General features: G+C 36.9%; 2 protein-coding genes across 2 annotated transcripts; one reads left to right on the top strand and one right to left on the bottom strand.

Annotated features, from left to right (window-relative positions):
- Window positions 1–21,528: 21,528 nt before the first annotated feature.
- LOC125083530 (olfactory receptor 13C8) lies at window positions 21,529–22,488 on the bottom strand. The gene has a single exon (XM_047700230.1). The coding sequence runs from the start codon at window positions 22,486–22,488 to the stop codon at window positions 21,529–21,531; it is 960 nt and encodes a 319-aa protein (XP_047556186.1).
- A 25,112-nt stretch (window positions 22,489–47,600) lies between these two features.
- On the top strand, window positions 47,601–48,635 carry LOC125083544 (olfactory receptor 13C3). The gene has a single exon (XM_047700268.1). The coding sequence runs from the start codon at window positions 47,682–47,684 to the stop codon at window positions 48,633–48,635; it is 954 nt and encodes a 317-aa protein (XP_047556224.1). The 5' UTR covers window positions 47,601–47,681.
- Window positions 48,636–69,164: the final 20,529 nt, after the last annotated feature.

Genomic DNA, 69,164 nt, shown 5'->3' with positions numbered 1-69,164 from the left:
CTGAGGAAAATGAAATTCACAGCGGTAGAATGTATATAAAAACACAGTGGGTGAGCCCCGATTCAAATATGCATTTTCTGACTTTACATCACCTGTTCTTTTTAAACAATAGGCTATTGCCCTCTTCAAATTATGTAAATTGTCTAAGGAGTGGGAATCAGACATCTTCTCCAATAATGTTCTCCAGAGGGGTGCCTGGGTGGCTCAGTTGGTTAAGTGTCTGCCTTCAGCTCAGGTCATGATCCCGGAGTCCTGGGATGGAGCACCTCTTCGGGCTCACCAGGGAGCCTGATTTTCCCTTTCTCTCTCTGTGCCACACCCCCTGCTTGTGTGCGCTTTCTCTCGCTCTCTCTCTCTCGTGCTCTCTCAAGTAAATAAATGAAATCTTAAAAAAATAATGTTCTCCAGATGATTCCAATGTGCAATGTGGAAGTAAACCACCTGTCTAGTGGAGTGCCTCTAAATTTAGTATACAGATGAATCACATGGGGAATCTTTGTAAAGGATTCTGAATCAGTGAGTCTGAAGCACACTTAAAATCTGAATTTATTAACGTGTTCCCAGATGTTGCTGCTGCTGCTGCTGACTACGGAACTCACACAAATAGCAATGTTTTTTAGAACATCTCTCTCCAATACTATTGCAGAGTGCCCCTAGTGCTTCCATTGTATATAACACCATAACTGAATAGTACAAAATGAAAAACTGAACACTTTCTGAGATTTGGAGTTGAGATATCTCTGTGTGTTTTGCAGCCAGTTGTTTTCTTTAGATTTTAGATATACAAGCAACCAGGTTGCGTACAAAAGAGGCTGCTTTTTATTTCTGTCCATGATAAAGTCATTTCTCTTCCACTTGTTGAGTTTGCAATTAAGGTCAGTATGTTCCAAAAAAGGATTTTGAGATCAGCTCAAGCATCTGAGTTGTGCATCATAGAGCATGGAGCAAATAAATGTAATTTGAAAAAAATTTAAGGAGTAGATATCACTAGATGACCTTTTTTAATAGTGAATAAATCAAAGAACATAATTTTGTAAACACCTTTTCATTCCCAAGGTATTCTACCAAACTTTAAAATATCCCTGGAGTGTGGCACCTGGGTGGCTCAGATGATTATGTGTCAGACTCTTGATTTCGGCTTGGGTCATGATCTCAGGGTTGTGGGATCGAGCCCCACATCATCCCCTCTTTGTTCTGCAGGAAATCTGCTTAAGATTATCTCCTTCTCCCTTTGTCCCTCCCCACCCATGTTCTCTCTCTTTCTCTCAAATAAATAAATCTAAAAAAGTATCCCTCAAGGGAAAGAAAAGAATTGATCCAGATGTTTCTACTTAGTGTTTCTAAATAAGGCTGGTATTTCCGGTATAGGGATTCTGGTATAGGGTTTGCCATTTTTCTCTGTGATAGTGCTTTGCCAACAGGTTTTGCTGCTTTCTATGACAACTCTAGTTTATAATGGTGAGGCATATTAATCAGCAAATACTATGTTTATATGTCTATTGACTATGGAAAGGAGTGCTCTCCTCCAGTTCAAGATGTACCATACTTTGTAGGCATACATTACAAAGAGGGTAGGAAGGGTTGAGTTGGGCAGGATATACTTATATTTGGTATTAAGATCGGAATTTGATTGACGGTAGATGTATATATTAATCTACTCTGAATGTGAAAATGAAATTCTAATAGAGGCTTTGAAGGACCTGGGGTCCGTTGTTTCAGGAAAGTTGTGAATCATGTCAAATATTCTCTTTTCTTTTCTAGGGTCAAGTTGATTCCTATTTAGAAATTACTGGCAGGGGCGCCTGGGTGGCTCAGTGGGTTAAAGCCTCTGACTTTGGCTCAGGTCATGATCCCAGAGTCTGGGGATCGAGCCCCACATGGGGCTATCTGCTCAGCAGGGAGCCTGCTTCCTCCTCTCTCTGCCTGCTTCTCTGCCTACTTGTGATCTCCATCTGTCAAATAAATAAATAAAATCTTTAAAAAAATTACTGTAAGGAAGTAATGATGGTGTGTATTTAGTATCTTGACAGTTCAAAGATAGTTGCTATTAAAAAAATTCACTTGCAAACATTTATAAGAGAAACTAGCAATCTGCTTTAAGCTTTCAAATTGGGGTGGGAGAAAGCATAATGGACAATAGAGAGGAAATTACTTTCATTACTCTTGCAATGTTAGTCTGACATTTTAGAAGCAATCAACAAACGCTCTTGTTTAATAGCATTGTGACTGAAATTTTTTCTTCATTTTAGCTTACTTCACTAAATGGGTTCCTGGGAGGGGCGCCTGGGTGGCTGAGTGGGTTAAATGGGTTACTGGGAACAAGGGAATGAAGATTTTTAAGATTACTGATAGTTTCTTTCCATGCAAAATATATATTGGATAATTCCATTTTTACTAAATCTTTGCCATTATTGGATATTATCTTTTGAAACATTTTTCATTCTTAGTTATTGCTGTGGGAATTGTTAAATAATCATAGCAGGGGCGCCTGGGTGGCTCAGTGGGTTAAGCCGTTGCCTTCGGCTCAGGTCATGATCTCGGAGTCCTGGGATCGAGCCCCGAATCGGGCTCTCTGCTCAGCAGGGAGTCTGCTTCCTCCTCTCTCTCTGCCTGCCTCTCTGCCTGCTTGTGATCTCTCTGTCAAATAAATAAATAAAATCTTAAAAAAAAATAATCATAGCATACTAATTTGATGGGCCATTATGTACTTACTGACATGACATTTGTGAGGAATTTGTATTAAAACAAAAATGATGTTTAAATTATGTTAAAATGATTAAGTGAAACAGAAACAAAACAATAGCAGTTTTTGCAAAACTGAAATCTAAACCAAGATAACCTAGACAGAATAGAAAGGCTGGAAAGAAATACCCAAAACATTAATGGTTATCTTAGGGGCCTTTTTTCTACTTTGCTGAATTATCCAAAATTCTAAAATAGAAATATATAAAGAAAAAAATTATTATTAATTTTTTAAATATTGTATTTATTTAGTTGACAGAAAGAAAGAGATCACAAGGAGGCAGAGAGGCAGGCAGAGAGAGAGGGGGGAAAGAGGCTCCCTGCCAAGCAGAGAGCCCGATTCGGGCCCTGATCCCAGAACCCCGAGATCATGACCTGAGCCAAAGGCAGAGGCTTAACCCACTGAGCCATCCAGACACCCAAGAAAAAATATTATTAAAAAAGAGAAAAACACTGAAGCGGGTTCCAGTTACGTTAGGAAAATGAACTCAGAATAAAAAAAAATTTAAAGCGGGGCGCCTGGGTGGCTCAGTGGGTTAAAGCCTCTGCCGTTGGCTCAGGTCATGATCCCAGGGTCCTGGGATCGAGCCCCACATTGGGCTCTCTGCTCCTCAGGGAGCCTGCTTCCTCCTCTCTCTAAAAAAAAAAAAAAAAAAAAAAAAAAAAAAAAAAAAAATTAAAGCAATTTAAGTAGTACACTGATTATCTTAAATGTCTAGAAACTACACTTTGAAGCTGAGCTGTAGAGGTGTGTCCTAGGCAGTTATTGGTAAGAACCTACTATTTCTGGTGGAAGAGAGCATTTATAATCCCTACTCTCAAAATCATGCAAGTAACAGCATTTTTGTTTTTAGGGGGTACACCAAATAAGGAACTTGAGTTTTTGACCTAATCATATGTTATTGAAAGAGATTGCAGACTACTTATGCCTGGAACAGAATTATTTGTAAAGGATCTGAACTGGCCTGGATCCTAGCCAACCTCTTAACCCCCTCTCCCAATCTGGTGTTTTACAAGAATTAACCACTCTGTGTTTCAATGCCCTGAGACTTCATTTTGGTACTGTTTTCGTGGTGTAAGAGACCTAAGGAAAGTTTGTACTTTTTATCCAAGCCTGAAGTCAAGCTCTCTAAATTTTTAGAAGGAAACTCTCTAACTTTATATAAATTTTTCATTTTATTTTATTAACTTAGATAATTGAAGATCTAATATTTAAAGTACTAAGATTTTTCAGTGAAAAACACGTATGTCTGCACTCTTGATTCTCAGTAGAAATAATCCTGTTATTCTCTCCAACTCTTCTAAAGATATCAGTTAAGACAACTGATACTTTATAAATAAATCAGTGGATTTGCTGACTCTCAATTTATAGATTTTATAAATTCTAATCTTCAATTAATATACCACAAGGAAAGACGTATTATTTTAGGTTGCAAAGGGAAGAGAAAATGTCATGTGAGGCCCTAGTATGAGGCACTTTATAAAATTTTTATCATTTAATCTTCAAAACAATCCAAATATTATTATAAATTTTGCCATTGAAGGAATAAGTTTGAAGTTCCAAAGCTTAAGTACACTTTTCAGTATCTTTTTATAAGTTTTTATTTAAATTCCAGTTAGTTAACATACAGTGTAATACTAGTGTCAGGTGTACAATGTAGTAGTGATTCAACATTTCCATCTAAAACCTGGTTTTCAATATCTTATAGGTGGTAAATGCCAGAACTATGGTTTAAACTCTTATCTGTATGATTCCCAGGCCTGCTTTAGCACTATACTACATTTACTTATTTATAAAATTTCTTCTTATAAAACCACAATTTAGTATTATGCACTTAACTTTCAATGATCCATATGATAAATACACACATAAAAATATATTGGAATCCTTTGAAAGCATTGAAGGCATTTGTGTGTGTATACTGTGTATAATGTCTACATCTATACTGTGTATAATGCCTTCCACTTATGAAGACATTATACACAGTAATGAATTAAAATGAAAAAAATATCCAAAAATTCCTTTCAAGTCTAGCAGGGACAGTTAAGATCTAGAGTGGTAGAATTGATTTGTTACATAAATGGGAACTCAAAAAGATTAATATTTCTTCTTTAGGCTTGGACACCTACAGTTCAAAGTAACAATTACAACTACTTCAGCCTTCTATTACATATTTTTGTTTCTCATCCCATTTTTTAAAAGATTTTATTTATTTATTTGTCAGAGAGAAAGAGAGAGAGCACAGGCAGGCAAAGTGGCAGCAGAGGCAGAGGAGGGAAGCAGGCTCCCTGCCGAGCAAGGAGCCTGATGTGGGACTCAATCCCAGGACGCTGGGATCATGACCTGAGCCAAAGGCAGCCACTTAACCAACTGAGCCACCCAGGCGTCCCTCTAATCCTGTTTTTACCATAAACATCTTCAATTACATGTTTCCTTCAATCCTTATTGAGCATAGCTTATGTGTGAATAATACATAAATTATTGTGGGCTCTTTCTCTAGATAAATTTTACTTAAGATTTTACTGAACTAGATACTTGAATACAGTAGCTATTCACCTGTTACTTATAAGGGTCTGTTGCATTGCAGGCAACTTCCTCTTCTTCACTAGTCTCTTTTTTTGTGTACTATTTTGGTATTTTTAAAGGAATTTAAATAATATTATGCTGCTGAAAATGACGCCTGGATTTTTATAATATATGCCTTCAAAATCCCACCAGCAATGATCACCTCAACAAAAAATCTTTATTATTTATTGATAGGATGTTTTCCTTTGGAAATAATTTTAATAAAACTTTTCTCTTTTATCTTACCTCCTGATTAGGTTTTAAAGTCATCCATGCCATTCCATTCTATTAAGTAATAGAAAAAAATTCCAGGAATTTGAATTTCATTTGCATTTTTCAGATGAGACCAGAAGATTTTCACTTTGAAAGACAGTTGTTCACTTCCTAAAAAAGAAGTGTGAGAAATATAGCTACAAGCAGGCAATTTGCCTGTACATGAACTTTCATAAGAGGGTATCAAGGAAATAAAATATATTAAAAATAAAGATCCATGATGCAACTCTGGTTTCTCATGACTTGTCCTAAAGTTGATGTTTACTCAAGAGATTTGGCTTCTTTTGGAAGTCAATTTAGCACTTATTTTTTACAAACTTCTTCAATCCCTAAGGTTATGAGTCAGAAACTTAGGATTCTCTAGAGATAAATTCCCTGACTTCTGCACATTCTAAAATCCCAATTACCTTTACTTAAAGAACATCTTTCCCAGTTATACATTTCTTGGGAGTATTCATTGAATATAGATGTATATGATGGCCTCTACATAATTTGGGACTGGAATCAGAATATGTCCAAAAGTTCCTAGAAAAGTTAACCTTTTCCTGAGAATTTGTTTTTCTTTTTATTTCAGAAATAATACTAGGTCAATCCTAATAGAGTCCTAAATAGTCATTCCACCTTTTTAAACTCTTTTTTTTTAAACTCTTTTTATCTTTAATAATTTTGTTAATTCTAGGCCACACATCACAAATTTTTCTTTATACTGTATAATCATAGTATACATTTTAATTAGAATTTGCCACTTTATAGCAACATGTTTTGATTTTTTTCATAGTATTTTTAATATTTCTTTTTAACATTTGAAGAATATGTCATTAAGTGGAATAACTATAATCTAGTCTACACTTTTAATACTACTGGATATTTTAATTTGTCTCAAGTTTTTTTGAGATTTTGATATAATGACTATCGATACCTATGTATCAGGTTATCTAATCTGCTTTTCCTTCTACTGAAAATTCAGAATTTAAGACAAATCTCTAGAGAGATTAAGACTATAGAATGAAAGTATGTGATTTGTTCTCCAACCACATCATTTGCTTAACTATCTGTTGGTATTTTGATAGTTTACCTCTTAATTAGTGTGAACTCTTTTTTTAAAAAATTTTTATTTATTTTTAAATTTCTTTTCAGTGTTCCAGAATTCATTGTTTATGTACCACACCCAGTGTTCCATGTGTCCTCCATAATACCCACCACCAGGCTCACCCAACCTCCCACTCCCTGCCCCTCGAAAACCCTCAGATTGTTTTTCAGAGTCTATAGTCTCTCATGGTTCATCTCCCCCTCCAATTTCCCTCAACTCCCTTCTCTTCTCCATCTCCCCATGCCCTCATGTCCTATTTCTTATGCTTCACAAATAAGTGAAACCCTATGATAATTGACTCTCTCTGCTTGACTTATTTCACTCAGCATAATTTCTTCCAGTTCCGCCCATGTTGATACAAAAGTTGGGTATTCATCCTTTCTGATGGAGGCATAATACTCCATAGTGTATATGGACCACATTTTCCTTATTCATTCATTTATTGAAGGGCATCTTGGTTCTTTCACAGTTTGGTGACTATGGCCATTGCTGCTATGAACATTGGGATACAGATGGCCTTTCTTTTCACAACATCTGTATCTTTGGGGTAAATACCCAGTAGTGCAATGGAAGGGTCATAGGGAAGCTCTATTTTTAATTTCTTAAGGAATCTCCACACTGTTTTCCAAAGTGGCTGCACCAACTTGCATTCCCACCAACAGTGTAAGAGGGTTCCCCTTTCTCCACATCCTCTCCAACACACGTTGTTTCCTGTCTTGCTAATTTTGGCCGTTCTAACTGGTGTAAGGTGGTATCTCAATGTGGTTTTGATTTGAATCTCCCTGATGGCTAGTGATGATGAGCATTTTTTCATGTGTCTGTTAGGCATCTGTACATCTTCGTTGGAGAAGTGTCTGTTCATTTTTTCTGCCCATTTTTTGTGTGTGTTGAGTTTTGTGTGTGTTGAGTTTGAGGAGTTCTTTATAGATCCTGGATATCAGCCCTTTTTCTGTATTGTCATTTGTGAATATCTTCTCTCATTCTGTGGGTTGCCTCTTTGTTTTCTTGACTGTTTCCTTTGCTGTGCAGAAGCTTTTGATCTTGATGAAGTCCCAAAAATTCATTTTCGCTTTTGTTTCCTTTGCCTTTGGAGACATATCTTGAAAGAAGTTGCTGTGGCCTATGTTGAAGAGGTTACTGCCTATGTTCTTCTCTAGGATTCTGATGGATTCCTGCCTCACGTTGAGGTGTGAACTCTTAATAGATTAACACTTCATTCTTCAAATTTTTTGTCAAATACTTTTCCAACTTGTGATTTTCCTTCTTAATTTTGACTTGTTATTTTAAATTTCATTGAGGTAAGATTTTCATATAATCCCTGAAAAAATATGAATGAAATTTTCTTTTGACTTGATTTAAAAAAAAATTATTAACATATAAAGTATTATTAGCCCCAGGGATACAGGTCTGTGAATCGTCAGGCTTACACACTTCATAGCACTCACCATAGCACATACCTTCCCCAATGTCTGTAACACAACCACCCTCTCCCTATCCCCTCCCTCCAGCAACCCTCAATTTGTTTTGTGAGATTAAGAGTCTCTTATGATTTGTCTCCCTCCTGGAAAACTATATTGTTTTATGTCTAAGGGTTGGGACAGATTGATATTTTAATAATATAAACTAATTTTTCCAAAATACTTTTTAAAAAGTGCGTCACACCTTTCCCTTTTTCATTCCCTCCCATTCATTCATTCCTCCTTATTCATTCATCAGATATTTACTGAGCAACTCTTATGGACCTGGCACTATGGCAACATTGAGATGAACTTGGACATAGCTGATAGAAAAATATAGGTTCAGAAATACAGGTTCAAATATTTTTAAAGATGAGCAGGAGAAACGTATTATAAATCACAAAATTTCTACCTTTATCTGTAATTTACATTCTCTTATGCATAACATATCGTAAGCAGTTTTTAACATATCATCAAATATGTGGGTAACATGTTTATAATGGCTACATAGTAGTCTATTATATTTATGTCTCAAGATTTATTTAATCTATTCTCAAATAATGGTCATTTGTCTTGCTTTCTTTTTTTATTATTATAAACAATGCTGTAATAATATGACTTATTCTTTAAAAGGAATGCTCTTATTTTATTTTTTAGAATAATCTCAGTAACTTTTATAGTGAATTATGACTAATGAATTATTAATGGGGAGATAGAGATAATTAAATGCATACCCTAATATAATCATTCTAAGTGAAACAGTAAAATTCATTTAGAGTTGGATCTTAGAACTGGAAATCATCTTTATATTAATTTAGTTCTAAACCTTATGAGATGACAGAAACATCTACAGTATGGTTGATGTTCCTCTAACTGTTGCCTCCAAACCCAGTGATGGTTAGAGCATCAGTGATGGTTATGAAGCCACACAGGTTATTTTTGGACAATCCTCATTATATGAAAATTCTTCATATTTAACTGTATATGTACTCTCTGTGCGCAACTCTCATCTTTCCTTGTGGAACAGCAAGAAGTATATACTCTTTTTTCATGACAGTTTTCATATTTTTTTTAGATTGCTGTTTCTGAGTCTTTTTCTCTTTATTGAAGTTAATTGATATACAACATTAGTTTCAGGTATACAACATAATGATTTTACATTTGCATACAGTGCAAAATGATCATCATAATAAGTCTTAGTTACTGTCTATCACCATACAAAGTTACAACTTTTTGTTTGTTTGTTTGTTTTACTTCTCTTGCTTTCTTCCCTTTTGGTTTGGTGATTTTCTATTGTGTGATGCTTAGAGTCCTTTCTCATTATCTTTTGTATATCTACTAGTGCTTTTTGCTTTCTGGTTACCATGTGGCTCACATATAATAGCCTATATATATAATAGTTCATTTTAAGTTGATAGCAAGTGAAGTTTGAATGCATTCTAAAGCATAACAGTTTTGTTTTCTACTTTACCCCTTTTATGTTTATGATGTCATATTTCACTCAATCTTTTTATTTTGTGTATATCTTATTACAGTTATTTTTGTTACTTTTACCTTTTAACCTTCATACACATTAAGTAATTAATCCCCTACTTTTACTATATATTTATCATTACTAGTGAGATTTTTACTTTCATATGTTTTCTTCTTACTAATTGGTGTCCTTTCTTTTTAGCTTAAAGGAATCCCTGTAACATTTCTTTTTGGCCCAGTTTTATTATTTTTTCAAGATTTTATTTACTTATTTGAGAGAGAGAGACAGAATGAGCACATGAGCAGGATGGGAGAGGGAGAAGCAGACTCCCTACTGAGCAAGGAGCCTGACACTGGGCTTGATCGAGGATCCTGGGATTATGACCTGAGCTAAAGGCAGACTCTTAACCAACAGAGCCACCCAGGTGCCCCCTGTGGGCCCAGTTTAGTAGTGATGAACTCCTTTAGCTTTTGTTTGGAAAGGTCTCTCTCTTTTCCTCAGTTTTGAATGATAACCTTGGCAGGTAGAGTATTCTTGGTTGGAAGTTTTTGTCCATTCAGCACTTTGAATATATCATACCACTTTCTTCTGGCCTACAGTTTCTGATGAGAACTATGCTGATAGTCTAATGGAGTTTCCCATATATATAACAAGTTGTTTTTCTCTTGCTGCTTTTAAGATTCTCTGTTATCTTTAAATCTTAACATTTAATTATGTGTTTTGGTGTGATCTCTTTGAGTTTATATTGTTTGGAACTTGTTTTGCTTCCTGGGTCTGGATGTCTCTTTCCTTACCTAGGAAGTTGTCAGAATTATTTCTTCAATTGAATTTTCTTCTCTCCAACCCCTTTCTCCTTCTGGTACTCTGTAATGAGAATGTTATTCTGTTTTACATTGAAGTATAGGTCCCTTAACCCATGTTCACTTCTTAAAACTCTTTTTCTTTTTGCAGCTCTGTTGAGTTCCCCTTTCTTGTCTTCCAGATCACTGATTCATTCTGCTTTATCTAGTCTGCTGTTGAATCTCTCTAGTATATTTTTCAGTTCAGTTTTTGCATTCTTTAGTTCTGTGACTTCTCTTTGGTACTTTCTCATATTTTCTGTCTCTGTTGAAGTTTTTATTATGCACATCCATTCTTCTCCTGAGTTTGTTGAGCATCTTTATGACCATTATTTTATCAAGTAGATTACTTATCTCTATTTCATTACAGTTTATTTCTGTAACTTTATCTTGCTCTTGCATTTGAAATGTATTCCTCTGCCTCCTCATTTTGCTTGACTCTCTGTTTTTGTTTTTTTTCCCCCTATGGATTAAGTGAAATAACTATCTCTCCCAGTCTTAAAGGAGTGGCCTTATATAGGAGATGTTATTGTTTAACCTTGCCCTACCTTTTGGTTGTCTCTCAAACTTTTGTGAATATCTAAGCAGCCTGATTTATTCTTGATAGATACCAGTTGTTGAGGGAGAATCAAGTCCTCTGAGTGTTCCAGAGGGAGGGATCTCTGTCAGCCCCTAGTTTCAGTCTGATTGGAATCTAGACCCTCAGGTACACATTTAAGTTATGAAAATATATATAGTCCTATGGGACAGCCATTATAAACTCTGCTGACCTTCAGAACAGGTGATCTGGAGGTGTCTCCTTGGAGATAGTTGCAAAAACAAGGGCTCCAGGCAACTGTATGAGTTCCTTTCCAGAAGGTAGTGGCAAACTGTGGCAGGGCCAAGGGAGAATGCAAAAATGTCATTCCCTGGCCTATGTTCCTTGAGAATACTTCTGTAGCCTCTAGATGTGTGGTCATCTTGAAGCCTGCCCCTTAGGCTGAAGCTCCAGGACAAGTAAATAAGCCTTTTTCACAGGAAGACTGGGAGTATGTTTTGATTTTCTGTCTCTGCAGTATTCTGGAGGTGGTAGCCTGCCAAGAACCATCTCTCCAATTGTTTCATACCCACAGGGCCCAGAAACACTATTCTCTCTGGCCACCAAGAACCAGGCACATAAAGAGTGTCCCTATGTGGGCTGTGCACACCCACTGTCTTTACTGGGACTGTGGGGTAAGCGTGGGCGTGGGATGCTTGTCACAGGGAGAGGGTCCACCACAGCTCTAGCTGATTAGTGGAAGAGTACAAAAATTGCAGTGCAAGCGCCAGTGTTTGTAGGATAGAGGGAGAATGCAAAAATGGGGTCCGCCTAAGCCTTTGTTCTTGACAGAGTCCTAACAGGCTCCTGCCCCTCTGGCAGACACTCTAAGATTAGTAAATGAATCTCCTTCACATGTAGTCTAGGTGCTTTTCAAACTGTTGCATTTGTGCTGGGTCCTACGGCAAGCAAGTCTGTGTGTAAGCCCTTTAAGAGCAGTGTTAGTTCCCTATAGCCCTTTGATTCTCCTGGATATAAGCCCTATTGGTTTTAAAGGTCAGATGTTTTGGGAACTGATTATTCTGTTGCAGGTCCCAAGAGTTAAGATGCCTGATATGGGGGCACAAACCCTTGCTCCTCAGAGAGAAACTTTACATTTGTAATATCCTTTCTGGTTGTGGGTCACAACACAGGGGTAGAGAGGTGGTGAGATTTTTGGTGAGACCACATCTCTACTTTTCCTACCTTGACATGGCCCTTTTATCTTTTGCTGCAGAGGAGCTGTTTAGCTAATTTTCAGGTCTTTTTCAGAGGAAGTTATATCATATGTAGTTATAGTTTTATAGTGTCCATGGGAGGAAGTAAATTGAGGATCTTCCTATACCACCATCTTAAGCTGCCTCCCTCTGAGTCTTTTTTGTGCAGGCTACAGTTCTTTGTTCCTTCAGCCATTCCCTCATGTGTTTGGTTAAAATAATGAAGAACATGTAGTACTGAAGAGAATATTTTAGGTTTGTGAGGATCTTTGTGATAAATAAGGACCTCTTCTATGCATTACATTCTGGTTATTGGTTTTGTCTGACCCTCCAGGAGAAAGGTATTTTCTGTTATTTAGGAGGCAGAGAGTGAGATGATTGAGACCTTTGGATTCTGGGATTAGACAGTCCAGTTTTGTGAAGCACTACCTCTCTGACCTCAGTGAGGTCACTTCATCTTTCTAACCCTAGGTTCCATGTCTATAAAATGAGGAACTTAAAATTTCCTACCTGATAGTTGTTATTCTGAAAATTAATAAGGCAGTGCATTTGAAGAACCTAATATAGATATGGATTCATACTAGGTACTTGGTAAAAGTACTTGCTATTTTAATTTTATCAATGATTTTAAATATGCATTTTGCTATTATGGAAATCATTTTGCTTTGGAGTTGAATACCTATGTGTTTAGACCTCAGTTTCCTGACTTGTAGCCTATTCACGTCGAGTAAGTTATTTGAGTTGTGAAGTGAATATTTTAACCACTTTGTTAGGCTGTTATGTGATAAAAAGTGCTTATCGTGGTTTTTGGTATTTAATAGGCACTCCATAGAAGACAGTTAACATTATTGTATTTGATTATGAGTCAGTGAATCTGAGTATAGTTTGCCTAATGTTGATGCTACAAATAATCACTCTCAGTTGGTTTTGGTAAATAGAGCAGACATATAATCATTCTGCTTCAATATGAAGCTATAAAAATCAATAGAAAGAGCATCAAAGTGAATCACTGCCACCCCAAAGAATGAAATCTATTTTTTGATGAGTTCGGGGAAATACAGATTGCTTGTGTGAGACAAAATTATATAATGTACTGAATTTGATTACACAAAACCTTGACAAGTGATTTAAAATAATTCCATCTAAATTAGAGGAGGCTTATTTTTCTTGATAAGTATATTCAAGTGAATTTAACTCACCAGGCACTTTGGAAGACCAAAAAGCCATGGGAGACACAAAGATCAGGAATGCATAACTCAGACAAGTCATGAGCTCCTGCTTAACATGGCATTTCTGTCATCACCTTTCATTCTGCCTTCCTTCAATGTGTTCTCCAGATAGCATGGTGGATCTTCTTAAAATGTGATACAGATCAAACTGCCACTGTGCTTATAGCCTAACATGCATTCCAACTGGGTTTCTGTTCTGATTTGTTGTAGCCTTTGCCTTACTTATTAAGTATTTTTTGAGTATCATCTCTTGTCAGGGCTTCGTTTAACATCCATAGTCAAACTGGGAAATGGCTACAGCTTGATATCTTGTGAGGACTACTTTCTAGACAATGAAATTTGTCTGAAAATGAGAGAATACTGCCATCTGACTGCAGGTTCTCTACTTTCACATGCAGCAGTTTTCCTATAAAAGTAAATGTAATACATTTGGAAGAAGCAGGGCTCATACTTCCAAGGGTCGGAGCTCTCATTCCCATGCTTGTATGTGAAGGTTTCAATTGCAGCCAGGTACTACCGTTTATTCCTTCTGGAGCTTTGTGTTGAGTGGGAGCGGGTGAGAGCAGGGTATGGCAAGAACACGGGAGTTGGCAGGTGACCATGGCCCAGTTCCCTTCTCACTGCAGATTCCCGCGTCCAATGCTACCAGATGCCAAAGGGACAAATACTGATAAATTTTTGTTTGTTGGGTGCTAGGTAATATTGATACATTTGTGTTATATTCAGTACAAATATTCTCTTGGTTGATGATCTTATGAATATCTCTCAATTGTACTCTAAAAAAATCTTGAACATTTTGCGTATTAAAATTTCTGTCATAGATGTTCACATATCCAGTTGCAGATGAACAAATTGTTCATGTATATCCCCCAAAAGTACCCTAGGAGAACAGGTTGCTTTTTGGGGATGGTCATGATTATTCCCCAGTGATTCTGAATTGATGTGATGAATAGTTCTATTACAAAGGTGTGCTGATTAATGTGATTTTTTTAAAAAAATTTACCATTCTTTGGTTTTTTTTTTTTGCCATTTTCATCTTACTGGTCCTGAGCTGAGCACTTAACTTGTGCCATATTTAGATGTCATTATAAGGTATGTGAATTCTGAGTTAGAAAAAAATCTTGATACTTATTGAATCCTACTCTAGGTGTTTCAGGATTCTCCATTAGGTGTCCTGCCCTATGGTTGTCCTGGATTTATGTGACTATTGGGGAAAATTACTCTTTATTTAAAAAGTTATTCTATTTTCAAAAAAAGTTCTGTTTTTCAAACAAAAAATTTAAAAATCATAACATTAGTTATATGGGCCTTCAATTAATTTCCCAGGATGAAAATGGACTGTCTGCATGACTTCATGTCTCTTGGGACTCACATACTCAAATATCTTCATTGCTATGCAGTGATTACACTTGAGTAAAGCAAACTGGGTCTAAAGCAATATGGTCAAGTGAGGACTGTGGCACATCTCTTTAATTCTATGTAACTAAACAAAATACATATGCCATAATATCATATTACCATTAGAAATTGGGGGAAATTGGAAGGGGAGGTGAACCATGAGAGACTATGGACTCTGAAAAACAATCTGAGGGGTTTGAAGGGGCGGGGGTTGGGAGGTTGGGAGAACCAGGTGGTGGGTATTAGAGAGGGCACGGATTGCATGGAGCACTGGGTGTGGTGCAAAAACAATGAATACTGTTATGCTGAAAAAAAATAAAAAAATTAAAAAAAAAAAAAAAGAAAGCACAATGAAAACACACAATCAGTCAAATAAAAGCTGTGAGTGGTCATGCATTACAAAAAAAAAAAAAAAAAAAAAAAAAAAAAAACACAGAAAAATGAGAAAAAAAAGAAGTTGATTACTTCTGACCCTAACTCAATGTTTTTATGAGAATATGTATTCTTCACCTGTATAATTATATTTTATTAATGACTTGGTGATGGCAAGGCATAGAGGAGTGCTTTTTCTTCACAGAATAAAATATTCCACTTTTAGAATTTTCCACATGATGAACTCATATACTCTACTCTTTAGTTGTAACTAAGGAGGAGAAATGAATCTCCTAGGAACAGTCCCAGATTCCCTCCAGAAAACTTGTGGAGGGAAGAGTGTTGTTAAAAAAGTTACAAGCTTACTTTAACAAGCTTGACTTTAGACTGTTGCAACCATGTGGATCCCATCCCCATGTAACCTAATTGTACCTTGCTATCAGACAGAAGTAGGTCAGTCAACTTTTAATGATGTCCTCTGAGATGTAGTTTCCTGCTCAGGTGTAAATATCAGACTGTGTTTTATATTCCTATGGGAAGAGATTACCAGGCTGTAAGATAACAAGTAAAAAAGAATCAATATCTTCCTAGACCGATTGGCCTCTTTGGAATCCCCATGTTTAAATAATTAGAGGTCGTGTTGTGCTGGAAATTGTTCTTTGTATATTTGCTAAAGAGATGGATAGATAGGAAGAGATAGTTAAGATGTTTCAAAAACATTGAAATACATGATGGGGTGATGAGAAATATATGAAATTTGCAGTTTGTTTACTTGTGCTCCTGTCCCCACTGTGCTAATTCCTCGCTGTAGGACCTGGGGCAATTTGTATAATTTTTTTTTTTGGACTACACATTCCTTATTGTATAAGATCATGTATATATTCAGGGTTTTATGAAGTTTAAGTACATATACAACATCAGTGGCATTTAATGTATTCTTGTCCCTGAGCTACAGAAAACATTAGTCACTGAAGTGGTTGCTTCATTTTTAAATAATCTACAACAGGAAAGAGGGCTCTTTCTTCCTTTTCCCAGTTTTCTAGAAACCTCATGGAAGTTGTCCAGGGATAGTTATAAGAATTTCCTATCTTGGCTTAGTAAATGTGTTACACTTTTGTCTTTGTTTAGGATCCTACTGATCCTCTCACAAGTTTGGACGTACCACAGGTGGCTATCCAGTCTGCCCTATGGAAACCATTCCTGAACCAAGTGGGTTATAGTCCCTCTTCTGTGCATTAGTATCTCTAATATTGCCAGTGTCTACATTTCCATTTTCTTTTCTTAGAGTTGCAGCATTACCTTTTAGACTTCTTGAGACTCTCCCTTTTGTGATCTGTGACACCACATAGCCATGCCTCTCTTTCTACCTCTTGGGCAGCCTATTTGCCCTCCTTTCAGCAGTTTTACTTTGTTTCTTCCCTAAAATTTGGGATATAGTTAGTAATGGCTGTCCTGCTTTTTCTCATACTGTGAAGACATTACCTGTAATATTTGTGTCAAGAGTCACCTCATCTATATCATCAGACTGAATGCCCATTGTTTGTGTTTAAATTTGCTTCGTATACGGGCTAGATGCCATCAGTCTGTGATCCATAATCACCACATGCAAAACCTGGTTATAGTCAGACTCTCCCTATTCCTCTGGCTCCTTGGTTTTTCAAACTGAGACCCTTTTTCTAGACTGAGATAAGTGCTGCAAAATGTGGGTGAATAAGCTGATATGTTTAATCTTTACAAAAAGTGAGAAAACTGAGGTTCAGAGAAGTTAAACTACATGCATAGCTAATAGATTAATAAGGTAGATGTGGAGGTGAGATTCAAAGCTAAATAGTTTACATATTCAGCATTTTGTCCATTAATGTCTTCTGCCTCCTTTGATAAACTAAAAATTCTTGTGTCCTAAAAATTCATCTTCTCTAAAGTGCATTACACTGAAAACTCATGACCCTAGGTTTATTTAGCAGTTTTCTGGTTGGTTGAAACCCTTGGTTCCTGGTGATATCATCTATAACATGTAAGTATAGGAATCAATGAGTTTCTAAGGAGGTTGCAATACCGGGCTCAAGACAAAGTCTTATTCATGGCCTTTCCCATAATCATGGAAGAGTTGATCATCATAGCCCCCTGAATTCACCTATATATACAATTAACAGCTTTAGAGAAATTCCAAGGATAAATCCAATTAAGATATGTTAACTTTTTTGCCCCTGGTGTCTTTGGATTAATTTTCCTGATTCAGATGCAACTGGGTTTCAAGATATTTCCCTTCTGACCAGTAGGCAGTAAAGGAAATTTATGTTTTTATAGTCAAGACTGTGGTTTGAAAACTAGCTTTCCCACTTAGAATCTGTATGATCTTAACTACTATGTGCCTTAGTCTATTCATCTTTAAATTGAAAGTAAGAATATATATTATTGTGAAGATTTAGTAATAAATAATAACATGTGAATATATAGCACAATGGCTTGCACATTGACTTTGCATTCAAATTGCTTAGATAATTCCATATCCTTACCTTCTTTTTATTTTTGCTTCCTTCTTTCTCTAGCCAGGTTTCCTATCGGAATTTAAGTATAAGCATTTCCCTCAAAAAACTGTTTATTCTATATTTGATAAATTTTATTTTATTATTATTTTTTAGCATTTCTGTCAATTTATTTCTTTTTTAAAATTTTAATCCCAATATAGTTAACATACAATGTTATTTTAGATTCAGGTGTACAATATAGTGATTCAGCACACCAATGCATCACCCAATGCTCATCACAAGTGAATTCCTTAATTCCAATCACCTATTTAACCCATCTCCCCACCTAACTTGCCTCTGGTAACCATCAGTTTGTTCTCTGTCTTTAAGAGTCTGTTTCCTGGTTTGCCTCTCTCTCTTCCCCCCTCCCTTGCTCATTTGTTTTGTTTCTTAAATTCCAAATATGAGGGAAATCATATGGTATTTGTCTTTATCTAACTTATTTCACTTAGCATTATACTCTCTAGCTCTATCCATGTCATTGTATATGGCAAGATTTCATTGGTGAGAAAAAAGAAAAGAGTTATATTTATGTTTCTTTTTCTCTCTAAGTTTATCCTTTCTCACAAGTATCTTAGAATCAGTGAACCACTCAATGTTCTCCTTTCATAGAGTATATGACTATTGCTATGTTATTTTGGAATATACTACAGAAACTTTCATAATCTACATTTTAGAAATAAGAAACCAACTGCAGAAACACAAATGTCTTGCCCAGTACCTTCTGTTATTTATTTGTGTATGGAAATCACAGTCTAACCAAATACATTGTTTATGCTCTGTCTGCTTCACTACAGTTCTCAGGCAGAGAACTGACTATTTACTGCTTTTAAAGATACCTCAAGACAGACTTAAGCATTTGATATGAAAATTCATTTTCCAGAAGTAAAAGCTGAGTGACAGATTGAAACCTCTGAGGAGGTGGCACTGGTAGGCTCCTGATTCTGGGTTATAGAGAAAAAAAGAAAACTGAAAGTAATATTGGAAGCAGCTAAAGGACTGCCATTGTCATGGTGAAGACCCATACCTGGAGTGATGCCGACAGGAATAAGCAACGGACAGGGAAGCTCAGAGCCCCTGTCATCAGCCAGCCTTCTATTCTCCAGTAATTCTTTGGGAAGAATTTAACGGAAGCTAGCTAGCAAAGGAGAAATTGGTTTTCAGTGACCCAGTCCTAACACAAAATGGAGCATAGAAAAATGGATTTGAAGTTGAGAGACAGTAGTTTAATAGCATTAAAATTTACTCCAAATAAATAAGAATGAAAATCTTATGCCTGCATTAAAATTTACTCCAAATAAATAAGAGTGAAAATCTTATGCCTGCTCAAAGCTTTCTGATCTATTTAAATTCACTCAACACTAGTTCTAATAAAAACAACTGATGTTTATTGGATGTTTAAAATGTTCAAGGCACTATTTAGTACTGCACATGAATTAATTTTATGAAGTAACCTTAATTACCCATTCACAAGAAAGGAAGATATTATGGGCTTACTCTTAGAATTTAGTAGTTATAGTCTTACTTTAGACTTGTGTGTTATATTTCAAATCCCATAGGCTTTTCAAAGAGCTTAGATAAAAGGAATGCTTCCTTCTTTTCATATCAGTGACATAGCTGCTTCATGGAAGTGGGGCTTCTGTCCTCACATTGGCACTGCTTGTCCTCTTTAGTCATTAGAGATCATCTGAGTTTTGGCCCATTTTTGTCTTATTGCCAACACCAAACCCTGTAGCTCTTTAGTTTATTGAGCAACTTGACTCTTTTTCTTTTGTTACTTCTTATCCTTTTATTGCAATTATCAGTTCTGTCTAGTTCTCTTACTGCTTAGAAACTATGTGATCCAATGCAGAGTAGGAAAGTAGTTCTCATTACAACCTGCTCTCCTGTCAAAGTCGAAGAGAAACTGTGCTATCATGTCACCTCCATTCTACTATGTTATGTTAGGGTACGGAGTTGACCACCCCTCAATTAGACAGAGAACACTCTCGATAATGCAAGTCACACAGCGAGGTTTATTTCCAGCTCGCTGGGGTCCAAGTATCCACCCGGTGCAGTGGGTTTCAACAAGGACCCCGAGCACTCAAAGCCAAGGGTTTATATAGCATTTTCAAGGCACTTTCCCATAGCTACATACATCTCTTGCACCCCACTTTGACAGTTTGACTTTGTTTAACCTTTTGCCACCCCGGCATTACCCTGGCACCATCCTGGCGGTTAAGTGAGATTTAGGTTTAGAAGAAATTTAACTTTATTTACATTTCCTTCTGCCTCAGCCTCCCTCAGTTTTATGGTGGGGAGGGCGACCTTAGGCCTTGAGGAACTGAGCCACTTGTCTCTGGAAATTGGGCCATAGAAGAGATAGCCCTTTTTGTTGTAAATCACCAGGACGTTTGTAAACCAAGGGAGACTCCCGTCTTGCAGGATTGTGATCTCTGCAAGTTAACTCTTTGTTTTCTTTAACATCTGGTCCCTGTGGTGCCATCGCCTAACCGCCCTGGTGGTATATGATTAAGTTGTTTGATACGTTTTAGCTACTTTCTCTTATCTCAAGTTACGTGCGCCCTGTGGGCTGTTTAGGGACGCTCAGTAGAATGGCTTCCCGGCCTTCAGGATGGCCATTCTTATGCTAACCCACTCTTACAGTGCAAGGTGCCGGCTTTTGCTTTGCCAAGATGGCTGTACTTATCTCAGGGCTAGACTCGAGGTGGGTACAGCCTTGTTTTTCTTGGCCTCCACACCTGGAGCTGGTTTCCAGGACTTGTTTTTTTAAGTTCCCTGGGGGAAGGGGAGCAGGGACAGTAAAATAGGTCCTTACAGTTAAAACTTAGGCTGCATGACCAGGGAACTCTTTTAGTTACCCTAGTCTCATTATATACCAAATCCAGATAAGTTATGAGAGCTATTTAACAAAAACCTCTTCCTCTGTATTGTGATAGTCATCACATAGAAAATAAAAGGCAACATTTTAACTCTTAGGGGAGTTCATATTTCAAAGCCAATACAGTTTATTTTGAAAATAAAACAATGAATCAGCTTTCTTTTTGAATAAGCCTTGTTACCTCATATGCCACAGACATACATTCCTACTCTTATACAAGATACAATTCATTTATTTATTAAAATAAATACTTATATTTATCAAGCATCTGTTATGTGCCAGTATCTATTCTGGGTCTGTGGGTTGCTGTAGGGTAATAAACAGACAAGTTCTTATTTTCAGAAAGCTTATAGGGTGGACACAAACAGTAAGTAATGAATAAGTTAAAAATGAATATAGAATATACCATTTTCCAATCAGTATTCTTTTTGCATAATTAATTAAAATGTGCTTATTTTAGGTTACAGAGTATTTTAGTACACCTTTTTTTAAACTTAGCATTTACTTCTTTATTGTATATTTCCATTTCAGTACTATTATATTCTTTTTAAAGTTTTTATTTTAATTCCAGTTAGTTAACGTACAGTATTATATTAGTTTCAGGTGTTTTTAGTACACCTTTTTCCTGTATTACTTTCTGAAGGTTTCAGAGTGACTATATTTTGCCTGGGCTTCTAAAGAGATTTTTTTTTTTTTGCATTTCCATATGAGTATTTTAAAACCAGAAACATGTTTTGTTTCTATAGTTAAAACAAAAAGCTAACAGTAACAACAGCCACCAAAATTTTTCTGTCAGATGATTTTGAATGCCATGTGGTAAATTCATTTTCACGTGGTAATTTTCTCTTTTCAAATTTTGTGTCTGCAGCAGCTCTGGATACTCAGTCACATAGTGTAAATCAGTCATCATATTCCATCAGAGTTTCTTCTACTCAGCATGTTCCTCATAGCAGCCTTTACATCCTTATTCCTCAGACTATAGATGAGAGGATTGAGCATGGGAGTCATTACTCCATAGAAGAGAGAGATGAGGGCCTTAATGATGTCTTGATTATCAGCACCAACAGAGCTTTTAGATTTGGGCTTTGCATACATGAAGAAGATGGTTCCATAGAATATAATCACTACCGTTAGGTGGGCTGAGCAAGTGGAGAAGGCCTTATGTTTTCCTTCCGTGGAAGGGATCCTCAGAATAGTGGTGACAATAAAAATGTAAGAGATAGAAATAACTAGCAGTGGAATAACCAGAACAACCAGATTTGACCCTGCCATGCTGATCACATTGATTGAAATATCAGCACAGGCCAGTTTTAGGATAGCCAGAATTTCACAGACAAAATGTTTAATGACATTATTAGCACAGAATGGTAACTGCATTGCGAGAGATGTCTGCAACACTGAGTCAACAAGCCCAGTGGCCCAGGACCCAGCTGCCATGGGCACGTAGGTGTTTTTCCTCATGATGACAGGGTATCTCAGTGGGTAGCAGATGGCTACATAGCGGTCAAGTGCCATTATACCTAGAAGCACACACTCTGTGGCCCCCATGGCAAAGGAGAGAAACATTTGCACCATGCACCCAGAAAAGGAGACCCTCTTCCTTACTGTCAGAAAGTTGTCAAGAATTAGTGGGACAGAGGAGCTGGTGTAACAAATGTCCAGGAAGGAAAGATTACAGAGGAAGAAATACATGGGGGTGTGCAAGTGAGAATCATAGATGATTACTGAGATAAGGACTCCATTTCCCAGAAGGATCATCAGGTACATCCACAAAACTAGCACAAAGAAAACTGTCTGGAGCTTTGGGTGGGCAGAAAGCCCAACAAGGACAAATTCTGTCTTCATGGAATCATTGGTCCTTTCCATTTTACATATACTCTTTCTCCAACAGCACTCTAGATGGTAGAATAGGAATTTGTCAATGCAGTATCTCCAAGAGCTACATCTTTTAAGAATCATATTCTGTGTTACTGCTGTTCTGTATTTGGATGTAACAAGTATAAGTCTATGGCAGATTTCTCACTGAAAACCCAGGCCACCAGAGCAGGAATCTTAACCTGGTTTTCTCAGAGTTAAGAGAGAGTACATTTGATTATAGGACATTTGGATCCCAAACCAGTTTATTTCTATTCCTACTAATTCTTCCTCTTAATATATTGACTGCAAGTCAGTGGTCTATAGCCTGGATGCAGCAGAGAGATGTGTTTTGTTCGACAGTCTTTTCAGCACTGTGTTTTAAATTTGAACCAGAGATGAACATTTTACAAGCAGGAGATATGGTTTAAAAGTCTATATTTTCAGCTTGTCTTCAAATAAATTATAATATTTTAAATCATTATACCAATTTCCATCTTGGAGCTCAGTTACAAATTACCCATTGGATTTGAAGCATGTTCTCCATTCTACCAGATTGCCCTCCTTTCTCTCTTATCTGCTTGTCACTGAAGGTGAACATTAGTTGCCAATTAAATGTTATTCTCAGTTGATTTCATTCATTAATAATACCTGATGGGATTGTATATGTATTTGAATTTTCAACCCATAGCTGCAGGGCGACCTTATCCACTAGGCACTGTAGGCCTACCATACTGTTAGAAACCTATACAAACGTTTTTATTTCTTTTAAAATCTGAATAACACGACAAACTTTTGACCTTTAGTATATTAGTATATTTATCTTTATATCAAAATAGTTGAAAATATAACTTTTCATATTATTTCATGCGGGAAAGGGCCCATGTTGGCAAAAGTGTGCAGGGACCATCAAAGTTATAATGCAGTCCTGTATAATCAAATCACTTTTCAGAGCTTATTTAGGTCTGCTGTTGACATATCTGCACAAAGCCTCATTGAGGACAGTGGCTTCATTGAAGAGAGGGACATATCTTTAAATTACTACAGTAACTACCTCAATACAGTGCTGAAATATGTGTCCAAATAACTTTTTTTACATTTTTTTAGTTTAATTTCTTTTCAGTGTAACAGAATTCATTGTTTATGCACCACACCCAGTGCTCCATGCAATACGTGCCCTCCATAATACCCACCACCAGGCTCCCCCACTCTTCCACCCCTGCCCCTTCAAAATCCTCAGATTGTTTTTCAGAGTCCATAGTCTCTCATGGTTCATCTTCCCCTCCAATTTCCCTCAACTCCCTTCTCCTCTCCATCTCCCCATGTCCTCCATGTGCAAATAACTGTTATTTTAATGTGCTCAAATAAATGTTTTTAACAGAAATAAATTGAAAATACTTACAAAGTATATATAGAGAGACATAAAGTTATATATTGTAGGCCCCACTTAATTTGTTTTTTTTCACCTCATACAAGGACTATCACCGAGAGATCCACTGTAATAATAGTGCTTTCATTCAAAGTGTACACATGTAACTAAATCAGTGATATGTAGCCATTATGTTTTAGCAAACCAAACTTATACAGAAGCATAGCATATAAAGGAAAGAAGGAATTTTCTCTGATTGGAGTTACACTGATTTGCTAAGGAAGACAAAGTACTATTCCTTTCATACCCTATTTACTTTTTCTCCGAACTCAGTTTGGCTTAAGAGGATTCTAAGGGGCATAGTTTGAAAACCACCAATATAGTGAGTTAGAAGTAATATTAATAATCTGCATTTTAATAGTTTTATTAGAAACAACAATACTAAAATAGTAGTTTATGTATTGATTACTCAATGCCAGATATATATATCTAAATTCTTTTATTCATAACAATCCAAAGAAGCAGGGATTATTATTCCTTAAACATTTAGTAAACATTTGGTGTCACCTGGGTGGCTCAGTGGGTTAAAAGCCTCTGCCTTTGGCTCGGGTCATGATCTCAGGGCCCTGGGATTGAGCCCTGCATCAGGCTCTCTGCTAAGCAGGGAGGCTGCTTCCCCCCCTCTCTCTGTCTGCCTCTCTGCCTACTTGTAATCCCTGTCTGTCAAGTAAATAACTAAAATATTTTAAAAATTTTGGTAAATATTTGGTAAACATCATAAATAAATCATGATATAAATGGACTAGAGACAATTAAAAGTAACTATTTCAAGAGGTGCAGGAAATAAATTTGGTGCAGGTCAATTCATAATTTTCATATCAACTATTTGAAATTTCACCAACATGAGATAACTTCTTAATCTTGAGAGAAAACTATGTACCAAAAACCTATATAAATTATTATTGACTAATAATTGAAAGTTTATACATTCTCATGATCTGTGATGAGATACAGATGCCCACTCTTACAGAGACTTGGTAGTTCTGATCAAAATCATATATAATATATGGGATAAAAATATAAGACTGCAAAAAAAATAAGACTGCCATTTTCTCCCAAATTAGTCTATACATTTAATTAAATGTATTCAAAAGTTTAGTTAAAATTTTTTGAGGAATGTGAGTATTCATCCTAAAATTTATGTGGAAGAATAAAAGTATACAACTTAGTTAATTTTATAAAGGAAAAATAAAGGAAGCATCCATATTTGAAAGACACTGCAAAGCTACAGTGATAAAAATATTATGATAATGGCTCAAGGACATTTAAATAGTCCATTGGAAAAGAGATCTCAGATATAGACACGTGTATACTGGAATTTGATAAATCATAATATTGTCACCCCAAAGCAATGAGGAAGTGACAGCTTAGTAAGTCATGTTAGGAAAATGTCTTTATGTATGGAAAAAAGGTAAAATTAGATCCTTGGATTACCATACATAAAAGTGGAAACCAGGTGAACTAAAAATTTAAAGGTGAAAAAAAGAAATTACAAAACTAATAAAGACAATATAGGAAATCCTTGTGAACTTATAATGGTGGAAAAAAACAAATGGCATAAACTATGAAGCAAAACTTGGTGGACTTAATTCATTAAAGGGCATCAGAGATAAAGTTAGCAAACTATAGAAGGGAGTTGCAATATCTAAAACTGACAAGTAACCCTCTTGATAGAATATACAAATGAAACAAAGAAAAACCACAAAAACCAAAAGTTCTTTTGCTAATGCAAAAGGTAAAGCTTTAACCAACAGATAACTGGTCAAATGATATGAATTAGTGATTCATGGGAGGTATTTCCTAAGCGGCTAATGAATATATGGAGGGATTCTCACACTTTGAAAATCAGAAAAATGCTCATTAACACAGCCATAACATATCATTCATGTTCACTAGAAAAGTAGATAATAGTTAAAGTTGGCAAGGATATGGGGAATTAGATTCTGTTGGGAGTGTACACTAGTATACCAGAAAACTCTCTGGTTGTATTGGACCCAATGATTCTAGTCTTGGAAATATGTTCCAGATAAGTTCTTGCTCAGGATTATAAGGAGATAAGCATGAGGATGCTCGTCATTGGATTGTGACAAAAGGAGGTCGGAGAAGCCTGGATACCCATCATCAGAGTAATGGTTCTATCGCATGTAAGAATGCATTATGGAACACTCTGCAGAAATGACAGCAAATGAACTAGGCTCCACAGAGCAATATAAATAGATCTCTGAAAAAGTGTTTAAAAAGTAAGCAGTAGGGGTGCCTGGGTGGCACAGTCTGTTTGACTCTTGGTTTTGGCTCAGGTTATGATCTCAGGGTCTTGAGATTGAGCCTGGAGTTGGGCTCTGCACTCAGCACAGAGTCTGCTTAGGTTTCTCTCTCCCTCCCACGCCCCTCCCAATAAATAAATAAATCTTTAAGAAAAGTAAGCAGTATTGTGATATATGGCACAATAAAATTTACATATAAATTTAAGATACGTATTTTACAAGGTACCTGCATTTTAGGGACAAATCAAACAAATTTTTGTGGAATCAGTGATTATGGGAGAATATAGGAAGCTTTGTAAAGGCTGAGGAAAATAATGTATAGAGGGAAATAATGTAAAATACAGAGGAGTATGGTTAACTAAAGCCTAAGTTTAAAGGGAACAAGTACAAACACATAAAAATCATAGAGAACAATATAGGGCATAGACAATGAAGGAGCTCTTATTTAAAAAAAAGTATAGGGACGCCTGGGTGGCTCAGTGGGTTAAAGTCTCTGCCTTCGGCTCAGGTCATGATCCCAGGGTCCTGGGATCGAGCCCCACATTGGGCTCTCTGCTCAGTGGAGAGCCTGCTTCCTCCTCTCTCTCTCTCTCTGCCTGCCTGTCTGCCTACTTGTGATCTCTGTCAAATAAATAAATAAAATCTTTAAAAAGGATAAAAAAATTTAAAAAGTATAGTTTTAATAGAGGGAACTATCATAAATGAAAAAATAAAGGAAAATTGACTTCTGACTTCATAAAAACTATTGGAGGGATATTTTTTTTTCCCCTCCTACCAATCCTACTATGGATTGGAGGGAAAAAATTAAGGCACTTAAAAGGAAAGAAAAATGGACTAAAGTTTAGTTAGATCAGACATTTTACACAATAAAGTTTTAATTCTAGCTAAGGAAAAGTCAAGCATAAAATGGTTGGTCAGTAATGGGGAATGAAATGAAGTCCCAGGGTCCGTGAGAGGCAGTACTCATCCAAGAGATTCCAAGTCTTGCGGTCCCATTGGTAAGTGTCCTTAATGTAGAGACAGATGAATCTGGAATTCCAATTAGCCTGATTCCACTAAGTATACTATTCACATAAATGACTCCCTTGATCGGGTTCAGTGTTTGCCTTCTGATGAGAATGAGAAGCTGGCCCTCCAGGTCACTTGTGTAGAAAGAAAGAATGGACTGAGCAGAGGAGTTGAGTGGTTTGCGCTCTTTCAGCCATTCTGTTTCTCATTGTGATGCATAGTACTCTGCTTCACAGTAGGATCTGTGAGTGAGTGTAGTCAACCCCTGTGAGTGAGATCCAGCCTCTTCTTGTTTTAACCAATCAATTTTGAGTCTATGGGGCAAAAGAATAGAATGTGGACCTTGATAAAACCACAACATACCACACCACACCACACCACACCACAGTAGTGAGTTCTGTTGGTAGGAAACCAGGCTTCCCTGGGGGGAGTCTCAGTCATTATACACATTTTATTCAAACTACAAAAGAAAGTACAAACAGACTTCAAAGAAGAGATCATCTGAGAAAGAGCCAGGATAAGATATTGTATCTTGTCAATTGAACTTGGCCTTGATGAGCTGGCAGGAAAAAGTCTTAGGTAATAGCATGAGGCAAAATGTGTTAGTTGGATTTCTAGGCAAGAAAACAGTGTATAAGGGTATAGTATTCAGAAAAAGACGGGAAAAAAGAAGGAAGATTTTCCATTTTTGATACATATTAAATGTAGCATTAAGGAATTAAAATTTATTCTTCAGGCACTTGAGAACCTTTGGGATTTTTTTTCCAGGGGATATTAAGGATGAAAACACAGAAAAAAAAATTTTACATAGAGGCATTCTTCGAGATCATGTACTTTTCTCACTACTATGGTACTGTGACCTGTGTGCTTGGGAGGTCTGTAATCATTGTTTTTCAGGGCAATCATTGATTGGCTCCTCCTCCCGCTTGTAGTGACCTTGACTCAAGATTAGTCTTTTGGAATTAGAAACGTAATAGTTCATTTTAGGTCAAATTGGTATCATAAAGTTTTATTTCCCTTGGCAAAGGCACAATCCTCCCATTTCCTCTGGGTTCTTGGCTTGGTCCTGTAATAGTCTGTGAAAATTAAAGTGCATCTAGCTTCCCTTTGAGGTGAGACGAATACTCTGTTGGGTCTTTCACAGCTAGGTCTTAACTGATTGCTTTAGTTATTAAACTAACCAAAGTAATAACAACTGGCTCATTCTGCCTGGGTTTTTCCATTTTCTTTTTCATTTCTGAGTATGAAGGGCACTTCAGCAGATACCCAGAGGAAAAGTAAAACATCCCAGTTAATAAATTAAAAGATTGATTCCCTGGGGGGGTCATAGGAACCCAACCCTTCTGCTATTCACGCTTTTTTTTTTTTTTTAAGAGCTTATCCTCCCCTAGAAAATTTTCCATCCCTAGAAAATTTCTCTTCCAGAAGAAGTGTTTATTAAGGTATTACTCACTAGGTGAAAAAGACACATCCATTTTGTTTTCACTTTACCCTTAGTTGTCCCAGGATATGCTGGGCATTGTAAGCAATGGTAGTTAAATGTACATGAGCTGAAAGAAATCTTGGCTGCATCTCTTATGAGCTCTTCAACATTATGCTAATTTTCTAGCTTCCCTCAGTAACTGTGTGCTCACATATATTAGGGAGCATGTTCTGAGTTTAACTGTGATCACATATGTTAAGTTTATAGTATAGAGTAGGAACTTAAAACACATTTGATTCTTCCTTGGATCACAATTAGTAGCAACTAAAAGACAGTGAGACTCAAAATTGCATTCTGAGGGCACCTGATTCGCATGCTAGGTAGGTGAGGGCTACACTACTTTTCAGATTATAGGTTTCTTTGTCTGTAAAGTTACCAATAGTTTCATCATACATTTAATGAAAGAATCCAATGATATGATACAGTGAAAGCACTTTGCAAGCTGAATGTAATATCCAAATGCTCAATCACTAATTCATTCAACACACTTAGCAGTAGCCTTGTGTGTGGTAGGCAGTATAACCAGAGTTGGTGGTGAGCAAATGAAGTCAGTATAATATCTATTTTTCTCAAGACCAAAGGATAGTTCTTTATAAAAATATTTCAGTATTTCTTAAACAACTTAATTTTTTCCTTTATGATTTTATAATTGTGAAGCTTCAAAGGAATTGTCCTATGCTACTGCCTTTTCATTTTAGAAACAAAGAAAAGCAATGCTGAGAGAAGGTACATGACTTAATTAGTGTCCTATACTTAATTAACAGTGGTAGGAAGCAAGCATTGTCTGGCTATAAAGCTCACATTCTGAAACACTGTATTATCTTAGAGAAATGTGTTCTATGTTAATCTTATTGGTTTTAGTGATAATTGGAGAGAGGCTCCAAGTAAACTTGGAATCTAAGGAGTATGACTGACACATTGAGAATCTGACAACTGCAGGTTTGACCCACAAGCTGAATTTCTGCTACAAATTAAAGCATTTAGCACAATGTAGGAACAGAGGGAGGAGATGCTCAGATTTTTTTTTTCTGGGATATTACTGTTAGACAAGATTAATCGAAGTCAGTAGTTATCAAAACAAGACAGTTTTAAGGGACCTGTGGTGGAGTTTTGCTCACACACAATCTATTTTCAAGTCAAAACTCACTCTGGAACTCAGTGACATTAGGATAAAAGAGATACTGATTACAATGATCCTGATCCAAGGAGCTTTCAGAAAGGGTTCATGCAAATTTATTTGTATTTATAGAGTTAGATATAGGAATCATATTTTTGTCTCAATTGCTTTGAATTCAACAATTATTTTCAAATACAGGTGATATGATATCTCAACTATTTTAAAAAAATTTTAAAATGTGGTCATAGTAACTGTGGAAGTTGGTCAATAATTACATTGCAATTCTACACGTTTGGGACAGAGAATTTTTTTTTCAGCATATTATAGGTCCAACAATGTTCAGATTGCATGGCTGCAATGCACCTGTTCTGCAATGCTGTCTTTAAGAATTAAAGAACACCAAATGGAGGCATCTGTTGTTCTCATACTATCTGATGAGGAGTGAAGGGAAGGCAGAATAAATGTCTTTGAAGAGGCAGGTGTGGCAAAAGAACACTGAATTTTATTTTAAAGTGCTTAGATTTGAAACCCAAAGATTTGGAACCTCTTTTTTTCCTTCTTTAAATAAAGCCAGTTCCTATCTAAGAGCTTTGTTGTGAAAATTACTCAGCAATTGTCTAAAATTTAATGTAAAGCCTTATGACACTAAATGAAAGCTTGGCAGATGGAAAAATTAGATATATCCAGTTAAAGCATATAAAATTGATATCTTACCCATAATTTGCAAAAAATTTTACAAGAAAAGAAGATGAAATATAATGTCATTTATGTACCTTTGAGCTTGAGGAATGGTATCCTTTCCTTGATTTGAGTTCAGTCTTCTTAACAGTTGCTTTGCTTCATAGCCTCAAGTAGTGCTCTCTACTTTTTCTGTTTTTGTAATAATTTTCAGGATCAAGTGAGGGAATAGTAGTGAGATTTAGGTAGCAAGAGGGATGCTTATAATTATTTTCTTCAAATTTCAATTTACTAGTAGTTTATTCCTTTGAAAAAGCTGGTAGAGGAGTCTATTTAAAATATTCTCACTCGCAGGCCCAGTTTCTAGTTCAATATCAGAAAAAAATATGTAAGATGATCTGTAGATTCTGAAGGCCTTTGGGGTTATCTAAGTGTGTGTCTACATTTTGAGCCCTGGAAACATCCTCCAAAAGACCAGCCATTAACCCAGTAAGGCAATTTAAATTCTTTTTGGGACAAGCCACAGAAGGATCCAATATTTGCAAAAACGTAATGTTAAGAATGTAAACATGGAGGATTAAAAACTTTTCAAAACTCCAGGGAAAGTGTAGTTGGATCCAATTATAACGTATAATTGGTATATATATATATTTTAAGATTTTATTTACTTATCAGAGAGAGAGAGGGCGAGAGAGCGAGCACAGGCAGACAGAATGGCAGGCCGAGGCAGAGGGAGAAGCAGGCTCCCTGCCGAGCAAGGAGCCCAATGTGGGACTCGATCCCAGGAGGCTGGGATCATGACCTGAGCCGAAGGCAGCTGCTTAACCAACTGAGCCACCCAGGCGTCCCAATATAATTGGTATATTTTTGTTGTCATGCAACTCAAATAAGAAATGTATATCACCATCTACATTATCACAGTATTTGATAATTTTAAGACTCAAACAGAGGGCACCTGGGTGGCTCAGTCCTTAAGCGTTTTCCTTTGGCCTAGGTGAGGATCCCGGGGTCCTGGGATCAAGCCCCACATCGGGCCACCTGCTTGGTGGGGAGCCTGCTTCTCTCTCTCCTGCTGCCCCTCTCCCTGCTTGTGTTCCATCTCTTGCTTGTCTATCTCTGTCAAATAAATAAATAAATAAAATCTTTTAAAAAAGACTCAAAGAGAAAAACAGTACTTATATATTATCTGAACACTTCCCATGATTAATATTATAAAGTGCCTTCATTTGTATAGTATTTTCAAATACCTACTGTGCTCCCCAGCATACTGCCATGAATTATAATGTTGCATCCTCACTCAGCAATGAGTGCAGGAAATTTAGATTAGAAGAATGTAAACAATTTAAACTGATAGCTAAATGTCAATAAAATATTAAAAATGAACTTTATTTCCTCTCTAGTTTCAAGTTGAGCTTGAAACATATGTAGCAGAATGTAACCTTTTATTAAAAACAATTCCTCTTTGACTTTAATAACTAAAGTTTGCATTTTAACTCAACTTTTGTCCCAGAAATGAATCTTCCTTTCTCAATATTCTTCTGTGAAAGCTTTTTTAGACAAGCCTGTTTTGTCAAGTTGGTAATTTCTCCATAGCCTTCTACGTATTTCTTCTTTGGGTCACTCTAAATGCAAATTATGCTCTTCAGGCATCTAATATTTACTGCCAGATAACGATACAAACAACTGAATGGGAGAGAGGCATTTCCCCTGCACTTAACGTGTATTTAATTTAACTAATCCTTATTATAATCATATGAGATACATTCTATTATTTTCATTCTAAAGATTGAGTGAGGAACAAGAAGATGTTATTTATTGCCCATGATACGTGTATGGGACTGAAAATTACTTAATGGCAGAAGACTTTATTTTTTAAAGAATTTATTTATTTATTTATTTATTTATTTTCTTCTATTTTTTTAAAAATTTTATTTTTTATAAACATACAATATATTTTTATCCCCAGGGGTACAGGTCTGTGAATCGCCAGGTTTACACACTTCACAGCACTCAACATAGCACATACCCTCCCCAATGTCCATAATCCCACCCCCCCTCTCCCAACCCCCCTCCCCCCATCAACCCTCAGTTTGTTTTGTGAGATTAAGAGTCACTTATGGTTTGTCTCCCTCCCAATCCCATCTTGTTTCATTTACTCTTCTCCTACCCCCTTAACCCCCATGTTGCATCTCCTCTCCCTCATATCAGGGAGATCATATGATAGTTGTCTTTCTCCGATTGACTTACTTCGCTAAGCATGATACCCTCTAGTTCCATCCACATCGTCGCAAATGGTAAGATTTCATTTCTTTTGATGGCTGCATAGTATTCCATTGTGTATATATACCACTTCTTCTTTATCCATTCATCTGTTGATGGACATCTAGGTTCTTTCCATAGTTTGGCTATTGTAGACATTGCTGCTATAAACATTCGGGTGCACGTGCCCCTTCGGATCACTACGTTTGTATCTTTAGGGTAAATACCCAGCAGTGCAATTGCTGGGTCATAGGGTAGTTCTATTTTCAACATTTTGAGGAACCTCCATGCTGTTTTCCAGAGTGGTTGCACCAGCTTGCATTCCCACCAACAGTGTAGGAGGGTTCTCCTTTCTCCGCATCCTCGCCAGCATCTGTCATTTCCTGACTTGTTCATTTTAGCCATTCTGACTGGTGTGAGGTGATATCTCATTGTGGTTTTGATTTGTATTTCCCTGATGCCGAGTGATGTGGAGCACTTTTTCATGTGTCTGTTGGCCATCTGGATGTCTTCTTTGCAGAAATGTCTGTTCATGTCCTCGGCCCATTTCTTGATTGGATTCTTTGTTCTTTGGGTGTTGAGTTTGCTAAGTTCTTTATAGATTTTGGACACTAGCCCTTTATCTGATATGTCATTTGCAAATATCTTCTCCCATTCTGTCAGTTGTCTTTTGGTTTTGTTAACTGTTTCCTTTGCTGTGCAAAAGCTTTTGATCTTGATAAAATCCCAATAGTTAATTTTTGCCCTTGCTTCCCTTGCCTTTGGCGATGTTCCTAGGAAGATGTTGCTGTGGCTGAGGTTGAAGAGGTTGCTGCCTCTGTTCTCCTCAAGGATTTTGATGGATTCCTTTTTCACATTGAGGTCCTTCATCCATTTTGAGTCTATTTTCGTGTGTGGTGTAAAGAAATGATTCAATTTCATTTTTCTGCATGTGGCTGTACAATTTTCCCAACACCATTTATTGAAGAGGCTGTCTTTTTTCCATTGGAGATTCTTTCCTGCTTTGTCGAAGATGAGTTGACCATAGAGTTGAGGGTCTATTTCTGGGCTCTCTATTCTGTTCTATTTTTTTTTTCTATTCTGTTCTATTGATCTATGTGTCTGTTTTAGTGCCAGTACCATGCGGTCTTGATGATGACAGCTTTGTAATAGAGCTTGAAGTCCGGAATTGTGATGCCACCAACTTTGGCTTTCTTTTTCAATATTCCTTTGGCTATTCGAGGTCTTTTCTGGTTCCATATATTTTTTAGGATTATTTGTTCCATTTCTTTGAAAAAAAAATGGATGGTACTTTGATAGGAATTGCATTAAATGTGTAGATTGCTTTAGGTAGCATAGACATTTTCACAATATTTGTTCTTCCAATCCATGAGCATGGAACATTTTTCCATTTCTTTGTGTCTTCCTCAATTTCTTTCATGAGTACTTTATAGTTTTCTGTGTATAGATTCTTAGTCTCTTTGGTTAGGTTTATTCCTAGGTATCTTATAGTTTTGGGTGCAATTGTAAATGGGATGGACTCCTTAATTTCTCTTTCTTCTGTCTTGTTGTTGGTGTAGAGAAACACAACTGATTTCTGTGCATTGATTTTATATCCTGACACTTCACTGAATTCCCGTACAAGTTCTAGCAGTTTTGGAGTGGAGTCTTTTGGGTTTTCCACATATAGTATCATATCATCTGCAAAGAGTGATAGTTTGACTTCTTCTTTGCTGATATGGATGCCTTTAATTTCCTTTTGTTGTCTGATTGCTGAGGCTAGGACTTCTAGTACTATGTTGAATAGCAGTGGTGATAACGGACATCCCTGCCGTGTTCCTGACCTTAGTGGAAAAGCTTTCAGTTTTTCTCCATTGAGAATGATATTCTCAGTGTGTTTTTCACAGATGGCTTTGATAATATTGAGGTATGTGCCATCTATCCCTACACTTTGAAGAGTTTTGATCAGGAAGGGATGCTGTACTTTGTCCAATGCTTTTTCAGCATGTATGGAGAGTATCATATGGTTCTTGTTCTTTCTTTTATTAATGTGTTGTATCACATTGATTGATTTGAGGATGTTGAACCAACCTTGCAGCCCTGGAATAAATCCCACTTGGTCGTGGTGAATAATCCTTTTAATGTACTGTTGAATCCTATTGGCTAGTATTTTGGTGAGAATTTTTGCATCTATGTTCATCAAGGATATTGGTCTGTAGTTCCCTTTTTTGATGGGATCCTTGTCTGGTTTTGGGATCAAGGTGATGCTGGCCTCATAAAATGAGTTTGGAAGTTTTCCTTCCATTTCTATTTTTTGGAACAGTTTCAGGAGAATAGGAATTAGTTCTTCTTTAAATGTTTGGTAGAATTCCCCCGGGAAGCCATCTGGCCCTGGGCTTTTGTTTCTTTGGAGATTTTTGATGACTGTTTCAATCTCCTTACTGGTTATGGGTCTGTTCAGGCTTTCTATTTCTTCCTGGTTCAGTTGTGGTAGTTTATATGTCTCTAGGAATGCATCCATTTCTTCCAGATTGTCAAATTTGTTGGCGTAGAGTTGCTCATAGTATGTTCTTATAATTGTCTGTATTTCTTTGGTATTAGTTGTGATCTCTCCTCTTTCATTCATGATTTTATTTATTTGGGTCCTTTCTCTTTTCTTTTTGATAAGTCTGGCCAGGGGTTTACCGATCTTATTAATTCTTTCAAAGAACCAGCTCCTAGTTTCGTTGATTTGTTCTATTGTTTTTTTGGTTTCTATTTCATTGATTTCTGCTCTGCTCTTTAGGATTTCTCTTCTCCTGCTGGGTTTAGGGTTTCTTTCTTGTTCTTTCTCCAGCTCCTTTAGGTGTAGGGTTAGGTTGTGTACCTGAGACCTTTCTTATTTCTTGAGAAAGGCTTGTACCGCTATATATTTTCCTCTCAGGACTGCCTTTGTTGTGTCCCACAGATTTTGAACCGTTGTGTTTTCATTATCATTTGTTTCCATGAATTTTTTCAATTCTTCTTTAATTTCCTGGTTGACCCATTCATTCTTTAGAAGGATGCTGTTTAGTCTCCATGTATTTGGGTTCTTTCCAAATTTCCTCTTGTGATTGAGTTCTAGCTTCAGGGCATTGTGGTCTGAAAATATGCAGGGAATGATTCCAATCTTTTGATAATGGTTGAGACCTGATTTAGGACCAAGAATGTGATCTATTCTGGAGAATGTTCCATGTGCACTAGAGAAGAATGTGTATTCTGTTGCTTTGGGATGAAATGTTCTAAATATATCTGTGATGTCCATGTGGTCCAGTGTGTCATTTAAGGCCTTTATTTCCTTGTTGATCTTTTGCTTGGATGATCTGTCCATTTCAGTGAGGGGAGTGTTAAAGTTCCCTACTATTATTATTATTTCTTTGATTTTGTTATTAATTGGTTTATATAGTTGGCTGCTCCCACGTTAGGGGCATAGATATTTAAAATTGTTAGATCTTCTTGTTGGACAGTTCCTTTGAGTGTGATATAGTGTCCTTCCTCATCTCTTATTATAGTCTTTGGCTTAAAATCTAATTGATCTGATATAAGGATTGCCACCCCTGCTTTCTTCTGATGTCCATTAGCATGGTAAATTCTTTTCCACCCCCTCATTTTAAATCTGGAGGTGTCTTTGGGTTTAAGATGAGTTTCTTGTAGGCAACATATAGATGGGTTTTGTTTTTTTATCCATTCGGATATTTGTGTCTTTTGATTGGTGCATTTAGCCCATTAACATTCAGGGTAAGTATTGAGAGATATGAATTTAGTGCCATTGTATTGCCTGTAAGGTGACTGTTATTGTATATTGTCTCTGTTTCTTTCTGATCTACTACTTTTAGGTGTCTCTTTGCTTAGAGGACCCCTTTCAATATTTCCTGTAGAGCTGGTTTGGTATTTGCAAATTCTTTCAGTTTTTTTTTTTGTCCTGGACGCTTTTAATCTCTCCTTCTATTTTCAATGATAGCCTAGCTGGATATAGTTTCTTGGCTGCATATTTTTCTCATTTAGTACTCTGAATATATCATGGCAGCTCTTTCTGGCCTGCCAGGTCTCTGTGGATAAGTCTGCTGCCAATCTAATATTTTTACCATTGTACGTTACAGACTTCTTTTCCCGGGCTGCTTTCAGGATCTTCTCTTTGTCACTAAGACTTGTCAATTTTACTATTAGGTGACGGGGTGTGGACCTATTCTTATTGATTTTGTGGGGGGTTCTCTGAACCTCCTGGATTTTGATGCTTGTTCCCTTTGCCACATTGGGGAAATTCTCTCCAATAATTCTTTCCAGTATACCTTCTGCTCCCCTCTCTGTTTCCTCTTCTTCTGGAATCCCAATTATTCTAATTTTGTTTCCTCTTATGGTGTCACTTATCTCTCGAATTCTCCCCTCGTGGTCCAGTAGCTGTTTGTCCCTCTTTTGCTCAGCTTCTTTATTCTCTGTCATTTGGTCTTCTATATCGCTAATTCTTTCTTCTGCCTCATTTATCCTAGTAGTGAGAACCTCCATTTTTGCTTGCACCTCATTAATAGCTTTTTTGATTTCCACTTGGTTAGATTTTAGTTCTTTTATTTCTCCAGAAAGGGCTTTTTATCTCCTGATTGGGTTTCTCTAATATCTTCCATGCCTTTTTCTAGCCCAGCTAGAACCTTGAGAATCGTCATTCTAAACTCTAGATCTGACATATTACCAATGTCTGTATTGATTAGGTCCCTAGCGTTTGGTACTGCCTCTTGTTCTTTTTTTTGTGGTGAATTTTTCCGCCTTGTGATTTTATCCAGATAAGGGTATATGATGGAGCAAGTAAAATACTAAAAGGGTGGCAACAACCCCAGGAAAATATGCTTTAGCTAAATCAGAAGAGATCCCAAATCGTGAGGGGGGAGAAAGGGGATAAAAAGAGGTTCAGAAAGAAAAAAAAATTAAAAAAAGACAACCAATAAAGAAAAAATATAAAAAGGAAAAAGAAATATATATATATATTAGATAAACTAGTTTTAAAATGTTAAAAAAGAAAAGGGTAAAAGTTAAAAAAATTTAGCAGAAGAAGAGAAAAAAATTGAAAAAGAAAAAAAAATTAAATTAACTGCAAGGCTAAAGAATCATGGGGAGAAAGCCATGAGTTCCGTGCTTTGCTCACTCCTCCTCTGGAATTCTGCTGCTCACCTTGGTATTGAAACTGCACTCCTTGGTAGGTGAATTTGGTCCTGGCTGGGTTTCTTGTTGCTCTTCTGGGGGAGGGGCCTGTTGTAGTGATTCTCAAGCGTCTTTGCCCCAGGCGGAGTTGCACCGCCCTTACCCGGGCTGGTCTGAGTAATCTGATCGGGTTTGCTTTTGGGAGCTTTTGTTCCCTGATCGCTTTCCGTAGATTTCCGAAGGACAGGAGTGAAGATGGTGGCCTCCTGGTCTCTGGCCCGGAGGAGACGAGAGCCCGGGGCCTCACTCCTCAGTGCGCCCTCAGAGAACAGTGCCCAATTACTCCCGTCACCCTGGCCTCTGACCGCGCTCCGAGCTGACCGAGCCTGCGACCATTTCAAGGTAACCGCGAGTTTAGAGCCTACCCCTCGGCTCTGTCTCTGTAGCCGGCTTCCCTGTTCTAATACCTGCCAGCTCTGCAACACTCAGACACCCCCGATCCTTCTGTGACCCTGTGGGACCTGAGGCCACGCTGACCCCGTGTGGGCTTCACCCCGGTTAAGCCTCTGGAGCGATGTCCCTCAGCGGAACAGACTTTTAAAACTCCTAATTTTGTGCTCCGTTGCTCCGCTGCTTGCCGGGAGCTGGCCCCTCCCCCCGTGGTCTATCTTCCCGTTGCTTTGGATTCACTTCTCCGCCAGTCCTACCTTTCAGAAAGTGGTTGATTTTCTGTTTCTAGAATTGCTGTTCTTCTTCTCTTTGATCTCCCGTTGGATTTGTAGGTGTTTGCAATCTTTAGATAAGCTATTTAGCTGATCTCCCGCTACCTGAAGTAGTCTCCGCCTGCTACTTCTCCGCCATCTTGACTCCTCTCCAGCAGAAGACTTTTTATTTTTCTGTATCACAGCACCATCTCAAGATGTACCTTCAGCATGGTGGATGTTCAGAATATATATTTGTAGATAGATAGGCAATTTTGCTGTATACATTTAGTTCCACAAATGCCACTCTATATTTCATATACTAGGAAATTATTTCACTTTAATGTTGGAATAGTACTTTTCATTGAAGAACCACTGAAGAAGAAAGGATCCTGAAAGAACACAAAACTTGAGTCCTCTTTCCCTAATCTCTTTCTCTGTCCCTTCAGCCTTAAAAACTTGAAATATGTATGTTTTATGTGCTCTCTACATTTCTAACTGACATATAATGTTCTATGTAAACTAAAGATGTACACTGAGTTAACTTGATACACTTTTATGCTATACTATGAAAACTACTATAGTGTTAGCTAACCCCTCCATCACAGCATATGACTGTCTTTTTGTGTGTGGTGAGAACATTTAAAATTTAGTCTCTTAGGGCATGCAGGTAGCTCACTTGGCTAAGCATCCGACTCCTGGTTTCAGCTCAGGTCATGATCTTGTGGTTGAGGAATCAAGCCCCATTTCAGGCTCTGCATTCAGTGTGGGGTCTGCTTCAGGTTCTCTCCCTCTCTCCCCCATCCCTCTGTCAAATAAATAAATAAAATCTTTTTTAAAAAAAAGACCAAGTCTCTTGGCAACTTTTAAATATGTAATACAGTATTGTTAACTATAATCACATGCTGTGCATTAGATGCCCATAACTTACTCATCTTCTAACTGCAAGTGTGTACCCCCTGATCAACATTTCACCAATTTCCCTACCCTATAGCTGCTGGTTACCATCATTCCATTTCTGTTTCTAGGAGTTTGGCCTAAGTGATTTCATACAGTATTTGTCTTTCTATATCTGACATATCTCACTTACCATAATGCCCCTATGGTCTATCCATGTTGCCCCAAATGGCAGGATTTCCTACTTTTTTGTGGTTGAGTAATATTCCATTCTATATTTCTACCTTGTCTTCCTTATCCATGTATTGGTTTGATAGACAGTAAATGTTGTTTCCATATCTTGGCTGCTGTGAATAATGCTATAATGAGCATTGGAGTACAGATATCTTTTTGAAACCTTGTTTTTATTTCCTTTGGGTATATATCCAGAAGTGGAATAGCTTGGTTATATGGTACTTGTATATTTGAGGAATCTCCATATTGTTTTCCTTGTGGCTTAGGGAATTTACTGTCCTGCCAATGGTACACAAAGTTGCTTTTTGTTCCACATCCTCATCAATACTTGTTATCCCATCTTTTTGAAGTTATCCATTCTAATAGGTATGAGGTGGTGTTTTACTGTGATTTTGATGTGCATTTCCTTGATGATTAGTGCTGTTGAGCATCTTTTCACATTCTTATGGGCCACCTCTATGTTTTCTTTGGAAAAATGTCTATTTAATATGCTATTGTGAGTGCTGTGAATTGTGTAAGACTGACGATTCACAGACCGGTACCCCTGAAACAAATAATACATTATATGTTAATTTTAAAAAAGAATTATGTTCAATCATCTCTAATAAATGTTATACCCCCCCACAAGTCTATTCAGTTCTGCTGCCCATTTAAAACCAGATTTTTTTTAGTTGTTGAGTTGTATGACTTCTTTATATATTTTGGACATTAACTTCTTATCTGATATATAGCTCAAATAATTTTCTCACATTCCATAAGTTACCTTTTCATTTTGTTGATTATTTCTTTTGTTGTGCAGAAGCTTTTTAGTTTGATGTAGTCCCACTTGTGATTTTTACTTTTGTTGCTTGTGCTTTTAGTGTCAATAGACTAATGTCAAGGAACTTTTCCCCTGTGTTTTCTTCTAGGAGTTTTATGATTTCATTGGTCTTTTTATTGTTTTTTTTTTTTTTTTTCTGGTCTCTAATTTATTTCTTCTTTGATCTTTGTTATTTTCTTCCTATGTCTAACTCTGGGATTAGTTTGTTCTTCTTTTTCTAGTTTCTTGAGATGTAAAGTTAGGTTATTTGAAATCTTTCTGTTTTCTTTTTTAAAATTTTAATGTATGTAGTATATATATATGTATTTGAGAGCACACACAAGTTGGGGGAGGAGGGACAGAGGAAGGGGAGAGAGAGAATCTTAAGCAAACTCCTTTTCTCGGCATGGAGCCTGAAATGGGGCTTGATCTCATGACCCTGAGATCATGATCTGAGCCAAAATTAAGAGTTGAACACTTAACCAACTGAGCCACTGAGGCAGTCCTTTCTTTTTTCTTAATATATACATTTATCACTGTAACCTTCCTCCTAATAACTGTTTTTTGTTTTTTTTAGCATAGATTTTAGCATGTTTTTTTAAGCATAGATTTTGGCATGTGGTATTTTCCATTTTCATTTGCCTGAAGATATATTTTTTAAAAGCTTTTTTCTTGACCCCTTTATTGCTCATGAGTGTGCTGTTCAGTTTCCAGGTGTGTAAATTAGCTAGCTTTCCTGTTGTTGATTTCTAGTTTCATACCATTGTGCTCAGAAAAGATACTTGGTATGACTTCAATCCTCTTAAATATTCTAAAACTTGTTTTGTGGCCTCTCATATGATCTATCCTGGAGATTATTCTGTGTGCATTTGAGAAGAATGCTCTTAGATGGAATGTTCTATATATGTTTGTTAGGTCCATTTGGTTGAAACTATGGCTCAATAAAATGTATTGATTTCCTATCTGGATAATCTCTCCATTGCTGAAAGTGGGGTATTGAAATCTCTTATTATTGTGTTATTGTTTATTTCTCCCTATAAATTTGTCTGTATTTAAATAATATAATTTGGTGCTGTGATGTTGAGTGCATGTATATTTACAATTGTTAGATTTTCTTGATGAGTTGACCTTTTATTTTATTTAAATTCAGTTAATTAACATATAGTGTATTATGACATTCAGCGTTAGAGTTACAGTGATTCATCAGTTGTATAGAATACCCAGGGCTCATTACATCATGTGCCCTCCTTAATGCCCATCACCTAGTTACCCCACCTCCTCCCTCTCCAGCAACCCTCAGTTTGTTTCTTATAGTTAAGGGCTCTTATGGTTTGTCTTGCTCTCTGATTTTGTCTTATTTTATTTTGCCCTCCCTTCCCCTATGATCCTCTGTTTTGTTTCTTAAATTCCACATATGAGCAAAATTGTATGATAATTGTCTTTCTGATTGACTTATTTTACTTAGCATAATACCCTCTAGTTCTCCCATGTCATTGCAAATGGTAAGATTTCATCTTTTTGATAGCTGAGTACTATTCCATCACACACACACACACACACACACACACACACACACACACCCCACATCTTCTTTATCCATTCATCTATCAATGGACATCTGGGCTCTTTCCATACTTTGGCTATTGTGGACATTGCTGCTATAAACATTGGGGTCCAAATGCCCCTTTGGATCACTACAATTGTATCTTCGGGGTAAATACCTACTAGTGCAATTGCTGGATCATAGGGTAGCTCTATTCTGAACTTTTTGAGGAAAATTCATACTGTTTTCCTGAGTGGCTGTACCAGCTGTATTCTCACCACCAGTGTAAGAGGTTTCCCCTTTCTCTGCATCCTCACCAACATCTGTTCTTTCCTGACCTGTTAATTCAGCCATTCTGACTGGTGTGACTATGTATTTATCTTTACTAGCGTATTGTATATTTTTATATGTTTTCACATTACTAATTAGTGTTCTTTCATTTTGGCTTGAAGAACTTTCAATATTTCTTGTAAGGTGGGTCTAGTGGTAATGCACTGTTTCCTCAGCTTTTGTTTTTCTAGGAAAGTCTTTATTTCTTCTACATTTCTGAAGGATAACTTTACCTAAACTCAATGTTAATATATACAGTATATGTCAATAGATGTTCTTAAAACATTTTACTTCATTAATATGTTATCTACCTATCAGAATTCATGCCCTAAACTATCTTTTCTAGACTTTTTTTTTTTTTTACTTTTCTGGCCTTAAATATGAATTAACTTTTGGCCTATGGATTTATTTATTTGTATTTTTATCTGTTCTTCTTTTAAGATTTATTTATTTATTTATTCGACAGAGAGAGTGAGCAGAGGCAGATAGAGTGGCAGGCAGAGGCAGAGGGAGAAGCAGGCTCTCTGCCGAGCAAGGAGCTCGATGCGGGACTCGATCCCAGGAGGCCGGGATCACGACCCGAGCTGAAGGCAGCTGCTTAACCAACTGAGCCACCCAGGCGTCCCGATCTGTACTTCTTTTAATTCCAAAAAAGTTTGGCAATGGCATCCTGCATGAAATTAACTAGTCCAAAAGAATGTATATAAAGTAAGCAAACAAATTAAATGACAATATTTTTAATTGACAGAAAATATCTGTTTTATTTCATTTATAATATCTAGGTGGCTTTTCAACTTCAGTATTTCATTTTGGTAGTTATCATTTGAATAACTAATTTCTTACATTGAATTAACTCTCCTCTGGTGAGCATATTTTGAACTAAAAAACTCACATTTCATAAGGTTAGTTTTATGAATATTTGCCCCCTGTTTCCAAAAGTTACATGAGTAGGAGAATGTCATTTCATTTTTGAGCTGTGGTTCAATCAGTTTATTCCCAGCACCACTCTTAATTGGGTCTTTGGGACACTGTCCCTAACACTCCAAGAATTTTCTCCATTCCACAGATCTCTCATTCCAACTTTAAATTGCTCTGGGAATTGGGGAACAATTACAACAACTGTTGCATAATAAATATTTACTCTTCCATATCTGCGGAATCAGGCATTGTTTGTTGAATCATAATGCTGACATGAATACTAAGAAGAAAGTAACTGGGTCTTCTAGGATGTAGAAATAATTTATCAGTATATAGGTGAGTCTTTAATTCCAAGACACTGTACCCTTTCAATCTATATTTAAAGCTATTATTAACATGAATTTGTAATGTTAATAATCTGGTACAATACAGATACCAATTTATTGTCAATAAAATACAGCTGTAAATCATTATTTTTGATAGTATTTCACTATTATTTGTATAATGTCTATTAATCCTTAAAGCAATTTCCTAATGCTATCTCTTTTCCTGATAATATCCTAGCAAGAAAAGTAGAGCAGGTATTTTTATCACTATTTTACAAATGAGAAAACTGAGGCTATAAATTAGGAGCAGAGAACCTCAAGTCAAAGACTTTTATTTTAGTTTGAGGCACTTTTCCCCCCATGCTAAAACCATGTCATATATATATTTCAAAGAATATTGGGTGATCCTCTATACTTATAGTGCATGAACTGTTAATTATCTGTGTAAAATGGTAGCTTGCTGGTACTGCTTGAAAGGTACTTTTAAAAAATTAAGACCTGCTGCAAATTAAATATGACATATTGAAGTTTTCCTGATCCTTAAGCCACAAATACTACATAGGGTAATTTTTTAAGAGTTTAGGAAATCAGCCTTTATGTATTAAGTCAATCCCCCCATCTATTATGTGCAGCCACTGTGTTAGGTTTAGGTGTTAGAGGGATGATCTAGACAGACAAGGTCCTTCTCCTGTGTCTCTTCTTATCTCACAATATAACAAGATAACCAGTTTAGAGAGAGCTGGGAGCAAATGTAGCAAGACAAGCTACTTGAGCTTGTCTTGAGCAAGACAAGCCTGGCTCAAGAAGGGTTTGAATTAGTGAGGGGTTTCCTGCCCAGGAGGGAAAGGCTGGGAGAGGCATTTAGGTGGCCTCAGATGCGTTGTCTGGAAGTTGTCTGGAACAGGAAGCCAACAGGTTTTCCAGGCCTGGACCTTTGGGTCCTACCTGGAACATCTCCATGTAGCCTAGTAATGCAGTGTCTTGCTGTTTTCTTCTTTTTTTGCGTTAGTGACTAGGTTGATTAGAGTGCTCATGTCCCTTATCCAGTGCATCCTCTGACCAATTTCTGATCTTGGGAGAATTTTGATTTATTATAAGAAGTAGTGTAGAATAATTGACCCTTCTCTCTGGGCACTGTTGAATGAATATAGTCAATTTGTTTTTGTGACCCCAATATTTCTAGTTTTTGCTAAGCATTCCCTTCTGTTGATAATTTCTATGCAATTTTAATGATACTGGTTAGTCATATTACTAATGTAAAGATAATGGGCTTTGGATCATTCCTCTGCTCATTATTCCAACTGAGCCAATTTCAAGGCACATAGGATCCTGAAATAAGAGTTGGCTACATAAATGAAATAAAGATCTTTCTTCCTCTCCCATTCCTCCTTCTTTCCCCCTTTATGTTCTGGACTGAAGCTGAAAAAAAAGAAAATTAACAATCTCTTTATGGCTATTTTTTCAACTCTAAAATTGAGATTTTATTATTTTTTATTTTTTAAAGATTTATTTATTTGTCTGACAGAGAGAGAGCATGCATCCAAGCAGGGGAGTGGTGGGCAGAGGGAGAGGGATTGTGGGGCTCCATCCCAGGACCCAGAGATTGTGACCTGAGCTGAAGGCAGACACAACCAACTGAGCCATGCAGGCACCCTAAAATTGAGATTTTTATATTCCCTTGTCTTTCTCTTCAGAGTTGAAATATTTCTATTGTGTATTCTTAACTAAAATTTTTATGTACTGAGAATTTGTTTGAGTTGGACTTTTGTGAGTTGGACTGCTGGCTCTAAGTAATACCTGTTCTACAGTAATTTTCCCAACTACTGTCCCATGACAAATGAAGTGGTAGAGTGGGGAAAGAGTGGCTCTGCTGAAATTCTCAACACTCTTAGCCCATGGGAAGCATGGGAAGCCTAAATTTGTGATTTTGCCCCATGTCAAATCTGGTGGTGATTCTGGAAAGATCAGTTTTCACATCAAGTTGGTAATTAGTGACAATCCCATTAATCTACATACCTTAATTCTGTGTTACATTTCTGATAAAAACTCTCATAAAATCATAGTATGATAGCAATTTTTGGAGAGTACTAATACCAGAGGATCTAAGCCCTCAACCCATGCTCTGTGCTTTGTAATGATGGACCCTTTCCTTACCAAAAGAAATGGCAAGTTCTCTGCCCAACTTTAGAGACTCTCTGTGTATCTGCTATGCTTTTCTTTTCAGATGTGCTTGCCACCACCCCTCCACAGAAACTTCCTTGTCCAAAAATGTTGTGCTCTATTTACTCCTAACTTTGACTCAACTTCTCACTTTTGGGGTACCCCACTTACCCTCTTTTCTTCCAAACCTTTCTAATTCCCATGCTACCAGATCTGGCCCAAGTCTGAAACACTTCCCAACTTCTCCCTTGCATGATTTATTTCTCGTAAACTTCTTCCTTATGGGAAAATTGGTAATTTTCACTCAAACTCCATAATGTAATTATATTTATGATATGTTTTCATGTGTGCTTTTCCTATATCCCTAACTGAATTTTGAGCTTTATAATGGCAGACACTTTACATTATTCTTTAGTTTATCCTTACTGTGCTTGAATAGTAGGTTGACTATCCAACCTACTAGGTTTAAGGTAGGCTGTCAGTAATATTCTAAATATTCTAAAGCTATTATAGTGGTCTGGGACAAGTTTAAACTGCTTTTTTTCAAAATATGTCTTTTAATAATTTTTTCTTAAAAGACTATAACAACATGATACGAATTTGAAGCTTTCTGTAAAACACAAAAGGATTGGCATTCCAATCCATAATAAGGCAAAAGAAAATCAGTTTAGATCAGAAAAATCTGGATATTCTGTCAATTCAGTGTAGATTAAACCCTTGCTACTCAAGGGCTTTTAAGACCTTTGCATAAGTATCACCTGTCGACTTAGGAGAAATGGAGAATCTCAGGAATTGCCCTGAACTCTAAAACAGAATCTAAAATTTTTCAGGATACCTGGATGACTCGTATGTATATGAAAACCAGTAAAGCTATGAATTAGACTTTTTTTTTTTAAAGAATCTCTATGTCCATCGTGGGGCTTGAACTCATGACCCTGAGATCAAAAGTCACATGCTCTATCTACTGAATTAGCCAGGCACCCCTGTGAACAGACTTGATCTGAGCCTTGAGCTTCATTTTATTATTTGCTATCTGGTTAACTCTGGAAAAGCTCCATCTTTTATATTTGGAAAAAATGGGGCTAATGTAAAGAATGATTATATTTTGTAAAGCATACAGTGATGCATATACACACATATATGATTACATAGTAAATATTTAAACCTTATTACTATTTTCTTAGGTTGACTTAAACAAGTCAAGATACACTGTGAAGTTACAGAATAAAATAAGTTAGAGACTATGTAATGTCCTCCAAAGATTGTGACATTCATGCAGAGTTGATCTCTGCAGTTGTCTTGTCCTAGGAACAGTCACATAAAATACTAAGAGGGGGCTGGAATATGAGATCAACAACTAACTATATTTAAATAGACATTAAATTTTATTTTATGCTATTCAATATTCAATATTATTATTAAATGTCTATAAAATGCACAATTAACTGGCTAACATAAGGTATATAATGTCAGACATAGAAAGAGATATATAGAGAGTTGCTGTGAACTGGTGACCATGATGTCATTGCTAAACCCCATTTCTGGTCCTTATTGAGTAGACTTTGCCATCTCCACTGCTTGCTTTCTGGGGCAGAGGAAGTTAGGCTCATAGTTGGTAATTAGTCAGGAGTTTTGGAAACCTTGACACACAGCAACATGTCAACAGCAGGAAAGGTTTCTTCTGTATGTTTGTCTGGTCATAGGTAGAGCTTTGCATATTATCAGTGGGCATCAGCACTCCTGTCATTCCCGATTTCACTGATTCCTAGTCACACACATTGTTGAAGCTGACTGGATGTCAGAGCTTCAAGCAAACACTCCTTATAACACCATATTAAAAAATGGATTGTTCAGGTAATTTGTAACATTTGTTTCTTGGCAGTGAATATATTTTGTTTTTGATCTTCGCTTGACATCCTGAAAGCAGATGACATGGATAAAATTAATCAGACATTTACATCAGAATTTCTTCTTCTGGGACTCTCTGGTTACCCAAAACTTGAGATCATTTACTTTGTTCTAATTTTAGTAATGTATCTAGTGATTCTGATTGGCAACGGTGTTCTGATCATAGCAAGCATCTTTGATTCCCGTCTTCACACCCCCATGTACTTCTTCCTGGGCAACCTTTCTTTCCTGGACATCTGCTATACATCTTCCTCTGTTCCCTCAACTTTGGTGAGCTTAATTTCAAAGAAAAGGAACATATCCTTCTCCGGATGCACAGTACAGATGTTCATTGGGTTTGTAATGGGATCCACAGAGTGTTTGCTCCTTGGCATGATGGCTTTTGATCGCTATGTAGCCATCTGTAACCCTCTGAGATACCCTCTCATCATGAGCAAGGTGGTATATATACTAATGGCTTCTGTGTCATGGCTCTCTGGTGGTATCAACTCAATTGTACAAACATCTCTTGCCATGCGATTGCCTTTCTGTGGGAATAATATTGTCAATCATTTCACATGTGAAATATTAGCTATCCTTAAGCTAGCTTGTGCTGACATATCCCTCAATATTATCACCATGGTGATATCGAATATGGCATTCCTGGTTCTTCCGTTGCTGGTCATTTTTTTCTCCTATATGCTCATCCTTTATACCATCTTGAGAATGAACTCAGCCACAGGGAGACGCAAAGCCTTTTCCACCTGCTCAGCACATCTGACTGTAGTGATCATATTTTATGGTACCATCTTCTTCATGTACGCCAAGCCCAAGTCTCAAGAATTGCCTGGAGAAGACAAGTTTCAAACTTCAGACAAGCTCATTTCCCTGTTTTATGGGGTAGTGACCCCCATGCTAAATCCTATAATCTATAGCTTGAGGAACAAGGATGTAAAAGCTGCCGTAAAATATCTTCTGAACCGAAAACCTATTAAGTAAGTATTTCCTATACAGAAAGTGTAATAGGCATGAAGATGTACTCATAGGTCAATGAGTAAAAACTTTTGCAGAAACTTTAGTTAAGGAGAGCTATTTTTATTCTTCCCCTTCCGTAGTCCTACTCAACTAGAATTACTGAGAACTGTAATTCACTTTCAACTCACTTTCCAAAATGTGCTGATCTAGAGCTCACAAGCATGGTGAATTCTATTAGGATCTCATCCTTGATGATATCTGAGATGAGTGTTTCTGGTGATTTATGTGGACACGTAATAGAAAATAATCACACATAGGTTTGGAAGTAGGCAAGGGTACAAAATCTGCCATTTGACACCACGTCAATGACATTGGATAGACTATTCTTTGTAAGCCATAGTTACCTTACTTGTAATAAGGAAAAAAATATCAGTGTCATTTTAGGTTGCAATAAATTGGAGAAAGTGTCATTTAAGGTTTCAGTGTCATTTAAGGTTGCAATAAATTGGAGAAAGCATCTAACATAGTGCTACTTCACAGTGTCCTAGAATTTCAGAATTGAAGCTAAGACTCCAGATTGAGGACTAAAAGTTACTACTGAGCATCTCTTTTACCATAAGCTAGTAATTTTGAGAGCTAAAGCCTCCTCCTGAAAGTCAATCTGTTAATATAAATCATACTGTGTTTGCCTTTCCCCCATACCTATATAAAGAGAAGCTCAGGCCCAGGGAAGAAATAATTAAGGAAGTTGTCTACCTTAAGGAGAGTGCACAATGGGTTGCAGGAGGCATTTCTCTATAGTCCCTGAGAAAGAATGGAAAATTGTTTTTTTCCAAGTCAAATTAAGTGAGGGCATTGCAAAAGAGCCCTTTAAGGTTTTGGATTCCTACAAAGAGAGCCTGGCTGCTGGCTTGATTGAGTGGAGGCCTGCAGGGTTCTCGAGGCTGCCAGCTGGCAGAGGAGCTAGTCTAGAAGTGGGAGGAAGGTGAGTATTCTCTGCCAGATAAAACAAAAATGTTTCAAACCTGCCTGAGGTGTTCTTACAAGCTCAGAAGGAGTGGTAAAAACAATGACTGGGAAAATAAAATCAGTTCTTACATTTTCCAATGAATTGAATCTCTTCAGTAAGTCTTTATGTTTCTTTTTCTTTTTCTATTGATTCCTTGTCTAGAAGGCCATTGCTGAGAGAAGGGTTATCTTTGGGCCACACCATCTATCTTTTCTGTCATCTCTTAGCCCACTGTGATAGCTGGACTTTGACTTTATTTCCTACTTAATATTCCTCTTTCTTATTTTGTTTTGGAGCCACAGTGTAACTCCCTATCTCCTACTCAGAGGCTTCATTCTTTGCCAGTCCACTGCCTTGGGTGACTTAAGTTTCTACCTAAATGATCTGGTCACTGAATTCTGCTGTTCTTGCCACTATCCCACCAGGAATGAAGCGTTGTCACAGCAGAAAACTTCCAGCTGCTGCTCTCTCTTCTGGGTTGAATTACATCAGTGTTGCTTTTGGTTCTTTTCAGAAAGCCATGCCCTAGACCCTGTGGGTAATGGCTTTTGAATTTCTGGCACTTCTCCTCTTCTCACTCCCCACTAGAAGCCCTGCATTTGTATCTGACCCTTGTTTAAGTCTCTTTAATTTTAGATACGTGACAACAGGTTTTAGGAATGTAAAAATGTTATCTATATTGTTTAAACCAACTCCTTAGCACTTTAATTTTTAATTGTTTCCCACATAACATCAAGAATATTAGCATTTTATATTCAGGCTTATATCAAGTTGAACCTGTCACCTAATAAAATGTTCCATAGGTATATAAAAGTGATTTGAAAAGGGCTTTGATATAAACAAGAATGATCATGTCTATCCATGTTTGGAAAGGTAATAGATTCGATGATAAAGTTGTCCTCCCTGGAAAATCAGAAAATTTCCAAGAGATTGTTAGGTGTGTGGTTTCCCGATTAATAAATATTTTTTAAATAAAAAATTATTTTAAAATGTTTAAAGGGGTGCCTGGGTGGCTCTGTTGGTTAAGTATCAGACTCTTGATTTCAGCTCAGGTCATGACCTCAGGGTTGTGAGATTGAGCCCGAGGTCAAGCTCTGTACTCAGCAGGGAGTCTGCTTCTCACCCTCTTCCTTTCCCTCCCACTCCATCCCCTCCCGGTGCTTGATTGTGCATGGACACACATGCACACACGAGCTTTCTCTCTCTCTAAAATAAATAAAATAAATTTAAAAATATGTAAAAAAAGATGTTGTCTATTTACTATCTCCCAAAAATATCACTTTCAATATTTCTCTTACTCATTAGGAGTTATAAATTTATCATGTTTTTACTTTGATTTATCACTTTAATGTACTATGAACCATTAAGGTTAAAGTTTGTGTTTTTTTATGTAAATACCTATTGTTTCAAAGAATATATTTTAACAGTTGAAGTTCAAAGGGCAGATGATATGAACTTATTCTAATTTCTAGCTAAATTACTCTCAGAAATATATTACCCATCCCATTAGAAAAGTTTCCCCCATATGTTTACAGCTCTGTTTATATATATACTTACACATACATATTTGTATCTTTATTTATCTATTTATAACCATATTTATATTTACTTTTTCTTTAAAACATACTTCTGAAAATTTCAATTTCAAATATTTAACAAAAGAGTGAGAGTAATTTCATAAAATCCCAGGTACCAATCATACAACTTAAATTATTACCAACATGTGGTCAGTCTTCTCTCATTATCGATCTTCTTCCTCCAGATTATTTTGAAGCAAATCCTGGACATAGTTACATAATTTGTCTATGTATATATTTATAAATATAGAGACTTTATAAATATAGAGAATGCACCTTTTGGAAGACATAAACTATGAGCAATGCCTTCTCCAGTTAAACAATAGAACAGTGCTGATGAGGACCATGAGCCATGAAAAGGGCACATGTGCCATGTAAAAGACATTATTTCTCAGGCCAGTGGGTTATTGCTGTGAGATAATGCAGGCTGTGTATTAAATGATTTTCTAAATTTCAAGAGAGGGCAGATTTTAAAATTAAATTTTGGAGCACTTACCCAACGTTGGATATTTTGAAGAATATATGAGGCTTCACAGTGTATATTCAAGTATGGCTAATGCCTTCCCACAAAGGTGTAGGATATGGTCTTGCAGGAGAAAGGAATTTCAGACCAAAAAAGAGAGTTCTGAAACTTCAGTTGAATCTCCCAGGCCAGTACTGCATTACTGTCTTTTAGAACACTTCAGTTAGTGTTGGTTTAGATACACAGCATGTTGCCATTAACTGCTTACTGAGTTTGAGTATGTATTTTGTACTCCAAAGGTTGATTTCCCCTTGATACTATAATACTAACCACCAAATATACTTTAGAGTATGCCAAACAGCTTCCCATGGGCTCCCTTTATATCAACCATTATGTTCCCTTCTTTCCGCTTTTTGTTTATTTTTACCCAGGTTATCCTCCTTGGGGTAGGACTGTTAGATTCATCTAGAGGGTGAACCTATGATGCTAGCAGCAATTAAACATGGCCAATGATTCCCCTTTTCTAGTCTGTTAGTACGGTGGATAAGTATAAGCATATAGGTTTATCCCACTAACCAGGTAAGAGAGAGACAAAAACCATTAATGAAGAGTATCCAAAGGGGAAAAAAGACAGTCTCTTCAACAAATGGTGTTGGGAAAACTGGACAGCAACATGGAAACAATGAAACTGAGCCACTTTCTTGCACCATACACAAAAATAAATTCAAAATGGGTGAAAGAGCTAAATGTGAGACCTGAAACCATAAAAATCCTAAAGGACAATGCAGTAACCTCTTTGACATCAGCCATAGCAACTTCTTTGTGGATATCTCTTGGGGCATGGGAAACAAAAGCATAAATAATCTATTGAGACTACATCAAAATAAAAAGCTCCTGCACATGAAAGAAACAGTCAACAAAACTAGATGGCCACCTATGGAATGGGAGAAGATATTTGTAAATAATGTGTAAATGACAAATATTTGTAAATGACCAAGCCCTGGTAAAGGGTCAGTATCCAAAATATAAAGAGAACTTATAAAACTCAAATCCCCCAAAACAAAGAATGGCAGACGACATGAATAGACACTTTTCCAAGGAAGATGTACAGGTGACCAATAGACACATAAAAGGATGCTCAACATCACTGCTCACCAGGAAAACGCAAATCAAAACTACAATGAGTTATCATCTCACATCTGTCAAAATGGCTAAAATCACAACATCGGAAACAACAGGTTTTGCAGAGGATGTGGAGAAAGGAGAACTTTCTTGCCCTGTTGGTGGGAATGCAAACTGGTGCAGCCACTGTGGAAAACAGTATGGAGGTTCCTCATAAAAATAGAACTATCCTACAATCCAGCTACTGCACTACTAGTTATTTACCCATTAATCCCATTTAAAAAAAAAGATAAAAGAAGGAATCATCTATATTATCTTTCTTTTAGGAAGTATTAGATGTACTATCCTGTGTCATGTTCAACAATTGACCATTTCTCCAGAACTCACAAATACAATTCATGTCACAGGAATATAGAGTCAACCAAAGAAAAAGAAAATTTTTTAGAGATATAGAAGAAGTTTTTATGAGTGCCTATATCATTCCCACCATTTTCTCCATATCTCCCTCCCCAGATATCTCAAAATATAGTCAGTGGTAATCTTCTTTTAATGCCACATATATTAAGCGTTAGCCCACATTCATTCAGTCCTGAAAACCATCCTTTTAGTCTCTTATCATTTTCCAATATTGTAAGCAGGGATTTCAATTGTCTATTACAATTTTCTTTGGTCCACATTTTATGGATAAGAATGTATATGATGTTTAATGCTTTGTAACTCATTGAATTTCACTTTAGATAACCAACATTCAAATTAAAGTAATAATCTTGCTCTAGACCTTAAATAGTGGCAGGAGTTTTTGCTTCATTTGCCAGGTTATGCAAATCAAATAAATGAGCGTCTCTCTCTGTCAAGACTTGTTATCTACCCAGAAACAAGAGTAATGGGCCAATGTAATCCACTTGCCAGATATGCCTCTTCCTGGATCCTTTTGTAGGTAGCCTGTAATGACTTTTAGTTCCAGATTTTTCTGCTTACAAGCATAACAATTGTTAGGTACATTTCCAGATCCTTAGGGAGATAGTAGGATGCATATTTTTTGCACACATTGTTGTATTGCTTGAATGCCTTTATGTACTCTCATTTCACATCCTGAAGGGGCCACTTCCAAAAAGAGAAAAAAGACTCATTTGTTGTATCTAGTTCTTTTATGAATTCATGTGGAAAATGTTATGGTAGACATAGGTTTTCCCCACTTTGAAAATCCTTCTTAAATCCATAAAGTGTCCTGTAACATACCACCCTATATAGGAGTCCTTTATCATCCAGCCATATAAGGCCTATATTTTCAGACCATATTGCTAGTCCATTAGCTACTCTCTGAGAATCAGTAAAAATTCATACCATATCATTATTGTTATTGTCTGATTCCTCTAATGAATGAGGAAGACTATTTTTATTTCTTCCTAATTATATAGTAATAGTGACTATGTGACATTGGAATATTACTTCATCACTTTTACTCTAGTTTCCTTGTTTATAGAAGGGGACATCTTACTAAATGATTTTTACAGAGCTTTCCAGCTCTTAACTTCTATGGTCTGATAATATAAAAGCAACCTAGATGTGTTTCCATTTAAGCTTCAATGTACACATGCTATGGTTTTTGGTGTGGGTGAGTGCATGTGCATGTTTGTGTCTATGTGCATGCATAAATACCAATCTTAAGTAAATCTTTACTTCTCAGAATGCAAATATTTTATTTAAAACATTATATTTAGGTTCTACAATGTAGTTTTTATAATACATAACATGATGACTTAATATATGTTATAAGTTGTGAAATGATTACCATAGTCAAGTTAATTTACATATTCATCACGTCACAATGTTACCTTTCAGTGTGTGTGGTGAAAACACTTAAGATCTACTCTCTTAGAAAATTTCAAGTATACAGTAGAGTGTTATAACTATAATTGCCATCTTGTACATTAGATCTCCAGAACTTACTCATCTTATAACTGAAAGTTTGTACCTTTTGACCAGTGTATTTCCATTTTTCCCACTACCCTAAACCCTGGCAACAACCATTTTACTTCCTGGTCCTATCAGTTTTTTATTGTTATTTTTTTAAATATTTTTTTAAAGATTTTATTAATTATTTGACAGACAGAGATCATAAGTAGGCAGAGAGGCTGGCAGAGAGAGAGGGGGAAGCAGGCTCTCCACTGAGCAGAGAGCCCAATGCAGGGCTCATTCCCAGGACCCTGGGATCATGACCTGAGCCGAAGGCAGAGGCTTTAACCCGCTGAGCCACCCAGGTGCCCCTATTGTTATTTTTTTAAAGATTTCACATGTTAAGTGAGATCATGCAGTATTTGACTTTCTGTGTCTGACTTATTTTACTTAGCATAATATCTGACAGTTTTGCCCATATTGTCACAAAAGGCAAGATTTCCTTCTCTTTTATGGCTATATAATATTCCATTGTGTGTCCATTGGTACATCAACAGACACTTAGATTATTTCCATATCTTTCCCATTGTAAATAATGCTGCAGTGAATATGGGAGTGCAGATATCTCTTTGAGATACTGATTTCATTTCTTTTGGATGTATATCCAGAAGTGAGGTTGATGAATCATAAGGTATTTTTAATTTTCTGAGGAGCATGCATACTGTTTACCATAAATGCTGTGCTGATTTACATTCCTACCAACAGTAGCTTTTCCCTTAAGTTTTAGGAGTTTTATAGTTTCAGATATTACATATAGGCCTTTAATCCATTTCAAATTAATATTTATGTATGGTTATTTGAGTCTACTTCATTTTTTGCATATAGTTATCCAATTTCCCCAACACCATTTATTAAAGAGACTATCCTTTTCTCATTGAGTATTCTTGTTACTCTTGTCAAAATTTAGTTTACTGCACATACCTGGGTTTATTTATGAGCTACTTATTCTGTTACGTTATCTATGCTTCTGTTTTTATGCTACTACAATACTGTTTTGATTACTAAAACTTTATAGTAGCATTTGAAATCAGAGTACCTCTAACTTTATTTTTCTTTCTAAGGATTGCTCTGGCTATTTGGAGTCCTTTGGGGTTCCTATAAATTTTGAATTGTTTTTCCTATTGCTATGAAAAAAATTGGAATTTTTATAGACATTGCATGGAATCTATAGATTGCTTTGTGTAGTATGGATATTTTAACCCATGAACACAGGATATTTTTTCATTTATTTGTGTCTTTTTGAAATTTTTTATGATTTTTTTAATTTCTTTTTAAAAATTTTCACCAATGTCTTATTATTTCCAGTGTACAGACCTTTCATTTTGTTAAATGGTATCCTGGAACTTTCCTGAATTAGTTGATTAGTTCTAAAAGTTTTTTGTTTGTTTGTTTGTTTTGGTGATGTTTTTAGGATTTTTTAAAAAGATTTTATTTATTTATTTGACAGAGAGAGATCACAAGTAGGCAGAGAGGCAGGCAGAGAGAGAGAGAGGAGGAAGCAGGCTCACTGCCGAGCAGAGTCCTATGCGGGACTCAATCCCAGCACCCTGAGATCACGACCTGAGCCGAAGGCAGAGGCTTAACCCACTGAGCCACCCAGGCACTCTGTTTTCAGGATTTTCAGATATAAGATCATATCATCTGCAAAGGGGGGTAATTTTTTTTATTAATAATTTTTAATTTTTTTAAATAAACATATAATATATTATTAGCTCGAGGGGTACAGGTCTGTGAATCACCAGGTTTACACACTTTACAGCACTCACCATAGTACATACCCTCCCCAATGTCCATAGCTTCAGCAACCTCTCCCTACCTCCCACCCCTCAACAACCCTCAGTTTGTTTTGTGAGATTAAGAATCTCTTATGGTTTGTCTCCCTCCCAATCATATCTTGTTTCATTTATTCTTTTCCTACCCACCAAACCCCCCATGTTGCATCTCTGCTTCTTCATATCAGGGACATTGTATGATACTTGTCTTTCTCCAATTGACTTATTTCGCTAAGCATGATACCCTCTAGTTACATCCACGTCATTGCAAATGACAAGATTACATTTTTTGATGGCTACATAGTATTCCATTGTATATATATATATACCACACCTTCTTTATCCATTCATCTGTTGATGGACATCTAGGTTCTTTCCATAGTTTGGCTCTTGGGGACATTGCTGCTATAAACATTTGGGTGCATGTGCCCCTTCGAATCACTACATTTGTATCTTTAGGGTAAATACCCAGTAGTGTGATTGCTGGGTCATAAGGTAGCTCTACTTTCAACTTTTTGAGGAACCTCCATGCTGTTCTCTAGAGTGGTTGCACCAGCTTGCATTCCCACCAACAGTGTAGGAGGATTCCCCTTTCTCCGCATCCTCGCCAGCATCTGTCATTTCCTGACTTGGTAATTTTAGCCATTCTGACTGGTGTGAGGGGGTATCTCATTGTGGTTTTGATTTGTATTTCCTTGATGCCGAGTGATGTGGAGCATTTTATCATGTGTCTGTTGGCCATTTGGATGTCTTCTTTGCAGAAGTGTCTGTTCATGTCCTCTGCCCATTTCTTGATTGGATTCTTTGTTCTTTGGGTGTTGAGTTTGCTAAGTTCTTTATAGATTTTGGATACCAGCCCTGTATCTGATATGTCATTTGTGAATATCTTCTCCCATTCTGTCAGTTGTCTTTTGGTTTTGTTCACTGTTTCCTTTGCTGTGCAAAAGCTTTTGATCTTGATGAAATCCCAATAGTTCATTTTTGTCCTTGCTTCCCTTGCCTTTGGCGATGTTCCTAGGAAGAAGTTGCTGCAGCTGAGGTCTAAGAGGGTGCTGCCTGTGTTTTCCTCAAGGATTTTGATGGATTCCTTTCTCACATTGAAGTCCTTCATCCATTTTGAGTCTATTTTCATGTGTGGTATAAGGAAATGGTCCAGTTTCATTTTTCTGCATGTGGCTGTACAATTTTCCCTACACCATTTGTTGAAGAGGCTCTCTTTTTCCCATTGGACATTCGTTCCTGCTTTGTCGAAGGTTAGTTGACTATAGAGTTGAGGTTCTATTTCTGGGCTCTCTATTCTGTTCCATTGATCTATGTGTCTGTTTTTGTGCCAGTACCATGCTGTCTTGATGATGACAGCTTTGTAATAGAGCTTGAAGTCAGGAATTGTGATGCCACCAACTTTGGCTTTCTTTTTCAATATTCCTCTGGCTATTCAAGGTCTTTTCTGGTTCCATATAAATTTTAGGATTATTTGTTCCATTTCCTTGAAAAAAATGGATGGGATTTTAATAGGGATGGCATTAAATGTGTAGATTGCTTTAGGTAGCATAGACATTTTCACAATATTTATTCTTCCAATCCATGAGCATGGAACATTTTTCCATTTCTTTGTGTCTTCCTCAATTTCTTTCATGAGTACTTTATAGTTTTCTGAGTATAGATTCTTTGCCTCTTTGGTTAGGTTTATTCCTAGGTATCTTATAGTTTTGGGTGCAATTGTAAATGGGATTGACTCCTTAATTTCTCTTTCTTCTGTTTTGTTTTTGGTGTAAAGAAATGCAACTGATTTCTGTGCATTGATTTTATATCCTGACACTTCACTGAATTCCTGTACAAGTTCTAGCAGTTTTAGAGTGGAGTCTTTTGGTTTTTCCACAAAAAGTATCATATCATGTGCAAAGAGTGAGAGTTTGACTTCTTCTTTGCCTATTTGGATGCTTTTAATTACTTTTTGTTGTCTGATTGCTGAGGCTATGACTTCTAGTACTATGTTGAATAGGAGTGGTGATAATGGACATCCCTGCCGTGTTCCTGACCTTAGTGGAAAAGCTCTCAGTTTTTCTCCTTTGAGAATGATATTCTCAGTGGGTTTTTCATAGATGGCTTTGATGATATTGAGGTATGTGCCCTCTATCCCTACACTTTGAAGAGTTTTGATCAGGAAGGGATGCTGTACTTTGTCAAATGCTTTTTCAGCATCTATGGAGAGTATCATATGGTTCTTGTTCTTTCTTTTATTAATGTATTGTATCACATTGATTGATTTGAGGATGTTGAACCAACCTTGCAGCCCTGGAATAAATCCAAGTTGGTCGTGGTGAATAATCCTTTTAATGTACTGTTGGATCCTATTGGCTAGTATTTTCGTGAGAATTTTTGCATCTGTGTTCATCAAGGATATTGGTCTGTAGTTCTCTTTTTTGATGGGATCCTTGTCTGGTTTTGGGATCAAGGTGATGCTGGCCTCATAAAATGAGTTTGGAAGTTTTCCTTCCGTTTCTATTTTTTGGAACAGTTTCAGGAGAATAGGAATTAGTTCTTCTTTAAATGTTTGGTAGAATTCCCCTGGGAATTCTGGCCCTAGGCTCTTGTTTGCTTGGAGATTTTTGATGACTGTTTCAATCTCCTTACTGGTTATGGGTCTGTTCAGGTTTTCTATTTCTTCCTGGTTCAGTTGTGGTATTTTATATGTCTCTAGGAATGCATCCATTTCTTCCAGATTGTCAAATTTGTTGGCATAGAGTTGCTAATAATGTGTTCTTATAATTGTTTGTATTTCTTTTGTGTTGGTTGTGATCTCTCCTCTTTCATTCATGATTTTATTTATTTGGGTCCTTTCTCTTTTCTTTTTGATAAGTCTGGCCTGGGGTTTATCAATCTTATTAATTCTTTCAAAGAACCAGCTCCTAGTTTTGTTGATTTGTTCTATTGTTTTTTTGGTTTCTATTTCGTTGATTTCTGCTCTGATCTTTATTATTTCTCTTCTCCTGCTGGGTTTAGGCTTTCTTTTCTGTTTTTTTCTCCAGCTTTTTTAGGTGTAGGTTTAGGTTGTGTATTTGAGACCTTTCTTGTTTCTGGAGAAAGGCTTCTATCACTATCTATTTTCCTCTCAGGACTGCCTTTGCTGTATTCCACAGATTTTGAACCATTGTATTTTCATTATCATTTGTTTCCATGAATTTTTTCAATTCTTCTTTAATTTCCTGGTTGATTCATTCATTCTTTAGAAGGATGCTGTTTAGTCTCCATGTATTTGGGTTCTTTCCAAATTTCTTCTTGTGGTTGAGTTCTAGTTTCAAAGCATTGTGGTCTGAAAATATGCAGGGAATGATCCCAATCTTTTGATACCAGTTGAGACCTGATTTATGACCCAGGATGTGATTCTGGAGAATATTCCATGTACACTAGAGAAGGATATGTATTCTGTTGCTTTGGGATGGAATGTTCTGAATATATCTGTGATGTCCATCTGGTCCAGTGTGTCATTTAAGGCCTTTATGTCCTTGTTGATCTTTTGCTTGGATGATCTCTCCACTTTCAGTGAGGGGAGTGGTAACGTCCCCTACTATTATTATATTATTGTTGATGTGTTTCTTTGATTTAATTATTAATTGGTTTATATAGTTGGCTGCTCCCATGTTAGGGGCATAGATATTTAAAATTGTTAGGTCTTCTTGGACAGACCCTTTGATTATGATATAGTGTCCTTCCTCATCTCTTATTATAGTCTTTGGCTTAAAATCTAATTTATCTGATATAAGGATTGCCACCCCAGCTTTCTTTTGATGTCCATTAGCATGGTAAATTGTTTTCCACCCCCTCACATTAAATCTGGAGGTGTCTTTGGGTCTAAAATGATTTTCTTGTAGGCAGCATATTGATGGATTTTGTTTGTTTTTTTTTAATCCATTCTGATACCCTGTGTCTTTTGATTGGGGCATTTAGCCCATATACATTCAGGGTAACTATTGAGAGATATGAATTTAGTGCCATTGTATTGCTTTAAGGCACTGTTACTGTATATTGTCTCTGTTCCTTTCTGATCTACTACTTTTAGGGTCTCTCTTTGCTTAGAGGACCCCTTTCAATATTTCCTGTAGAGCTGGTTTGGTGTTTGCAAATTCTTTTAGTTGTTTGTCCTGGAAGCTTTTTATCTCTCCTATTTTCAATGACAGACTAGCTGGATATAGTATTCTTGGCGGCATGTTTTTCTCATTTATGCTCTGAATATATCATGCCAGTTCTTTCTGGCCTGCCAGGTCTCTGTGGATAAGTCTGCTGCCAATCTAATATTTTTACCATTGTGTGTTACAGACTTCTTTTCCTGGGCTGCTTTCAGGATTTTCTCTTTGTTGCTAAGACTTGTAAATTTGACTATTAGATGACAGGTTGTGGACCTATTCTCACTGGTTTTGAGGGGAGTTCTCTGCACCTCCTGGATTTTGATGCTTGTTCCCTTTGCCATATTAGGAAAATTTTGTACAATAATTCTCTCCAATATACCTTCTGCTCCCCTCTCTCTTTCTTCTTCTTCTGGAATTCCAATTATTCTAATGTTGTTTCGTCTTATGGTATCACTTGTCTCTCGAATTCTCCCCTTGGCGTCCAGTAGTTGTTTGTCTCTCTTTTGCTCAACTTCTTTATTCTCTGTCACTAATTCCCTCTTCTACCTCATTTATCCTAGCAGTAAGAGCCTCCGTTTTTTATTGCACCTCGTTAATACCTTTTTTGATTTCAACTTGGTTAAATTTTAGTTCTTTTATTTTTCCAGAAAGGGCTTTTATTTCTCCAGACAGCGTTTCTCTAATATCTTCAATGCCTTTTTTGAGACTGGCTAGCACCTTGAGAATCGTCATTCTTTACTCTAGATCTGACATATTACCAATGTCCGTATTGATTAGGTCCCTAGCTTTCAGTACTGCTTCTTGTTCTTTTTTTTGTGGTGAGTTTTTCTGCCTTGTCATTTTATTCAGATAAGAATATATGAATGAGTGAATAAAATGCTAAAAGGGTGGCAAAGACCCCAGGAAAATGTGCTTTAACCAAATCAGAAGAGACCCCAAATCATTGGGGAGAGAAAGGTGGTAAAAAGAAGTTCAGGAAAAACATTTTAAAAAGAAAACAAATAAAGAAAAAATAGAAAAAAGAAAAAATATATATATTAGACTGGTGACTAGAACAGGGTCACCCACTTAATTTTGGGAGTATTTTGGTCTCTTAGAAGAAACTACCTCCCAAAATTTTAAAGAATGAAAAACATATATAAGGGTAAACACAATGAAGGGATGGAATATGACTATAAAGATGAAAAAAAAATTTTTTAATTTCTTAGAAAAGGAGTAGACAAGATAAGTTGGTTGGGAGAATAAAGCAAAAGAAAGTGGAGAGAATTTGCTCAGGCTAGAGACTAGAACAAGCCCGGTGCTGGATTTAGGGTATATTTTGTTCTATTAGAAGAAGTTGTATCCCAAATTTTTTTAGAAGAAAAAATCCTATGTGTATACAAAAAAAAAAGTTAGATACAATGAAGGCTAAAACATGACTATAATAATGAAGGTTCAAAAAATATTATTATTATCTTTTTTTATGAAAGTTATTGTTAAGATAAACTAGTTAAAAAACATTAAAAGAGGAAAGGGTAAAAGTTAAAAAAAATTTAGCAGAAGAAAAAAAAAAATAAAAATAATTAATTAACTTTGCAAGACTAAGGAATCATGGGGAGAAAGCCATGAATTCCATGCTTTGCTTTCTCCTTCTCTGGGATTCTGCTGTTCTCCTTGGTAAGTGAACTTGGTCTTGGCTGGATTTCTTATTGATCTTCTGGGGTGGGGGCTGTTGTAGTGATTCTCAAGTGTCTTTGCCCGAGGTGGAATTGCACTGCCTTTTCCAGGGGCCAGGCTAAGTAATCTGCTCAGGTTCACTTTCGGGAGCTTTTGTTCCCTGAACGCTTTCTGTAGAGTTCCGGAGGATGGGAATGAAAATGGCAGCCTCCCAGGGCGCCTGGGTGGCTCAGTGGGTTAAAGCCTCTGCCTTCGGCTCAGGTCAGGGTCCCAGGGTGCTGGGATCGAGCCCCGCATCGGGCTCTCTGCTCAGCAGGGAGCCTGCTTCCCTTCCTCTCTCTCTGCCTGCCTCTCTGCCTAATTGTGATCTCTGTCTGTCAAATAAATAAAATCTTTAAAAAAAAAGAAAAAGAAGAGAAAAGAAAATGGCAGCCTCCCAATCTCTGGCCTGGAGGTGCTGAGAGCTCGGGGCCCCACTCCTCAGTGTGCCCCCGGAGAAAAGTGCTCAATCACTCCTGGCTCCCTGGCCTCCAGCTGCACCCCGAACTCACCCAGCCTGTGACCAAGCATCTCTGTCTCTGGCACACAGCCTCACCTGGAGTCTCCAAACCCCGCAGATCCCTGAGCTCTTCCAGGGAGGTCTCCCCTAATCTTGTGGGGTCCCCTCTCACAGATCAGTGGCCTGTGCCATGGATCGTGGTTCAAGGTAATCCCGGGTTGAGAGCTCACTCCTCAGCTCCGTCTCTGTAGCTGGCTTCCCCACTCTAATACCTGTGAGCTCTGCGACACTCAGACACCCCCGATCCTTCTTTGACCCCGCGGGACCTGAGGCCACGCTGTCCCCTCGTGGGCTTCACCCCAGTTTAGCCTCTGGAGTGATGTCCCTCAGTGGAGCAGACTTTTAAAAGTTCTGATTTTGTGTTCCATTGCTCCGCTGCTTGCCAGGAGCCGGCACCTCCCCCCCCCCCACACACTCTCTTCCCATTGCTTTGAATTCACTTTGCTGGTCCTACCTTTCAGAAAGTGGTGGATTTTCTGTTTCTAGAATTGTTGCTCTTCTTCTTTTTGATCTCCTGTTGGATTTGTAGGTGTTCAGAATGGTTTGATAAGCTATCTAGCGGATCTCCTGCTACTTCTCGCCATCTTGACTCCTCCCCAAACAGGGATCATTTAACTTCTTTCTTTCCAATGTGTGCCTTTTATTTCTTTTTCTTGTCTATTTCCTGTGGATAGGACTTCCGGTACTAGGTTGAATACAGGAGGCAAGAGAGGGCACTCTTGTTTTGTTCCTGATCTTAGAGGAAAATCTTTTCACTTTCTACTGTTAAGTATAATGTTAACTGTGGGTGTGTCATATATTGCCTTTATAATGTTGAGATACATTCTTTTTATACCTAATTTGTTGAGGGTTTTTATCACGAAAGGGTATTGAATTTTGTCAAATGCTTTTTCTGCATCTATTGAGTTAATCATATAGTTTTAAATCTTCATTCTGTTAAAGTGGCATTTCACATTTAATAATTTGCATATATTGACACATCTTCATATCATATGGATAAATCCTACTTGATCATTGTGTATGATCCTTTTAATGTGCTTTTGAATTTGGTTTGGTGGCAGGATTAAGGCCAAATAGGGCTGTAGCCAAGTTTACAAGGTGATAGGCTATTTCAGAGTCAGTTGCTGCTGGGACCACAGTCCATGGTCTTTCAGTTCCCTACTTGGGCATGGGTCTGGCTTCTCAAAATGGCCCTCTAGATTCTACAGTGAAATGTAACATCTGTTGGAAAATTAGTTGGAACCTAAGTGTTAACATCTATAATATAGCTCAAAAGACTTTCTGAAACACTTTGAATCAGTAATGTGCTATCTGCTTATCTGAGTTCATGCTCTAAACTATCTGTTCTGGACTTTTCAAAACTTTTTTTGGTCTTAAACATATGAATTCACTTTTGTCCTATTAGTTTATTAATTTTATTGCTTGTCTGTGTTTTTCATTCCCCCCAAAATAATGACAATACATTTAATTCACAACAAATATCTGGTTTAGGTCATTCATTATATCTAAATCATTTTTCAATTCTAGCTTTCCATTTTGGTAATTATCACTTGAATTAAGATCTTACTTTGAGTTGACTTTGCTATTTTATTTTATTTTTTGACTTTGCTATTTTAAACTATAAAGGGCTCATATTTCATAAAGTTAATTTTTGTGAATATTTGCCCGTTTCCAAGAGTTACATGAGTAGGAGAATGTCATTTCATTTTTGAACTGTGGTTCAATCACAGTTTATTCCCTGCACCATTCTTAATTGGGTCTATGGGACACTGTCCCTAATGTACCAGAAGTTTCTCCATTCCACAGATCTTTCATTCAACTTTAAATTGTTTTGGGAATTGGGAAACAATTACAACAAATGTTGCATAACAAATATTTACTCTTCCATATCTGTGGAATCTGACATTGCTTGTTGAACCTGACCTTAATTCAGAATGCTGACATAAATACTAAGAAGAAAGTAACTGGATCTTCTAGGGGGTAGAAATAATTTATCAGTATACAGGTGAGTCTTAAATACTATGACACTGTATCTTTTCAATTTTTGGTTAAAGCTATTATTTTAAAAAATATTTTATTTATTTATTTATTTGAGAGAAAGAGAAAGAGCATGAACTGGGGGAGAGGCAGATGGAGAGGGAGAGGCAGACTCCCTGCTGAGCAGAGAGACCAATGCAGGGCTCAATCCCAGGACCCCAGGATAATGACCTAAGACAAAGGCAGACACTTAACCGATTGAGCCACCCAGGCAACCCATAAGTTAAAGCTGTTATTAAATGTAGATTTAAAAGGTGAACAGCATGAGGCCATACAGCTACTAATTTATTATAACTGAATAGCTATGATTTAATATTATTTCTATACTACCTGTTAATCCATAAAGCAGTTTCCATATGCCACCTAAGTTTTTCTGAAAACAGACCTGTGAAACAAAAGCAAAGCAGTTATCACTATTTCACAAATGAGAAAACTGAGACTATGTATTAGAAGAACCTCAAACCTAGAGCTTTTGCGTCTAAGTTCCAAGCATTTTGTAACTGGAATAATCTCATGCTATATCTGTTCAAGTGAATATTAGGCAGTCCTGCTGCACTTTCACTACATAAATTGGTAAATTTCTATGTAAGATGGCATCTTAGTGGTGACTTAAAGATAATATTTTTTTGAAACTTAGAGCCTGCTGCAAATGAACCATTTGGACATGTTGAAATGCTCTTGAATATGAATCCACAAACACTTTACAGAGAAATTTCTTAAGAGTGTAGAAAGTAAGCTTTTATCTATTTAATCTAAACCCATTCATAATGTGCAGCCCCTTTGTTAGGCCATCTGTGAGTTGTGATGAGCAAGACACACAAGTTTCTTCCTTATGTCTTTTTTATTATTATTATTTTTTAAAGATGGAGCAATTGTTTTTATTTTAGTATTAAAAATATTTGGAAAATAGAGAAAGCAAACCACAATCTTATCATTTTAACAAAATAGATAGTAGTTTTTTCTTTCTGCATATATTTTATATAATTATGTTCAAAATAACAAAAATATACATTTTTATGTATTGACTTCTAAATATTATATCTAGGCATTTCTTTGTATTGTTTTTCTTTAGAATGTCTTTCCAAATATGCTATAATTTTATTACAGATCCTCTTCTTTTGGAATTTTTTGTTGATCCCAATTTTACACTGTTTGAAATAACCTGGCAATGGCTATCTTGAGGGATATAGCTGTTTCTACTTTTTTTTTCTTTTTGTGTAAATTCCAGTGTCTCTTGTTATCTTACAATATACAAAATAAATGATTTAGATTTCTGGGAGAAGAGTAAAGGCAGAAAAACAGGTCTAGCTCAAGGTGGATTTGAATTGGTGAGGGAATTTATGTCTAGGAGGGGAAGACTTAAAGCATGTACCAGAAGTGGTTTAAGATATATTTTCACTACTTTTTTTTTTGGAAAGAGAAGCCAATAGGCTCTCAGAGGCCTAGACCTCAAATGAGCTGGATCTGGAACATCACCACGTTTCCTGGTAAATCAGTCTATTAATATCTTCTTCCTTTTGTGTTCATGCCTGGGCCAAAGAGATGGCTCATGTCACTTGTCTAAGGTACTCCTTGACTAGTTTCTGAGCCCATTTTGGGAGAACTTTGATTTTCCTAAGAAGTAGTGTACAGTGAGTATAGAATCATTTCAGAGAAATAGAGTATTCCAGGCATTGATTCAATTCCATAGTTGTGAATCTTCCTCCATGATAAGAAGAACTAAGTCCTTGGGGCGCCTGGGTGGCTCAGTGGGTTAGGCCTCTGCCTTTTTCTCAGGTCATGATCCCAGGATCCTGGGATCGAGCCCCGCGTTGGGCTCTCTGCTCAGGAGGTGGTCTGCTTCCCCCTCTCTTTCTGCCTGCCTCTCGGCCTACTTGTGATCTCTCTCTCTCTCTCTGTCAAATAAATAAATAAAATATTAAAAAAAAAGGAGTACTAAGTCCTCAAAAGTGAGCCATTTTCCTTGTATATTGTTAACTGCATACAGTCAAATTTCGCTTCTGTGACTTCAATATATCCACAGATACTGGCCATTTTCTTACTGGCCATCTTCTGTTGTTGACACATGTTTTCTATACAGATTCTTTTTAAAGAGTTACTGATTGATTGATTGATTTTTTTTTTTTTACTAGTAAGGACATTTAATCTGTTGTTTTTCTTTTTTTGCTATATTTTTTTAAGTTTAATTTTATTTTTTCAGTGTTCCAAGATTCATTGTTTATGCACCACACCTAGTACTCCATGCAATACATTCCCTCCTTAATACCCACCACCAGGCTCACCTACCTCCCCACCCCCATCCCCTCCAAAACCCTCAGTTTGTTTCTCAGAGTCCATAGTCTCTCATGGTTCATCTAGCCTTCTGATTTCCTGAACTCACTTTTCCTTTCCTTTTCCTAATGTCCTCCATGTTATTCCTTATGCTCCACAAGTAAGTGAAACCATATGATAATTGACTCTCTCTGCTTGAATTACTTCGCTCAGCATAATCTCCTCCAGTCCCATCCATGTTGATATAAAAGTTGGGTTTTCATCCTTTCTGATGGAGGCATAATATTCCATTGTATATATGGACCATATGTTCTTTGTCCATTCATCTTTTGAAGGGCATCTTGGCTCTTTCCACAGTTTGGTGATTGTAGCCATTGGTGCTATGAACACTGGGTTACATATGGCCCTTCTTTTCACTACATCTGTATCTTTGGGGTAAATACCAGTAGTGTAATTGCAGGGTTATCGGGTAGCTCTATTTTTAATTTCTTAAGGAATCTTCGCACTGTTTTCCAAAGTAGCTGCACCAACTTGCATTCCCACCAACAGTGTAAGAGGGTTCCCCTTTCTCCACATTCTCTCCAACACTTGTTGCTTACTGTTTTGTTAATTTTGGCCATTCTAACTGGTGTAAGGTGGTATCTCAAGTAGTTTTGATTTGAATCTCCCTGATGGCTAATGATGATGAACATTTTTGCATGTGTCTGTTGGCCATTTGTGTGTCTTCTTTGGAGAAGTGTCTGCTCATGTCTTCTGCCCATTTTTTGATGTGATTATCTGTGTTTTGAGTGTTGAGTTTGAGGAATTTTTTATAGGTCTTGGATATCAGCCCTTTGTCTGTAGTGTACTGATTTATTTTTAGAAAGAGAGCAAGAGAGAGAGAGAGAGAGACAGAACATGATTGAGCAAGGGGGAGGGGCAAAGGGAGACAGAGAGAATCCTCAAGCAGATCCCACGGAGTGCAGAGCCCAGTGCAAGGCTCAATCCCAGGACCCTGAGATCATGACCTGAACCAAAATCAATATTGGACACTCAACCAACTCTTGAACTATTGAGGGAGCCACCCAGGTTCCCCCCATACAGATTTTAATGCTACTTGTTGTATACAGGAATACTGGAAAGAAAATGGGCTTTGGATTTTGTCTCTGTCCCTTATTAGTCATTTGACCTCAATGACGTGAACTAATTTCAAGCACTAGAAGTATCTAGCACATAAGATCCTGCAATAGCTGTTTGGATAAATGAAAAGGTTTTTTAAATTTAAATAAATTATAGGTGTTTTTTCTTTCTTTTAGGTACTTCTGACCATTAGATGAATAAATAGACTTCAAAATTGCTTTGAGGCTCTATTTTCTCATCTCTAATTTGGAGATTTAATATTCTCTCATTTGCTTCTCTCATTCAAGTTGAAATTTTCTATTTTGTATTCTTCAGCTGATTTTTTTTCTGAAGTGAGGCTACCTCTGTTGAGTTTGGCTTCTGACTCTAAGACATTATACACTGTAGAGAAATCTTCCCACCTATCATCACACAACAGTGTTAGAGTAGGGTAGTGAGCTTATGCTGACATTCTAAAAACTGTTAGCCTATATGAGCCTTAAGCTTGAAATTTTGGTTACCCTGAAAATTGGTGGTGATTATGAAAAGATAATTGTGTGTGTGTGTGTGTACCAGTCTGTAATTAATGATAACCTAATTAATCTAAACATTTTAATTCCTCATATCACGTATCTGCTCAAGAACCTGATAAAATTAAAGTGTATAATGTTAAGTTTGGAGGGTAGCTAAAACATCCGGTCTAAATGCTCATCTTGTGCTTGGTGCTTCTAATGATGGGTCCTTTACCACAAAAAGAAATATCAATTTATCTGCCTCACTTTTGGACCTTTCTATATGCTTGGTTCACTTACCCTTTCAGATGTGCTCCCCATTGTTCCCCCACAGAAACGGCCTTGTCTGTATAGGAAATACTGCCAATACGCTTACGACTAAACTTTGCTCAAC

The sequence above is a fragment of the Lutra lutra genome, chromosome 13 (genome assembly GCF_902655055.1).
Source record: "Lutra lutra chromosome 13, mLutLut1.2, whole genome shotgun sequence".
Lineage (NCBI taxonomy): Eukaryota > Metazoa > Chordata > Mammalia > Carnivora > Mustelidae > Lutra > Lutra lutra.
Note: the sequence above shows the minus strand (reverse complement) of the source record. Positions and strands in the feature narration are given on the sequence as shown.

What these genes read in the sequence shown, in the direction of transcription:
- LOC125083530 (XM_047700230.1), bottom strand. Translation starts at nt 22,488, where the DNA reads ATGGAAAGGACCAATGATTCCATGAAGACAGAATTTGTCCTTGTTGGG.
- LOC125083544 (XM_047700268.1), top strand. Translation starts at nt 47,682, where the DNA reads ATGGATAAAATTAATCAGACATTTACATCAGAATTTCTTCTTCTGGGA.